The sequence below is a fragment of the Somniosus microcephalus genome, unplaced genomic scaffold, assembly GCF_052327205.1.
Source record: "Somniosus microcephalus isolate GS21.2 unplaced genomic scaffold, FLI_Smic_1.0 unresolved_chr3, whole genome shotgun sequence".
Lineage (NCBI taxonomy): Eukaryota > Metazoa > Chordata > Chondrichthyes > Squaliformes > Somniosidae > Somniosus > Somniosus microcephalus.
This window is the reverse complement of record NW_028225181.1, coordinates 73386468-73458210: the sequence shown is the minus strand read 5'-3', so window position 1 is coordinate 73458210 and position 71743 is coordinate 73386468. Positions and strand designations below refer to the sequence as shown.

The following is a 71743-nucleotide window of genomic DNA, read 5'->3' as shown; positions in this document are numbered from 1 at the left end:
TTCATCTAAAAGGGGAAGAATTGTTGTGTATGTACCTTTAAGAGAGAACTGTTTTACAGCTCCTGTATACTGTAGTACCGGCAGTGACCACACCTGTATATAAAGCCGGAGCAGGATTCTGTACCCCAGTCTTGAGACTACTCTATTCCAGTAAATACCTGTTGATTGTTAAGTTACAGCATCCGTGTAGTTCTTGGGGAAACATCCTGTTTAAAGAATCACGGATCTAACACTAGGGTTGTAAAAGAGGTGGCTGAAGAGATAGTGGATACATTGGTTTTGATCTTCCAAAATTCCCTAGATTCTGGAATGGTCCCAGCGGATTGGAAGGTCGCAAATGTAACACCGCTATTCAAGAAAGGAGGGAAGAGAGAAAACAGGGCACTGCAGGCCAGTTAGTCCGACATCAGTCATTCGGAAAACACTGGAATCCAGTGTTAAGGAAGTGGTATCAGGGCACTTAGAAAAATCATAACATGACTAGGCAGAGTCAACATGGTTTTATGAAAGGGAAATCATGTTTGACAAACTTATTAGAGATTTTTTGATGATGTTACTAGCAGGGTAGATAAAGGGGAACCAGTGGATGTAGTATATTTAGATTTCCAAAAGGCATTCGATAAGGTGTCACATAAAAGGTTATTGCACAAGATTCGGGCTCATGGGGTTGGGGTAATATAGTAGCATGGATCAAGGATTGGTTAACAGACAGAAAACAGAGAGTAGGGATAAACGGACCTTTTTCAGGTCGGCAGGCTGTAACTAGTGGGGTGTCGCAAGGATCAGTGTTGGGGCCTCAGCTATTTACAATCTACATTAATGACCTAGATGAAGGGACAATGTGTAATGTATCCAAGTTTGCTGACGATACAAATCTAGGTGGGACGGTAAGCTGTGAGGAGAACACAAAGACCTCGAGTCGCTTCGCCAGGAGCAATTGGAAGACAAGCACAGGCAGCGCATGTCAACCCAAGCGCCCCACCCACACCCCACACCGCCCTCTTCGCCCCAAGCGCGCGCGCGCACCCCGCCACACTCACCGCACCATCCGCCGCTCCTCAGTCCCGCCGCCATTTTATCTCCTTCCTCAAACAGGAGCCTCATCCGGGGACTGCGAGCAGCGCCGTGCATGCGCACTGCGGCCACGCAGCGCGCGCTTAAAGTCCCTCACGGAGTCCATCTCTTCTATTGGCTGCGACTCGTAGATTGACAGCTGCGCTAACCAATCGCAGCCCACAACGCCTCGGGGCCCCGCCCACTGTGTTAAAAGGCCGCCGCCAGCTCCGGGGTCACGTGGCTCCTGATCGGCCGTTCAACCGCCTCAGCGCGCGGGTGAGGTCATAGCCCCGCCCACCCGCGAACCCTTGTTGCCCAAGGTGCCGGCCGACTGCTGTCCCTTCTCCCCGGGCGGGCGGCTGTCCTTCCCCCGGGGGGGGGGGTGGACTCCTCTCTAACTCTGTTCTCCAACTGCTCCTCCCCCCCCCCCCGCTCCGGCTTTTATAGCAGCCGCCGGCCCCGCCCCGTTCAGCCCAGCCGCGCCTTCTGACTGGCTGAAAACCCGGCAAATCTCCGCCTCTGATTGGCGCGTTTTTCAATCCGCTCCAACCTCGGACACCAACGAAAAAGGCGGCTTATAGAATAAGAGCTCGTCTGTGAATCAGACTCGTTATTGTTAAAGTGATGGCCCTCTGTGGGACTGAATATTAACCAGTTATTAAAATAATTGCATCTGTGGGACTGAATATTAACCAGTTATTAAAATCACTGCATCTGTAGGACTGAATAATAATCATTATTGTTTAAATTATTGCATCTGTGGGATTGAATAATAATCATTATTGTTAAAATAATTGCATCTGTGGGATTGAATAATAATCATTATTGTTTAAATTATTGCATCTGTGGGATTGAATAATAATCGTTAAAATTATGGTATCTGGGACTGAATAATAATTAAAACTATGGCATTTGTGAGACTAAATAATAATCATTACTGCTAAAGATTGTCATCTGTGGGACTGAATAATCATTAAAATGGCATCTGTGAGACTGAATAATTCATTATTAAATTGTGAATTATGGCAAATTGATCCTTTAAAATTACTGGTTCCTGAATTGACAGATTTAATTTCATTTTAGCTTTTCAGCGACCCGCTTGTAAATGAGATGCCGGTGTCGGGTCGGGGTGGACCTGCTTCAGCACCTTGTAGATGTAGATGCTGTAACTCTGCTTCCTGCGCTTCTTCTCGCCTTTGGCCCGCTTCTTGGTGGCCGCTTTCTTCGGCCCCTTTTTCGGGGCGATGCCCCTGGACGCCGCTTCAGTCCTGGTGAATGGACGCGAGGGTTTGTGATGGAGAAAGTCTCCCGGACGCGCTATTTAATAGCTAGCCGTATGCAAATGAGGAATCAGAAAGTGAAGGATTCCTATTGGTGAACCAGCGCATAAGTATCTATTGTGAGTTAGGAACAAGGGGTGCAACCTGGCCAATCAGAAACGCTCATGGTGTTGCAGCTGGTTTCAGGCACGTGGGGGAGAGTCTCCACATGGCTGCAGCTTGAAAAATATATTACAATAGGAAAATACTGCGGAATCTGAAATAGCAACAGAAAATGCTGGAAATACTTGATGAAGGGTCCCAGACCTGAAACGTTAACTCTGTTTCTCTCTCCACGGATGCTGCCTTGCCAGCTGATTATTTCCAGCATTTTCTGTTGAAAAATATATTTTTGGTACCATAAGTTGCCCTGTTAAATTGCAGACTGCTTGCCCGACATTGATCCAGCTGAATGTTGGGAAGACCGGTCCCCGCCACTAACTGCGTCCCCACGTCACCGACTCCCTCCCTCTCCCTGGGCAGCTGGCTGAACCAGACTGTTCGCAACTGTGGTGCCATATTTAAACCCCCACCCCCGCCCCCTCAGATGAGCTTCCAACCACATATCCACGCCAGCACTAAGACCGCCGATTTCCGCCGCCGGTACATCACCCGACCCCGCCTCTGCCTCAGCTCATCTGCTGCTGAAACCCTCATCCACGCCTTTGTTATCTCTAGACTTGACTATTCCAATGCACTCCTGGCCGGCCTCCCACATTCCACCCTACGTAAACTTGAGGTCATCCAAAACTCTGCTGCCCGTGTCCGCACTTGCACCAAGTCCCGTTCAACCATTACCCCTTGTGCTCGCTGACCTACAGAGGCTCCCGCTTAAGCAACGCCTCAATTAAAAAATCTCATCCTTGTTTTCAAATTCCTCCATGGACTTGCACCCCCCCTCCTCCCCCACACACACACAAAGCTAGGTGGGCATGTGTGCTGTGAGGAGGATGCCGAGAAACTCCAAGATGATTTGGACAGGTTGGGCAATTGGGCAGATGCATGGCAGATGCAGTATAATGTGGATAAATGCGAGGTTATCCACTTTCGTGGCAAAAACAGGAAGGCAGATTATTATCTGAATGGCAATAGATTGGGAAAAGGGGTAGTGCAACAAGACCTGGGTGTCCTTGTGCACCAGTTGTTGAAGGTAAGCATGCAGGTGCAGCAGACAGTTAAGAAGGCAAATGGTATGTTGGCCTTCATAGCGAGAGGATTCGAGTACAGGAGCAACGATGTGCTGCAGTTGTACAGGGCCTTGATGAAACCACACTTTGAGTATTGTGTGCAGTTTTGGTCGCCTTATCTGAGGAAGGATGTTCTTGCCATGGAGGGAGTGCAGCGAAGATTCACCAGACTGATACCTGGGATGGCAGGAATGACGTATGAAGAGAGATTGGGTCGATTAGGCTCATATTCGCTAGAGTTTAGAAGAATGAGAGGGGATCTCATTGAAACTCATAAAATTCTAACAGGACTAGACAGACTAGATGCAGGAAGGCTGTTCCCGATGGCGGGGAGTCCAGAACCAGGGGTCATAGTATAAGGATAAGGGGTAAGCCATTTAGGACGGAGATGAGGAGGAATTTCTTCACCCAGAGAGTGGTGAACCTGTGGAATTCTCTACCACAGAAGAGAGTTGAGTCCAATTCATTAAATATATTCAAGAAGGAGTTGGATATATTTCTTAAGGCTAAAGGGATCAAGGGATATGGGGAGAAAGCAGGGACCAGGTACTGAATTTGGATGATCAGTCATGATCGCATTGAATGGCAGAGCAGGCTCAAGGGGCCGAATGGCCTACTCCTGCTCCTATCTTCTATGTTTCTATGTTTCCAGATTCGTCGTGGTTTGCTGTGCACTTCACAACATGGTACAGCATCGTGTCTTGCAGATGCCTGAGGAACAAGTGGCTCATCACATAGCCTCCTCAGATGAGGAGGAGGAGGAGGAGGAGAGTGACAACGACCAGCTTGCAGAGGCGCATCAACCAGCGGCAGCAGCATGCGAGCACATTGCTGGCCGGGATGCAAGGCACGCACTCATCTTGGCCAGATTTGCTTAACCTAGCCAATCAAGCACTTTTGCCTCACAGCTTCTTACCAGAGCATCGACAATGGCCAAGAACCTGCAGTTCCTACCACTCTGACCACCATACTGACAATTGCAAGTCATCCTAAGCCCTCAATGTGGAAGTCCCATTAGCGATATTACACACGCCACAACTGCAACAGTTGACATCAGAATTTTTAATGACAATAACCAACTGATGGCTTTTTAACATTAAACATAACGGCCCAGAAATTCGGGTCGGGGGCTTCCCGCGGGTGCAAGCCCCCGACCTACACTTACCTAGCGCTCCGGCCGTTGAGGCCTGGGCCTGCGTGAATTTCCTCTCTGAGGCCTGGCCCAGAGGTCAGTGCGCTGTGCTTCCGTGTTCCAGGGGCGTAGTTAGTGTGATGCGTCCCCTGGGATCATGTGAGCCATGGGCAGCCAATCAGAGGAGGGAGAAGATTGACAGAAAGACCTGTCAGAACGTATGAATGCTGAGGGCCCAAAACAGTACTTAGCATTCAAATAAAAAAAAATTTAAATCACACTTTTTAAATAAACTACAAATTACATTAAATAACTATTTTAAACAATAATTTAAATTTTTGAAAATAATAATTTTATAAAAAAACAGGGCTAAAAATAAACTTACCTTACTTTAAAGTATTTAAAAATAATTAACCTGTGGAAAAAATGTTTTAATTTTAATTAATTGACCACTTACCTTGTAAAAAGCAGGCTTTACGCCTGCTTTTTAAATGTGTAAATCCTACAGGCTTACCCTCAAGTGAAAACCTGTAAAAAAAAACTAAGTTCAAAGCGGACGCGCAGCCTCCCCTGCGCGCGCGTTCCACCGCTGAACCCCTTTGTTCAGAGGATCGGAAGTGCCGGTTTCCCGCGCATGCGCTGTGCATGCAAGAAACTGGTACTTCCATCGGGTCCACGCGTGAGTACCCCGTGCGTACTCACGCGCTGGGACCAGAATTTCTGGGCCAATATTTCACCCAAGTGACTACCCTTGTGACTACTTGTGCATTATCTTCCTTTTACGCGTGCTCCTACGTGGTGCTTCCCCTGTGGCTTCAGCGGATGTGGAGGCCCCTTGCTCACTTTTTTGCTGCTCCTGTCTCGACACCTTTGACGGGTGTCCTCTGGGATTGCGAACATGTGGGGGCTCGGCAACAGTCTGCTGCTCCTGCGACTGTGCAGGGGTTGAGATGCCGATTTCAGTTGGGTGGGGACTCTGGTGGGTCTCTGACCGAGGTCTCTGCAGTGGCATGGTCGTGTGAGCGCTTGGAGTGGAGCCCCCACTTCCTTGTTGTATGCCACCAACATCCCTCTAATGTGTCAGCTCCACTTCAGAGCTAGCAAGTAGCTTGACAGCACCTTAGAGCTGACCATTGCTCCTCAAGAGATATCAGTCTATTCTGAACAAATACCATGTTTTCCATACCCTGGCGACTAAGCTCCTCCATGGACGTAGTCATCCTCTCCTCTACCATTGCCATCCTCTCCTCTACCGTAGCCAGCCTTACCATGGAGGTAGCCATCCTTTCCGCGGAGGTTGCCATCATTTCTGTGGTGATGCATTCATGCGCCAACGCCTCCACAAAGGCTCTGCTCATGTTAGTGAAGGACTCCTCCATTCACTCCACACTCGCAGCGACCCTGGAGACAAAACCTGCCAGAGACTCCTGCACCTGTTCCTGGAGTTCCAGCACTGCTCTTCTTCTGGATGGACCCGGAGGCAGAGGGTCAACATGCTGCTGAGCCGAGCTGGCAGAGTCCTGCGCCCTCCGACTAGGACTCTCCACAGCTGTCCCTGTCTCCACCATCTGCTGATGCTCACTTGTGCGCTGTGATACACCAGGTGACAACACTGCACTATCTCGCAAAGGTACCACCGAAGTGTGAGTGTCTGCGCTGGTGCTGGGTGCACTGAATTTTGCTGACGCTGCACCCTCAGAGGTTGCAGCTTCCTCTGAGGAGTTTGGAGGCTCAGGCTGTTCCTCCTGGATAGTGGGGACGGGGGCTTTTGATGGTCCTGTGGGGGAGTAAAGGAAAGAGTCAGAGATGTGATGCCAAGGTTACATGCACATTGAATATTGCAGATGATCAAAAGTCAATCTGTTAGAGCATCAGAATCATTATCAGTGACTCATGCATTGACAATGAGAGAGATGATAAACTATTCTGTCACCAGCTTGCTCTGATGCACCCGTCTGTCCGTCCCCCACTTGCGCATCCTCCTCCACGCCCATGATCTCCAGGGCCGGCTCCTCCGAGGGGGTGAGCTGGGCTACTGAGGGTGGCCTTCCTCCTGTCCTCACTCTTTCCCTCTTATTGTGAGTGATCTTTTCCTGCAATGAGGGAGACAAGTGGAGTTTGAGTGAGAATGAAGGAGTGAGTGTAGAGAATCCATATCATTGGTGGTTAGAAGGAGACAAAGATGGAGTGAGATGGCAAGACCAAGGGCCCTCCCTGTGTGTTGTAAGTTGTTTTCATAGCATCACAGCGATAGGGAGTGTGAGGGCTGCATAGTCGAATAGTTAGGTGAATGTGACCATAGAGAGAGAGGGAATGGGTAAGGGTTCAGGGATGTCAGTGTCAAGTGGGATGTGGAGGAAGAGGTTGTCAAAGCTGAGTGCTGACAAGGAGAGGCAATGGGGATCAGATTGAGGGTGATGGCAAAGGCATACTCACTTTTCCAGTGCGCAGAAGGTCATGAAACCTCTTCCTGCACTGAAGCCAGGTTCTGCGGATGAGGGACAACGAGTTGACCTCCTAGGCCACCTGGATCCGCACAGCCTTCGTCTGCTGGGGAGGCTTCTTCCTCCCTGAAGAAGGGAAGAGCACCTCCTTACTAGCTCTTGCTCCCTCCACCAAAGCTTGCAGGGCGACGTCATCAAATCTGGGAGCAGACTTAGGTCTCCCGCTGCTCATTCTGCCTCCAGGTCCCTCTCACTACAAAGGCCAAAAGGTTGGCAGTCTGCAGAAGAAGCAAGGCTTCTTGCAGACCTTAAATGCAGAAGCAATGATGACGTCATCGGAGGCGAGCTTCAGACTGAAAAAACTAATTGGGCCATGGGTTCCCACACGCTGGAACTCAATTGCCCAATTATGTGAAAATCGCATCAATCTCCCACATCGATTTGGAATGGGGTGGATAACACGAAAAGTGGATGACATGACCCCAGCCCGCCTCAAAGACAAAATCCAGCCTTTGGACTCCAGGGGAATCAAGGGATATGGGGATTGGGTGGGAAAGTGGAGTTGAGGTTGATGATCAGTCATGATCTTATTGAATGGCAGAGTAGGCTCGAGGGGCCGTGTGACCCACTCCTGCTCCTAATTCTTATGTTCTTATGTAAAACTTTAAAAGGAGTAGAGGAGCAGAGTGATTCAGGAGTTCAGGTACAGAAATCTTTAACAGTGAGCAGACAAGTTGATGAAGCTGTTTTAGAAATTGTATAGTGGGCTTTAATAAATAGGGGTGTAGAGTACAAAAGGGCAGAGCTCATGTAAACCTGTACAAAATCATTGGTGAGGCTGCAGTTAGAATATTGTGTCAGGTTCTGGGGCATCTTACTCAAAGAAGGATGTCAAGGCCGTGGAGAGGTTGCAGAGAGATTCACTGAGAGGATACCAGGGAAGAGAGCCTTTAGTTATCAGGAGAGATTGGAGAAACTGGGCTCTTTTCATTAGAACAAAGAAGGGTGAGAAGAAATCTGAGGGAGGTGTTTAAAATCTGTTCAGGAAGATCAGGAAAAAGTATTTCACTGGTCGGTGAGTCAGTAACTAGAGGGACTTAATTTCAGATTATCACCGGAAGAATGAAGGGGGTTTGGAGGATTTGTTTCAGCAGAGGATTCGGACGCAGAAGGCCCAGGGTGGAAGACCCAGAGGAGAGAGTCCTAGGCGGGAGGCCCAGCATGGGGGACCCCAGGTGGGAGGCCCAGCATGGAGGACCCTAGGTGGGAGGCCCAGCACGGAGGACCCTAGGCAGGGGGCCCAGGGCGGAGGACACAGAGGAGAGTGTCCTCGGCGGGAGGCCCAGCATGGAGGACCCCAGGCGGGGGGCCCAGGGCGGAAGACCCAGAGGAGAGTGTCCCAGGTGGGAGGCCCAGCACGGAAGACCCCAGGCGGGAGGCCCAGCACGGAGGACGCTAGGCGGGGGGCCCAGGGTGGAAGACCCAGAGGAGAGTGTCCTAGGCGGGAGGCCCAGCACGGAGGACCCCAGGTGGGGGGCCCAGGGCGGAAGACCCAGAGGAGAGAGTCCTAGGTGGGAGCCCCAGCACGGAGGACCCCAGGCGGGGGCCCAGGATGGAGGACCCAGAGGAGAGTGTCCCAGGCGGGAGGCCCAGCATGGCGGACACCAGGCGGGAGGCCCAGGGCGGAGGACCCAGAGGAGAGTGTCCCAGGCGGGAGGCCCAGCACGGAGGACCCCAGGCGGGGGGCCCAGCACGGAGGCCCAGGGTGGAAGGCCCAGAGGAGAGAGTCCTAGGCGGGAGGCCCAGCACGGAGGACACCAGGCAGGAGGCCCAGCACGGAGGACCCCAGGCGGGGGACCCAGCACGGAGGACCCCAGGCAGGTGGCGCAGCACGGAGGACCCCAGGCGGGGGGCACAGCACGGAGGACTCCAGGCGGGGGGCCCAGCACGGAGGACCCACGGCGGGGGGCCCAGCACAGAGGACCCCAGGCGGGGGGCCCAGCATGGAGGACCCCAGGCGGGGGGCTCAGCACGGAGGACCCCAGGCGGGGGGCCCAGCATGGAGGACCCCAGGCGGGGGGCCCAGCACGGAGGACCCCAGGCGGGGGGCCCAGGGTGGAAGACCCAGAGGAGAGTGTCCTAGGCGGGAGGCCCAGCACGGAGGACCCCAGGTGGGGGGCCCAGCATGGAGGACCCCAGTCAGGAGGCCCAGCACGGAGGACCCCAGGCGGGGGGCCCAGGGCGGAGCGGCTGGTCGACAGAAGCGGAGTCGGGAGATGCTGTGGGTGAGCATGCTGCACGGTTTCTAAAGTTGAAGAACGGTCTCCGGCCCGAATGAGTTCCAGCGGCCCCGCCTGTGCTCCATTTGGTGGCAGCTGTGATGCTTTTTCTTGGTAACGGGTGCCGGTTTGTGCGCTGCCATTCTGGTGGAGGAAAGACAGACTGTTTCCATCTGTAGTATGGAGCTTGAGCGGCCATAAGATGGGAAAAGAGAACGGAATAAAAGTGAAAAAGGAAAATAAAAGGAAGATAAAAGGCAAAACACAGTAATATCGGCAAGGAATAATGAATGTCTTGATGGCTGGGTCCTGTGAGTGATAACAGCAAGAAGAAGGAAATTTGAGTAGTCGTTTTCCTCTTTTACGTATTTGAGAAAGTGGTCGGCTTCTTTTCTGTGGGAAAGTTGAAGACTGTGGACAAGGATCATGACATTATATGGTTAGATAACATCAAGTGAAAACGAGGAGTTATTAGAGTGCCAATAGGACTGGCGTAGAACTGGTATTTACTTGTTTTGTTGAAGAAGTTTCGGGTTCTGGTTAAAAGTAGTTTACTTGAAGTTTTAATTGATTTCTGATATGGTTATGGGACTTTGTATATTGTGGTGTTATTTAGTGTTAAAGCCTTCCTTAATCGAACGAACGAAGGCTCAAGTGAACGCATGCATGCGGACACAAATAATACGCACGCACACACAATGGAACTTACATTCGACCAAATGAAGGGCCCTCGCTCCCCAGGATGAAGGCCCGCTTGGTGAGCGTGAGGCCTGCCGGACGGATGAACGAACACACGCATGCACACAGGTAGACAAATAACACGTACGCACGCATACACAATGGAACTTACGTTCGACCGAATGAGGGGTTCTCGCTCCCTAGGATGAAAGTTGGCATCCTATTGGGTGAGCGTGAGGCCTGTCTGGACGGATGAATGAACGCACGCATGCGCACATGTAGACAAATGAAATGCAGACCTGCACAATGGAAGTGACGCTTGAGCGAACGAATGAATGGAGGAATGAATGATCGAATGATTGAGCGATGCCAGTTGGACTTTCTTTTCTTGGTTTATTCAATAGTGGCAGTTTGTACTGTAAACATTATTGATTTACCTGTAAAAATGTATTATTGTATTTATATTGTTGACCATAAAGCTGTTTTTTGAGGCTTTATCCTTTTTATTGTGGTCAATGAATGTAACGGATTTACTATGTAATTGATGAGTTATATAAGTACTGTTGTACTTGAATGTTAAAAAAGGACAACAGGTAATACCAAGCAAAAACAAAGAGTTACCAGATTGCCAATGGGACTGGCGTAAAATTGTTTTTCACTATGGGTACCTGTACTGTTAATATTATTGGTTTATCTGTAAAATTTACCACTGCATTTATACTGTTAACCCTAAAGCTGTTTTTAAGGCTTTGTTTTATTGCGGCTAATGAATGTAATGGATTTATTATGTCATTGATGAGTTGTAACAAGTACCACCATATTTAAATAAATATGTTTGATTTTTTTTTAAATGAACCCCGGGGGGGCACGGGCTGCTCACACCCCGAGTGCGGCCCCAGGCCCCATTATTAAAATACTCAACATTATCCACTTCACACACACCCCGAGTGCGGCCCCAGGCCCCATTATTAAAACACTCAACATTATCCGCTTCACACACACCCCGAGTGTGGCCCCAGGCCCCATTATTAAAACACTCAACATTATCCACTTCACACACACCCCGAGTGCGGCCCCAGGCCCCATTATTAAAACACTCAACATTGTCCGATTCACACACACCCGGGGTGGGCCTCAGGCCCCGAACAAGAGCCTCCGGGCCGGGCGTTTGCCCCGAGCGGGGCGGCAGCTGCGGGGCTTTCTCCCGACGACAGGCCCGGGGTAATGGCCGCCATCTTGAGAGGCTCAGGGGGCAGCAGGGCGCATGCGCAGCCTCCTTGGCCAGGAACCAGGAGGAGAGAATCTTGTCAATTTCTATCCTGGACTCACAGTGATGGCTTTTGTAAACTCCTTTTACAGGCTGTGAGAAGGGCAGCATTTACACACCACAAACTCAGACCAACAACTACTTTCCTTTATATAGCACCTTTAGAAAGTCACAGTAACGCAGTCAGACAATAATCGATACACATACTTTGTTTGTGGTCCAGTGCACTAACACAAAGTTCCTTCACAACTGTAACAATTTTATTGTGGTTGCTGTGAAGGCTGCGCTAACTCTGCTTGTACACCTGGTCTCCAAAGGAGACAAAACCGGACTAATGCTGCCGAGCTCAGCTCTCTCCATGTTTTTCCAGTGGCTGAAGGGTCTGTAACCCTGTCAGGGGCGCCCCTGCCACAGGGCTCAATATCCACCCCCTCCACAACTGGTGCACTGTGTCTGCAGTATGTACGGTCTACAAGATGACCACGGTCAGGCCGTGTGGAGTCAATGGCCAGGCAGGAGAATGGATGGAAAGATCGCAACAAACTTCCCTCAACTCCAACCCTCTGATTTCCATTTTGTAGCCATCTTTCCATCCATTCTGCTGCCGGGCCCTTCACTCCACACGGCCTGACCTGGGTCATCTTGTCGATCTTACAAACTGTTAATGGATCGCAAGCTGGTTACAAAACAGAAAACAGAGAGTAGGGGTTGGGAGTAGCTACTCAGACTGGCAAAAGGTGGGAAGTGGTGTTCCACAGGGATCGATGCTGGGATCACTGTTGTCCATAAACGATTTCGACTCGGGAATCAGAAGAACAATTTCAAAGTTTGTCGATAACACCGAAAAAGGTAGAGTTAATACTGAGGAAGACAAAATGCAAGAAGCTATTAATACATTTCAGCATGGGGGTGTAATTGGCAAATTAATTTCACTGTAGATCAGTGTGAGGTGGTGTGTTAATTAATTTCACTATAGATCAGTGTGAGGTGGTGTGTTTTGGTGGGAAGAATAAGGAGGCCACACATTACTTGGAAAAGGGGGTGAAATTGGGTTGCTTTGTGACTCCTGTGATATTCAGCAGGAGGGTAGCGGCGGCGGTAGCCGACAGCGCCCCGCGGCACTGCACGGCCGGCAATGACGTCCTCGCCGTGCGCAGCACACCGGCTGCAACCTTGGGTTGCGCCCCCTGACCTATCGCCGGACGATATGTCCAACAGGGTCAGGGGTCGTTCTTGCAGCCGTGGCAGCGCCAGTTAAAGGGAAGCTGTCGGGCGGCAACATTTCATTTTGGCCGACTGCCAGCACCTGCATCCCTTCCCCTTCTTTGGGGTGTCAGCCGCGATCGCTCAGCCCGGCGTTCCTCTTGATCCGACACCCGCTCCCCTGTGGTCCAGCAGGGCCCCAGTGTGCGCAGTGCTAGGCCCCTCCCCTTTAGTCACGGAGGGAGGTCTGCTATGACACGGTGCTATGTGCCGACGGGCGTGGCGCTGTTACACGAAGCACCGCAAAATTCACTGGTAGCGCCTCAAGAGGGAGGGGAGCGCTTCCAGTGGCACCCCGCCTCCTGCTTGGGGCGCTAGCACTGAAATTAATGCGCAGGGGCGCATACTTTGTCAGGGGGCTAAAATTAGCCCCGGTGACGTTAGCAACCCAAAGGGGGTGCCACCGAATTTCCCCCTAAGAGTCTAAAGGGGCTGGAGGAGCAGAGGGATCCAGGGATCCAGATACACAAATCACTAAAAGTAGCAACACAGGTTAATAAGGCCATTAAAAAAAAGCACTGGGGTACATTCCTAAAGGAGCCTTCTGTTCCGTGCCTAGGAGTTCTAAACCATGGCAGTGAGCGGCTGGGATATGTTTCTCACATGCCTCGAGATTAACCCTCATGGGGACTTTGCTGTCAGTGAAGAGAGAGAAGAAAGGCCAAAGTGCCGTCTGCCCCTCTCAGTGTGGCCCTGAAGGACTGTGTCCAGGCTGGAGTTCTGTTCCTGTCGTACGATCCTCCCCCAGATTGTCCTTTCTGAGCTCCAGCCAGGTGATGCTAAACACTCAGGTGGGAAAGACAAAAATCTACAACAATGTGTTTTTAAAAAAGTTGATTTATTTGACATATATCCAGAATATTAAACTCCAGCCAAGTTCCCGGAGTTATTAACATCAGCAGAAACAATCCCCACCTGTCAGAATGAACATGGTTCAGTCCTGGATGTGATTAACAGCAGCAACAACAGCAGCAGAATCCAATCCCTGCAGTCACTTGTGCACTCGCTGGTGTGTCAGGAGGTGGGATGACTGAGTGAATCCCTTCCCACACACAGGGCAGGTGAACGGCCTCTCCCCAGTGTGAACTCGCTGGTGTGTCAGCAGGTGGGATGAGCAAGTGAATCCCTTCCCACACACGGAGCAGGTGAACGGCCTCTCCCCAGTGTGAACTCGCTGGTGATTCAGCAGGTTGGATGACTGAGTGAATCTCTTCCCACACTCAGAGCAGGTGAACGGCCTCTCCCCAGTGTGAACTCGCTGGTGATTCAGCAGGGTGGATGACTGAGTGAATCCCTTCCCACACACGGAGCAGGTGAACGGTCTCTCCCCAGTGTGAACTCGCTGGTGATTCAGCAGGTTGGATAACTCAGTGAATCCCTTCCCACACTCAGAGCAGGTGAACGGCCTCTCCCCAGTGTGAACTCGCTGGTGATTCATCAGGTTGGATGACTGAGTGAATCTCTTCCCACACTCAGGGCAGGTGAACGGCCTCTCCCCAGTGTGAGTGCGCTGGTGTACAGTGAGCCCAGATGATCGCCTGAACCCAGTCCCGCAGTGAGAGCACCTGAACGGTCTCTCGTCTGTGTGAACACGTTGATGGCACATCAGTTCCCCGGAACTTTTAAAGCATTTCCCACAGTCCGAGCAATTAAAAGGTCTCTCGTCAGTGTGAACTCGCCGGTGTGACAGCAGTTTGTATGAATTAGTGAATCCCTTCCCACACTCAGAGCAGGGGAACGGCCTCTCCCCGGTGTGAACGGTGCTTTTTGCATCCATATTCAAAGGCCGATGATATTCAGTTCCTGATGAATCGAGTGACTGTCAGATCTTGACGTGATGTTTGGTTTGAGTTTCCCGTCTGCAAATCCTCCCCTTCCAATACCCTGTAAAATGAATTTAAAACAGGGAGCGTGAGAGAACCCACTAAAGAGGCAGGTTGTGAAATTGAGCTCAATGAATCTGGTCATTTGTGGGGCCGGCACTAGAAAAAAGTGACCATGAAAGCTGCTGGATTGTCATAAAATCCGACTGGTTCACTAATGTCCCTCAGTGAAGGGAATCTGTCACCTGGTCTGGGCCTCTGGCCTCTATGGGAGGAGAGAGAGAGAGAGAGAGAGGTGGGAGTGGGAGGGGGCAAAGGAGATGGACTTTATACATCTGCAACTCGACCAGAACTTTGACAGAACCTCCAAAACCCACAACCTCCAGCACCTAGAAGGACAAAGGCAGAAGGTGCATGGGAGCACCATCACCTCCAAGTTCTCCAAGTCACACACCATCCTGACTTGGACATATATCGCCGTTGCTACATCATCACTGGGTGAAAATCCTGGGACTCCTTACACAACAGCATTGTGGGAGTACCTTCACCACACAGACTGCAGCGGTTCAAGAAGGCGGCCCACCATCACCTTCTCAACGGGAAAATGGGGATTGGCAACATATTCTGGTCTTGCGAGCGACGCCCACATCCCAAGGATGAATTAAAACAAATCTGCAGATGTAAACTGGATTAAAAGCCTCTACAGAAATACTTATTCCTAAAACAATACTCTTTTACATTGTAGGGACAGTGTCTGTGTAACAACCTAATCTCCCCCAGAATCCACCTCCCTTGACAGTCTCACATTGGAAATTGTTGGGTCCTCCTGGGCTCAGAAGTACTGGGGGTTAAACCCAGCTGCTTCTGCTCCATCTCCACTCCAGCTCAAACAGAAGCAACAAAAAGACCTACACAGGCGGCCAGGGACCTACCTTCCGTCAGCCTGCAATAAAACTCTTCCCGACAGCTGCTGACTAATGGCGGCCGCAGCACCCACAATTCACCGCGCCCCAGAAACCACTCTATCCAACTCGCTGATTTACCCGCTGAGAGTGCGCATGCTCCCCGGGGCTGCGGGTCATTCTGGGAGCCTGGCTCCTGTCCTTTGGCCCGAGTCGGACTTGGTGGAACCGGCTGAAGAAACCGGAAAGCGGCGGCTCGGATGGGGTAGGCGCTGCACCCAGGGTTTCCTGGTGCCAGGGCCCTGGCTGCATGTCCGCCGGGCCCGGCCGCTCTGATTCTGATTGAGGTTCTTGATGAGGTAACAGAGAGGGTTAATGAGGGCAATGCGGTTAACATGTTGTACATGGATTTCCAAAAGGCGTTCGACAAGTGCCACATAATAGGCTTGCCAGCAAAGTTGAAGCCCATGGAATAAAAGCGACAGTGGCAACATGGATACGGAATTGGCAAAGTGACAGGAAATAGAGTAGTGGTGAACGGTTGTTTTTCAGACTGGAGGAAGGTATCCAGTGGTGTTCCCCAGGGGTCGGTACTAGGACCACTGCTTTTCTTGAGATATATATATATATATATACATACATATATATATATATCTATATATATAAAGCGGCTCTTCTGTCTGTCCCGATGTCTGTCTGTCTGTCCGCCTGGTCTCTATACGTTTGGAAGTTACAGAGCGTACCGACGCGCGCGTCGCCTCAAAAGAAAGCTTGCGATTCCGGACCGGTCATAGGCGTATTTACGTTTCGGCCGGACAAAAATCCCGCCCGCGGTATCCCAAAAACGTTCAGCGTTCCGCTCATTAGCATCTCATTAGCGACCGTGTGACGTCGAGGTCTTCCTACAGTTGAGTGTCGAGTGACTCGACGATTGACCAATCCTACGCTTCGGTGACCTGACCGGTCGACCAATCGGTGCGTGTGTGGGCGGGCCTTATCCTTCTGAACCGAGGTGAGTGGCCGCCATCTTGATTTTCCACGATTTTTTCCCCCACACTTTCTGTGTGTTAGGGAACTAAGGTAAATATTTCAATTATGTGTTAGGCAATTAATTAACAATTTATTTGAGTTTTATATTGTGTTTAGCAACCCCCCCCGCCTCCTCCTCACCCTCGCGCAGGGGGGACTCGGGGCCTGAAGCTGAAAAAATTTCTCTCTCTCTCTCTCCCTCTCTTCCCTCTCTCCTTCTCCTCTTCCCTCTCTCTCCTTCTCCTCTTCCCTCTCTCCTCTTCCCGCTCTCTCCTTCTCCTCTTCCCTCTCTGTCTCTCTCTACTTCCCCCTCTCAGGTGTCGCGGACGGAGCGCGGGCGCGCCGCCCAAAGTTTCTCGCTCGCTAACGGCCTTGCCGGCTCCCGCGGGCCGCTCGCACTGACCGGGCATGCGCCGCCCGCACTGACCGCGCATGCGCCACCCGCACTCACCGCGCATGCGCCGCCCGCACTCACCGCGCATGCGCCGCCCGCACTCACCGCGCATGCGCCGCCCGCCTGCCCGCAGCGGCCGTCCATCAGCCGCGCGATACGCGGGGGACCTCAGCAACGGCACCGGACCTCAGGCGCTAGGCAGGGGGAGGGGCCGGAGAGAGGGACAGAGGGGAGTGGGGGAGCGGGGGAGGGGAGGGGTGAGAGGGAGACAGGGGAGGGGAGGGAGAGAGGGGAGAGGAGGGGAGGGAGAGAGGGGAGGGAGGGATAGGACAGGGAGAGGACATGACAGGGAGAGGGGGGACACACAGGGGCAGGGAGACCAAACGCCCCAAAATTGCCCTCGCGCCCCAAAATTGCCCTCGCAACGCAGGGCTCCCCAGCTAGTGCATGTATGTATGAGTCGATCTCTCTGTCTGTCCTTCTGTCCTCGGGTGTGCGTCTGTCCGGCTATGCGCTCGAAAGTTATAGAGCGTACCTACGCGCGCGTTACCTCCGAAGAAAGCTTACGCTTCCGGGACGGTCGTAAGCGTATTTACTTTTCGGTCGCACGAAAATTGTTCGCGCCTTATGCAAAAAACCTTCAAAATTAAACTCATTATCTGCTACTTAGCATTGATTGACTGACGTCAAGGTTCAACCAATCCTGTGCCGTCACGATTGACCAATCCGACAGTATGGTCCCCTGATGGTTGGCCAATCGGTGTGTGTGTGTGTGGGCGGGACTAATCGTTTTCATCTCAGGGATCTGGCAGCCATTGTTTCACTAACATTACTTCAGCTTCCAGCTCAAACTACTTTGATCATCCAGCTTTGAAAAAGTTAGTATCTCTTTTAAAAATAACATAAGATTTACCAAAAACGTTTTATAAGTATTTTCACTTTCATCTTTCAAGGTATTAAAAGGTAGAAATGTTGCCCGGCAGCAGATTCACAAAGGGACAGAGACAGGGCCCAAAAGCCTGGGACTCGATTTAAAATGTTGCTCGGCAGCAGATTCACAGAGGGACAGACAGGCCCCAAAGCCTCGCACTCGATTTAAACCGCCCGGCCCAAAACAGCCCTGGCAAAGCCGGGCTCCCCCAGCTAGTATATATTATATCTATCTATCTAGGATACATCTGTCTGTCTATCTGTCTGTCTGTCGAGCTATACACTCTAAAGTTATAGAGCGTACCTACACGTGCGTTACATCAAAAGAAAGCTTGCGATTCCGGAACGGTCGTAAGCGTATTTACGTTTCGGCCGGACAAAAATTGCGCCCGCAGTATCCAAGAAACGTTCAAAATTCCGCTCATTATCTGCTCATTAGCATTGAGTTACATCGAGGTCAACCAATCGTATGGTCCAGCGACCCGACGGTCGACTAATCGCGGCGTGGCGGGGGCGGGTTCCTGGCGTGTGTGGGCGGGCCCCCCTCGAGTCGAGTGACAGGACGATTGACCAATCCTACGCTTCAGTGACCTAACGGTCGACCAATCGGTGCGTGTGTGGGCGGGCCTTATCGTTCTGAACCGAGGTGAGTCGACGCTATCGTGATTCCAAACTTTTCATTTCTTTTTCCCGCTTTCTGCGTGTTTCTTTTCAAATCTACATTTCCACCAAAAAAAGTCGCTTTTAAAACACAAAATGTTTAAAAAAGTTAATTCATTTGTAAATCTTTTTTCTAACCTCTATAATTTTCCTACCTTTCACCGTTTTTCCAGGCAGGCCTCGAAGCCTGGGCGTCTGTTGCCCAGCCACGCCCGAGCTACGCACCGGCCATCCCGCTGGGCCCGATTCCGAACCAGCGGCCAGCCATCTTGGTAAAGGCTGGCTGGGCTCACTGCAAGCTCCTCGCGCTGCACGGCGCACCTCCACACAGAGCGCGGCCAGAGGGAAGCGAGCAGGCTCGGGGGGGGCGGGGCTCGGGAGGGGGAGCGGAGAGGGTTACTCCGGCAACCGGGCTCGCCAGCCGCAATCGGCCGTCTCAAGCCGCTCAGGCCCGGAGATCGGGAGGCGGAGAGTTACCAAGGCAACCAGGCCGGGCCAGCCGCAATCGGCCGTCTCAGGCCCGGCCTCAGAAGGGCGGGGCTCGGGCTCACCGGGGCGCTGCGCTCGGCATGTCAGTGCGTGGGGCGGCACGGAGCTCAGCGGAGCCATCGCCGGCAGAGGGGAGAGGGTCTGCTGGCTCCCCCCTCCCATTCTCCCCCCTCCCTTCCTCCCCCCCTTGGTGACCGGGAGGGGTCGCTGTGCCGGACTCAGTCCAAACCGTCGCTCCCTGTGCGCATGCGCGGACTATCGTCTGTCAATCAACCATCAGCCAGAAGAGGTCGCTGGTGAGACCAGTGAAGAAAGAAAAACTTGCATTTCTATAGCGCCTTTCACCATCACCGGATGCCCCAAAGTGCTTTACAGCCAATCAAGTACTTTTGAAGTGTAGTCACTGCTGTAATGTAGGAAATGCGGCAGTGAAATAGCGCACAGCAAGCTCCCACAAACAGCAATGTGATAATGACCAGATAATCTATCTTTTTGTTAAATCTGTTTCTCTCTCTACGGATGTTGCCTGGCCTGCTGAGTGTTTCCAGCATTTCCTGTTGTTATTTCAGATTTCCAGCATCCGCAGTATTTTGCTATTATCCTTTTGTTACATTGATTGAGGGATAAACATTGGCTAGGACACCGGGGATATTTCCCCTGCTCTTTCCCAACAAACCGTCTATATTCTCCTGTAGCCTGAGGCTTCCCTCCTCGCTATTTACCACTCCACCAATTTTCATGTCATCTGCGAACTTACTGATCATACCTCCTACATTCATATCTAAATCATTAATGTACACTACAAACAGCAAAGGACGCAGACCCTGTGGTACACCACTGGACACAGGCTTCCAGTCACAAAAACAACCTTCGACCATCACCCTCTGCCTCCTGCCACTAAGCCAATTTTGGATCCAATGTGCCAAATTGCCCTGGATCCCATGGGGTCTTACCTTCTTGACCAGTCTCCCATGTGGGACTTTGTCAAAAGCCTTACTGAAGTCCATGTAGACTACATCAACTGGACTGCCCTCATCCACACACCTAGTCACCCACATCAAAAAATTTAATCAAATTGGTTAGACATGATCTCCCCCTGACAAAGCTATGCTGACTATCCTTGGTTAATCCTTGCCTCTCCAAGTGGAGACTAATTCTGCCCCTCAGAATTTTATCCAATAATTTCCCTACCATTGATGTTCGGCTCACTGGCCTGTAATTCCCTGATATATCCCTACTACTACCCTTCTTGAATAATGGTACTACGTTAGCTGTTCTCCAGTCCTCTGGCACCTCCCCTGTGGCCAGAGAGGTTCTGAAAATTTGTGTCAGAGCCGCTGCAATCTCCTCCCTTGCCTCACACAGCAGGCTGGGATACATCTCGTCTGGGCCTGGGGGTTTATCCACTTTTAAGCCCGCTAAAACCACTAATACCTCCTCCCTCTCAATACTAATTTGTTCAAGTATATCACAATCCCCCTGCCTGATTTCTATGCCTGCATTGTCCTTATCCATAGTGAACACAGATGCAAAATATTTATTTAAAACCTCACCTACATCTTCTGGCTCTGCACACAGATTGCCACTTTGGTCCCAAATGGGCTCTACTCTTTCCCTCGTTATCCTCTTGCCCTTAATATACTAACAAAACACCTTGGGATTTTCCTTTATTTTGCCCGCCAGTGTTTTTTCATGACCCCTCTTCGCTCTCCTAATTTCTTTTATTAAGTACCCCCCTGCACTTTCTGTACTCCTCTCGGGCTTCCACTGCTTTTAGTCCTTTGTATCTGCCAAAAGCCACCCTTTTTTTCCTAATCCATTCTTGTATGTCCATCTCCAGCACCGGTGTGTATCTGAGTCAATGGGCCTCTCTCTGACCATTCTCCCCAGTCCATCTCCAGGACCAGTGTGTATCTGAGTCAATGGAACTTTCTCCCCAGTCCAACTCCAGGACCAGTGTGTATGAGTCACAGGGACGCTCTCTGACCTTTCTCCCCAGTCCATCTCCAGGACCAGTGTGTATCTGAGTCAATGGGACTCTCTCTGAACTTTCTCCCCAGTCCATCTCCAGGACCAGTGTGTATCTGAGTCAATGGGACTCTGACCTCTCTCCCCAGTCCATGTCCAGGACTAGTGTGTATCTAAGTCAATGGGACACTCTCTGACCTTTCTCCCCAGTCCATCTCCAGGACCAATGTGTACCTGAGTCAATGGGGCTCTCTCTGACCTTTCTCCCCAGTCTATCTCCAGGACCAGCGTGTATCTGAGTCAATGGGGCTCTCTCTGACCTTTCTCCCCAGTCCATCTCCAGGACCAGTGTGTATCTGAGTCAATGGGACTCTCTCTGACCTTTCTCCCCAGTCAATATCAGTCTTTACAGTAGAAGACACTAAGAATATCCCAACACTGGACAAACAGGGGGCTAAAGGGGGGGAGGAGCTAAACATGATCAAAATCACTAAGGAAGTGGTACTCGGTAAAATAATGGGACTCAAGGCAGATAAATCACCTGGACCTGATGGCTTACATCCTAGGGTCTTGAGGGAAGTGGCGGTAGGGATTGTGGATGCATTGGTAATAATTTTCCAAAACTCCCTGGACTCGGCAAAGGTCCCGGCAGACTGGAAAACTGCTAATGTAACACCCTTATTTAAAAAGGGCAGTAGACAGAAGGCTGGAAACTATAGACCGGTTAGCCTAACATCTGTGGTAGGTAAAATTTTGGAGTCCATTATTAAGGAGACAGTAACAGGACATTTGGATAATCATAATTTAATAGGACAAAGTCAGCATGGTTTTATGAAGGGGAAGTCATGTTTGACAAATTTGCTGGAGTTCTTTGAGGAAGTAACATATAGGGTGGATAAAGGGGAACCAGTGGACGTAGTGTATTTAGACTTCCAAAAGGCATTTGACAAGGTGCCATGCAAAAGATTATTGCTTAAGATAAAAAACCACGGGATTGGGGTAATATTCTGGCATGGATAGACGATTGGCTATCTAACAGAAGGCAGAGAGTTGGGATAAATGGTTCATTCTCAGACTGGCAATCAGTAACTAGTGGTGTTCCACAGGGGTCAGTGCTGGGTCCCCAACTCTTTACAATCTATATTAACGATTTGGAGGAGGGGACCGAGTGTAACATATCAAAGTTTGCAGATGATACTAAGATGGGAGGGAAAGTAGTGAGTGAGGAGGACATAAAAAACCTGCAAGGGGACATAGACAGGCTAAGTAAGTGGGCAGAGATTTGGCAGATGGAATACAATACTGGAAAGTGTGAGGTTATGCACTTTGGCAGGAAAAATCGTAGAGCAAGTTATTATCTTAATGGCAAGAAACTGGAAAGTACTGAAGTACAAAGGGATCTGGGGGTCCTGGTGCACGAAACTCAAAAGGTTAGTATGCAGGTGCAGCAAGTGACTAAGAAGGCCAATGGAATGTTGGCTTTCATTGCTAGGGGGATAGAATATAAAAATAGGGAGGTATTGCTTCAGTTGTACAATGTATTGGTGAGACCGCACCTGGAACACTGCATACAGTTTTGGTGTCCATACTTAAGAAAGGACATACTTGCTCTCGAGTCAGTACAAAGAAGGTTCATTCGGTTAATCCCGGGGATGAGGGGATGGACATATGAGGAGAGGTTGAGTAGATTGGGACTCTACTCATTGGAGTTCAGAAGAATGAGAGGCGATCTTATTGAAACATATAAGATTGTGAAGGGGTTGGATCGGGTGGATGCAGGGAAGATGTTCCCGATGATGGGTGAAACTAGAACTAGGGGGCATAGTCTTAGAATAAGGGGCTGCTCTTTCAAAACTGAGATGAGGAGGAACTACTTCACTCAGAGGGTGGTTGGTCCATGGAATATGCTGCCCCAAAAAGCTGTAGAAGCTACATCATTACATAAATTTAAAAGAGAAATAGACAGTTTCCTAGAAGTAAAGGGAATTAAGGGTTACGGGGAGCGGGCAGGAATTTGGACATGAGTCTAGGTTCGGATCGGTCATGGCCCTGAGGGTAGCGGAGCGGGCCCAGGGGCTGTGTAGCCTGATCCTGCTCCTATTTCGTGTGTCTAATTCTGTTAGATTCAGGAGATGGTTCTGTGATAGTGGATTGGCGTTTAGGACCAGATCAGCCATGATCTTATTGAATGGCGGAGCAGGCTCGAGGGGCCGATTGGCCTACTCCTGCTCCTATTTCTTATGTTCTTATGATATGTCAGACAGGGTCAGGGGTCGTTCCTGCAGCCGCGGCGACACCACTTAAAGGACAGGTGTCGGGCGGCAAATTTTTATTTTGGCCGACTGCAAGCACCTGCCCCCTTCTCCTTTCTCCTTCGGGGTGTCAGCCGTGATCGCTCAGCCCGGCGCTCCTCTTGATCCGACACCGCACTCCCCGGTGGTCCAGCAGGGCCCCGGTGTGCGCAGTGCTAGGCTCCTCCCCTTTAATCAGGGAGGGAGGTCTGCTATGACGCGGTGCTATGTGCCGACGGGCGTGGCGCTGTTACACGAAGCACCATGAAATTCACTGGTAGCGCCTCAAGAGGGAGGGTAGCACTTCCAGTAGCACCCCGCCTCCTGCTTGGGGCGCTACCACTGAATTTAATGCGCAGGGGCGCTAACTTTTTTAGGGGGCTAAAATTAGCCCCGGAAACGTTAGCAACCCAAAGGGGGCGCCACCGAATTTCCCCCTAAGAGTCTAAATGGGCTGGAGGAGCAGAGGGATCCAGGGACACAGATAAACAAATCACTAAAAGTAGCAACACAGGTTAATAAGACCATAAAAAAAAAAGCACTGGGGTACATTCCTAAAGGAGCCTTCTGTTCCGTGCCTAGGAGCTCTGAACCATGGCAGAGTGTGGCTGGGATACGTTTCTCACACGCCTCGAGATTAACCTGCACGGCAACTTTGCTGTCAGTGAAGAGAGACAAGAAAGACCAAGTGCCGTTTGCCCCTCTCAGTGTGGCCCTGAAGAACTGTGTCCAGGCTGGAGTTCTGCTCCCGCCGTACGATCCTCCCCCAGATTGTCCTTTCTGAGCTCCAGCCAGGTGATGCTAAACACTCAGGTGGGAAAGACAAAGATCTACAACAATGTGTTTAAAACAAAGTTGATTTATTTGACATCTATCCAGAATATTAATAACTCCGGGAAATGGGCTGGAATTTATCAGCAGAAACAATCCCCAACTGTCAGAATGAACATGGTTCAGTCCTGGATGTGATTAACAGCAGCAACAACAACAGAATCCAACCCCTGCAGTCACTTGTGAACTCGCTGGTGTCTCAGCAGGTTGGATGACTGAGTGAATCCCTTCCCACACTCAGAGCAGGTGAACGGCCTCTCCCGAGTGTGAACTCGCTGGTGTCTCAGCAGGTTGGATGACTGAGTGAATCCCTTCCCACACATGGAGCAGGTGAACGGCCTCTCCCCAGTGTGAGTGCGCTGGTGGACAGTGAGCGCAGATGACTGCCTGAACCGAGTCCCGCAGTGATGGCACCTGAACGGCATCTCCCCAGTGTGAATGCGCTGGTGTACAATGAGCTCAGATGACCACCTGAACCCAGTCCCGCAGTGAGAGCAGGTGAACGGTCTCTCCCCAGTGTGAACACGTTGATGGTGTATCAGTTCCCCGGAACCTTTATAGCACTTCCCACAGTCCGAGCAGTTAAAAGGTCTCTCCTCAGTGTGAACTCGCTGGTGATTCAGCAGGGTGGATGAATCAGTGAATCCCTTCCCACACTCGGAGCAGGTGAACGGCCTCTCCCCGGTGTGAACACGCTGGTGTGTCAGCAAGTTGGATGAATTAGTGAATCCCTTCCCACACTCGGAGCAGGTGAACGGCCTCTCCCCGGTGTGAACACGCTGGTGTGTCAGCAAGTTGGATGGATTAGTGAATCCCTTCCCACACTCGGAGCAGGTGAACGGCCTCTCCCCGGTGTGAACACGCTGGTGTGTCAGCAGGTTGGATGAATTAGTGAATCCCTTCCCACACTCGGAGCAGGTGAACGGCCTCTCCCCGGTGTGAACACGCTGGTGTGTCAGCAAGTTGGATGAATTAGTGAATCCCTTCCCACACTCGGAGCAGGTAAACGGCCTCTCCCCAGTGTGAACTCGCTGGTGTATCAGCAGGTTGGATGAATTAGTGAATCCCTTCCCACACTCAGAGCAGGTGAACGGCCTCTCCCCGGTGTGAATGCGCTTGTGTCTCGATAGGCCAGAGGGTTGGCTGAAGCTTCGTCCACACACAGAACACGTGTACGGTTTCTCCCCACTGTGAACGGTGCTTTTTGCTTCCATGTTCAGAGGCCGGTGATATTCAGATCCGATGAGTCGACTGACTCTGTCAGATCTTGAAGTGATGTTTGGTTTGAGCTTACCATCTGTAAGTCCTCCCCTTTCAGTGCCCTGTAAAATTAATTTAAAACAGGGAGCGTGAGAGACAACCCACAAAGGCAGGTTGTGAAATTGAGCTCAGTGAATCTGGTCATTTGGTGGGCCGGCACTAGAAAAAAGTGACCATGAAAGCTGCTGGATTGTCACAAAAACCCAACTGATTCACTAATGTCCTTCAGGGAAGGGAATCCACCACCTGGTCTGGGCCTACACAAGACTCTGGCCTCTATGGGAGGAGAGAGAGAGAGAGGTGGGAGTGGGAGGGGGGAGGGGGCGAAGGAAAGGAACTTTATACATCTGCAACTCGACCAGAACTTTGATAGAACCTCCAAAACCCGCAACCTCCACCGCCTAGAAGGACAAGGGCAGCTGTTGTATGGGAGAACCATCATATCCAAGTTCCCCTCCAAGTCACACATCATCCTGACTCAGATATATTCATAGTTACTGGGTCATAATCCTGGAACTCCTTACCGAACAACATTGTGGGAATACCTTCACCACACGGACTGCAGTAGTTCAAGAAGGCGACTCACCACCCCCTTCTCAACGGGAAACTGGGGATTGGCAATATTTGCTGCTCTTGCGAGCTACGCCCACATCCCAAGAATGAATTAAAACAAATCTGTAGATGTAAACTGGATTAAAAGCCTGTACAGAAATACTTGTTCCTAAAACAATACTCTTTTACATTGTAGGGACAGTGTCTGTTTAACAACCTAATCTCCCCTAGAATCCACCTCCCTTGACAGTCTCACATTGGAAATTGTTGGGTCCTCCTGGGCTCAGAAGTACTGGGGGTTAAACCCAGCAGCTTCTCCTATATCTCCACTCCAGCTCAAACTGAAGCATAGAAACATACAAACATAGAAACATAGAAGATAGGAGCAGGAGTAGGCCATTCGGCCCCTCTAGCCTGCTCCGCCATTCAATGCGATCATGCTGATCATCAAAATTCAGTACCCGGTCCCTGTTTTCTCCCCATACCCCTTGATCTCTTTAGCCTTAAGAAATATATCCAACTCCTTCTTGAATATATTTAATGTATTGGCCTCTACTGCCTTCTGTGGTAGAGAATTCCACAGGTTCACCACTCTCTGGGTGAAGAAATTCCTCCTAATTTCTGTCCTAAATGGCTTACCCCGTATCCTTAGACTGTGACCCCTGGTTCTGGACTCCCCGACCATCGGGAACATCCTTCCTGCATCTAGTCTGTCCAGTCCTGTCAGAATTTCATAAGTTTCAATGAGATCCCCTCTCATTCTTCTAAACTCCAGTGAGTACAAGCCCAATCGTCCCAATCTCTCCTCATACGTCATTTCTGCCATCCCAGGTATCAGTCTGGTGAATCTTTGTTGAACTCCCTCCCCGGCAAGAACATCCTTCCTCAGATAAGGCGACCAAAACTGCACACAATACTCACGATGTGGTCTCACCAAGGCTCTGTACAACTGCAGCAAGAAATCCTTGTTCCTGTACTCAAACCCCCTCACTACGAAGGCCAACATACCATTTGCCTTCTTAACCACCTGCTGCACCTGCATGCTTACCTTCAGCGACTGGTGCAAAAGGACACCTAGGTCTCGTTGCACTTCCCCTTCTCACAATCTACTGCGATTCAGATAATAATCTGCCTTCCTGTTTTTGCCACCAAAGTGGATAACCTCGCATTTATCCACATTATACTGCATCTGCCATGCTTCTGCCTAATCACCCAACCTGTCCAAATTATACCGGAGTTTTTCGGCATCCTCCTCACACACGCCCACCCTGCTTTGTGTTGTCTGCAAACTTGGAGATGTTACATCTAGTTCCCTCGTCCAGATCATTTATATATATTGTGAATAGCTGGGGTCCTCGGACCGATCCCTGTGGTACCCCACTAGTCACTGCCTGCCACTCGGAAAAAGACCCGTTTATTCCAACTCTTTGCTTCCTGTCTGCCAACCAGTTCTCTATCCAAGTCAGTACCGTGCCCCCAATCCCATGTGCCTTAACTTTACACGCTAATCTCTTCTACGGTACCTTATCGAAAGCCTTCTGAAAGTCCAAATACACCACATCCACTGGTTCTCCCTTATCTATTCTACCAGTTACAATCTCAAAAAATTGCAGTAGATTAGTCAAGCATGATTTACCTTTTGTAAATCCATGTTGACTTTGACCGATCCTGTCACTGTTTTCCAAGTGCTCTGCTATTACATCTTTTATAATGGACTCTAGCATTTTCCCCACTACCGATATAATTCCACGTTTTCTCTCTACCACCTTTTTTGAATAGTGGGGTAATATTAGCAACCCTCCAACCCATAGGAACTGTTCCAGAGTCTATCGAATTTTGGAAGATGACCAGCAATGCATCTACTATTTCTAGGGCTACTTCCTTAAGTACCCTAGGATGTCGATTATCAGGCCCTGGGGATTTATCGGCCTTCAATCCCGTCAATTTCCCCTAACACCATTTCCCTACAAATACTGATTTCTTTCAGTTCCTCCCTCTCATCAGACCCTATGTTCCCCGACATCTCTGGAAGGTTATTTGTGTCCTCCTTTGTGAAGACAGAACCAAAGAATGTATTTAATTGGCCTGTCATTTCTTTGTTCCCCATTGTAAATTCCCCTGATTCTGACTGCAAGGGACCTATGCTTGACTTCACCAATCTTTTTCTCTTCACATATCTACAGTTAGTTTTTATCTTCCCTGAAAGCTTACTCTCATACTCTATTTTCCCCCTCTTAATTAATCCCTTTGTCCTGCTTTGCTGAATCCTAAACTGCTCCCAATCCTCAGGTTTACTACTTTTTCTGGCCAATTTATATGTCCTCTCCTCGGATCTTATGCTATCCCTAATTTCCCTTGTTAGCCACGGTTGAGTCACCTTTTTTGTTTTATTTTTATGCCAAACAGGGATGAACAAATTCTGTAGTTCATCAATGCAATCTTTGAATGTTTGCCATTGCCTATCCACCATCAAGCCTTTGAGTAACATTCCCCAAGCAATCCTACCCAACTCGCGCCTCATACCATCGTAGTTTCCTTTATTTAAATTCAGGACCCTAGTCTCTGAGTCAACTACTTCACTCTCCATCTTAATGAAAAATTCTATCATATTATGATCGCTCTGACCCAAGGGGCCTCGCACAACAAGATTGCTAATTAATTATTTCTCATTACATAATACCCAGTCTACGATGGCCTGATCTCTAGTTGGTTCCTCGACATATTGGTCCAGGAAACCATCCCGTAAACACTCCAGGAATTCCTCCTCCAGAGGATGGTTACTAATTTGTTTAGCCCAATCTATATGTAGATTAAAGTCACCCATGATAACTGCTGTGCCCTTATTGCACGCATCTCTAATTTCCCATTTAATGCCATCCCCAACCTCTGCATTACTGTTTGGAGGTCTGTATAACACTCCCACTAACGTTTTCTGCCCCTTGGTATTTCTCAGCTCTACCCATACAGATTCCACATCATCAGAGCTAATATCCTTCCTTTCAATTGTGTTAATCTCCTCTTTAAAAAGCAATGCTACCCCACCTCCTTTTCCTTTTTGCCTATCTTTCTTGAATATTGAATACCCCTGGATGTTGAGTTCCCAGCCTTGGTCACCCTGGATCCATGTTTCCGGAATCCCAATCATATCATATCCGTTTACATCTATTTGCGCAACTAATTCATCCACCTTATTACGAATGCTCTTTGCATTAAGACACAAGGCCTTCAGGCTTGTCTTTTTAACACTCTTACACCTTTTAGAATTATTATTTACTGTGGCTATGTTTGATTTAAACCCATGATTTCTCTGACTGCCACTTTTGTTTTTCTCCTTCCTGTCTTTTGCTTCTATCCTTGTTTCCCTTTCCTCTGTCTCCCTGCTCAGGTTCCCAACCCCCTGCCATTTTAGTTTAAACCTTCCCCCAGAGCACTAGCAAACACTCCCCCTCGGACATCAGTCCCGGTCCTGCCCAGGTGCAAACCGTCCGGTTTGTACTAGCCCCACCTCCCCCAGAACTGGTTCCAATGTCCCAGGAATTTGAATCCCTCCCCCTTGCACCATTCCTCTAGCCACGTAGTCATCTGAAATATCCTTCTATTTCTACTCTGACTAGCACGTGGCACTGGTAGCAATCCTGAGATTACAACCTTGGAGGTCCTATTTTTTTATTTACCTCCTAACTCCATTTATTCAGCTTTTAGGACCTCATCCCATTTTTCTACCTATACCGTTGGTACCTATATGCACCACGACAATTGGCTGTTCACCCTCCCCTTCCAAAATGTTCTGCAGCCGCTCTGAGACATCCTTAACCCTTGCACCAGGAAGGCAACATACCATCCTGGAGTCACGTTTGCGGCCGCAGAAACGCCTATCTATTCCGCTTACAATAGAATCAATTCAATTCAATTCAAATCGCTCTGTTGGCATGATAAGGTACATCTTATGTTGCCAAAGCATCAAAATACATTCATGGTTGAACACATAAACGCAGTTCTATTCATACAGTGTATAAACAGGTATATCCCTGAGTGTATAAATATACATTTGCATTATTTATATATACTCTTTTCTTAGGTTTACTGGTTGTCCCTCTGTTCATGGCAAGCTGTAACCTAGTGTGCCACCAGTGCTACACAGCTTCTCTCCTCCCCCAGTAGGTATGGGAGTTTTTGGTCGTCATTCAGATTTCTGAATTCAGGGCATATTTGTGAGAATTTTTGGTAGAAATTCTCCCTGATGCCCTGATATTTTCCACAGGCTGTGAGGAAGTGCATCTCTGTCTCCACTACTCCCTGACTGCAGTGAGAGCATATCCTGTCCTCTCTTGGCAGCCTGGTCTGCCTGTGTCTGCCTTTTTCGATCGCTTATTACTATAGCTCTCCCACTCTTTTTCCTCCCATCCTGTGCAGCAGAACCACCCACGGTGCCAGGAAATTGGCTGCTGCTGCCTTCCACTGATAAGCCATCTTCCGCAACAATATCCAAAGTGGTATATCTGTTTGAGAGGGGGATGCCCACTGTAATGAAATCTGTTTGTTCTTGCCTGTATTCGTTTTGCACTCATGTATATTACCCTCCCCCACACGGTGTATGGTTTCACTTCCTCTTTCCTGACTAACCTGTATGGCTCATTCCTGCGAGCCAGTCAGTGTGTTGAGATGTTAGCTCTGATCTTAGTGATTAAAAGCCAACTTGTTAAAGTCTATAACTTCTAGTTTTGTGGTTATTGAAGGCACATCACCCACAGGGGACCCCTGCACTACCTGCCTGCACCTGCTACTCTGCCTGGTGGTCATCCATTCTCTTCCTGCCTGTGCAGCCTTTACCTGTGCTGTGACCAACTCCCTAAACGTGCTATCCACGATGTCCTCAGCATCGCGAATTCTCCAGTATGTATCCACTCACAGCTCCAGCGCCGCAATGTGGTCTGTCAGTAGCTGCAGCTGGATACACTTCCCGCACACATGGTTATCAGGGACACAGGAATCGTCACAAGAATTACAGACACCCTATAAACTCCGCCGCCTCGCTCTTTATATCACCGCCGCCGCTCCTCACAGGTCCACTGCTGTGGGGCCAACCTGCTCCACCACCTCACTTTATATCACTGCCGCCGCTCCTCACAGGTCCGCCGCCACCGCCACTGTGGGGCCTACCTGTGCCTCGGATTATAGATACATAGAAGATAGGAGCAGGAGTTGGCCATTCGGACCCTCGAATACCTGAAGGAAAGAAATTTGCAGGGTTACAGGGAAAGGGCGGGGAGTGGGACTCCCTGAAGTGGTCTTGTAGAGAGCCGGCATGGCTCAACAGGCCGAATGGCCTCCTTCTGTGCTGTAACCATTCTATGATTCTATAAAATATTAGAAAGTTTGTTCCACAGAAGCACCAGGTTTATCTGCTTTTATTGATGAATTTAAAAAGTCTCTATTAAAACCTGAGCCAGTGTGTTGTGAGCCAAAGAGCCTTGTGTCCAATGAGGGGAATAAAGGCCCACAGCCTCCCCTGGCCCCGGGCCCTGAACAAGGGACTGGAGAAACTCGCTGCCCTGCGGATCAGGCAATCAGCCAGCGCTAGTCCCGCCCCTCGGGCTCTCCGATTGGTTGGAGGACCCGCCACTGGCTCGCTCCTCCAGCCCCGCCCCGCTCGCTCCCTATTGGTCGGAAGCTCCCGTCAATCAGGCCGCGGGCCCGGGTCACGTGTCCCCGAGGAGATCACGTGCTCCGTCCAACTGACGCCGCTCGGTCTGGGGCCTCGCGGTCTCTCAGGTTTTTCTATTTCTCTTTATTCTCTCCCGATCCCCCCCTCCCCCCCCAACCCACGCGATTCTCCGCCCAATCGGAGCAGAGAAAACTCACTTTGCGTCACCGATTGCGACTCTGGAACCGACATCAAGGCCTTTCCCCGGAATGCCCCGCGCCAACTCCGTCCGGCAGGATCCGAGTGCGCAGGCGCAGCTCCGAGTGTGGGGGGGTGTTTGGTGTCCTCTGGGCATGCACAGTTATTACCCTTGGTGACCGGGAGGGGTCGCTGTACCGGACTCGGCCCAAACCGTCGCTCCGTGTGCGCATGCGCGGACTCTCGGCTGTCAATCAATCAACTAACTGCCAGAAGAGGTCGCTGGTGAGAACAGTGAAGAAAGAAAGACTTGCATTTCTATAGCGCCTTTCACCACCACCGGACGCCCCAAAGTGCTTTACAGCCAGTGAAGTATTTTTGAAGTGTAGTCACTGTTGTAATGTAGGAAACGCGGCAGCCAATTAGCGCACAGCAGGCTCCCACAAACAGCAATGTGATAATGACCAGATATTCTATCATTTTGTTACATTGATTGAGGGATAAACATTGACTAGGACACCGGGGATAATTTCCCTGCTCTTTCCCACATTACAACAGTGACTACACTCCAAAAGTACTTCATTGGTTGTAAAGCACTTCAAGGCGTCTGGTGGTCATGAAAGGCACTATATAAATGCAAGCCTTTCTTTCTTGAAATAGTGCCATAGGATCATTGACGTCCACCTGCGAGAGCAGACGGGGCCTCAGTTTAACGTCTCATCAGAAAGATGCCACCTCCGACAGTGCCGCACTCCCTCAGTACTGCACTGCAGTGCCAGCGTAGATTTTTGTGCTCAAATCTCTGGAGTGGGACTTGAACCCACAACTTTCTGACTCAGAGGCGAGAGTGCTACCACCTGAGCCACAGCTGACACTAAAGAAGAAGCAGTTCTGACGAAAGGTCATCGACCTGAAACGTTAACACTGTTTCTCTCTCCACAGATGCTGCCTGACCTGCTGAGTTTTTCCAGCATTTTCTGTTTTTATTAAAGAAACGAGGGAGTGATTGCTGATGGGAAGAATGTTGGGTCGTCCTGCGCATGCGCACCTCCCTGGCGGCTGAGGTGAAACACCGACTCGCCCCCACCTGAGCCGCGCACGCATCCCAGATGTTGCGGCTCCGCATGCGTGCCCGATGTTCCAACGGTGGGGTTTTGTGCGCTGAGCATGCGCATTGCGGACCGATCGGGACGGGCGATTGTGGAGCAGGAGGGAGAGCGCGGGGGCCATGAGCACATGCGCGGGACTCAGAGTCAACAGAGTGCTTTCTGAAGTGCCGGGGGCTTGTGGGTATTACAGCCGCCATTACTGCTGATTCTTTCAAACAACCTGTGCAGCAGCTGGGGCCTGAAAATCAGTTTCACTGCCCCTAGGTTCGGAAAATTAAACAAAAGTTTGCCTCTGATCCTTTTCTGAACTCGATTTACAGGGTTATAGAAGTGGAGCAGTTACAGGCGGGAAGCTCAGACCAAACATCACGTCAAAATCTGACAGAGTCACTCGATTCATCAGGACCTGAATATCATCGGCCTTTGCACATGGAAGGAGAAAGCAGCGATGACAAACCGCACATGTGTTCAGTGTGTAGACACGGATTCAGCTGATCGCCTGACCTGGTGGGACACGTGCACCGTCACACCGGGGAGAAACTGGGTAAAGGTGGGGACAGTGGGAAGGTAGTCAGTTCCCCATCTGCATTGGAATTTCAACGGCGCAGTCACACCAGGGACAGTCAATTCACCTGCTCCGTGTGTGGAAAGAGATTTGTTTGTTCTTCCCACCTGCAAACACACCAGCGAGTTCACACTGGGGAGAGACCATTTCAATGTCCTGACTGTGGGAAGAGCTTTAAAAGCCCTGGGCATCTGAAGCGACACCAGCTTGTTCACACTGATGAGAGGCCATTTACAGGTTCTGACTGTGGGAAGAGCTTTAAAAGCCCCAGGATCTGAAGGGACACCAGTGCCTCCACACTGTGGAGAGGCCATTCACCTGCTCCATGTGTGGGAAGGAATTCTTGCAGTCCTCCACCCTGCTGACACACCAGCTTGTTCACACTGATGAAAGGCCATTTAAATGTTCTCATTGTGGGAAGAGCTTTAAAATCCCCCAGGAGCTCAAGCAACACCAGTGAGTTCACACTGGGGAGAGGTTGTTCACCTGCTTCGTGTGTGGGAAGGGATTCACTCAGTCATCCACCCTGCAGACACACCAGCTTGCTCACACTGACGAGAGACCCTTTAAATGTTCTGAATGTGGGAAGAGCTTTAAAAGCTCCTTGGAGCTGAAGAGACACCAACACCTACACACTAGGGAGAGGCCATTCACCTGCTCCGTGTGAGGGAAGAGATTCGCTCAGCCCTCCAACCTGCTGATACACCAGCGAGTTCACACTGACGAGAGACCCTTTAAATGTTCTGACTGTGGGAAAAGCTTTAAAAGCCCTGGGGAGCTGAAGAGACACCGGCTCCTACATGCTGGGGAGAGGCCGTTCACCTGATACGTGTGTGGGAAGGGATTCGCTCGGTCCTCCAACCTGCTGGCCCATCAGCGAGTTCACACTGGAGAGAACCCTTTAAATGTTCTGGCTGTGGGAAAAGCTTTAAAAGCTCCAGGGAGCTGAAGAGACATCGGCTCCTATACACTGGTGAGAGACCGTTCACCTGCTCCGTGTGTGGGAAGGGATTCAGTCAGTCATCCCACCTGCTGATACACCAGTGAGTTCACATTGACGAGAGACCCTTTAAATGTTCTGACTGTGGGAAGAGCTTTAAAATCTCGAAGAGCCTTAAGAGACACCAGCGTGTTCACACTGATCATCGAATCTAACAGCACAGAAGGAGGTGATTCGGCCCATCGTGTCTGTGCCGGCTCTTTGAAAGAGCTGTCCAATTTAGTCCCAAACCCCAGCTTTATCCCCAGAACTCTGCAAACTAGTCCTCTTCAAGGACATGTCCAATTACTGTTTGAAAGTTCCTGTGGAACCTGATTCCAGCATCCTTTCAGATGGTGCGTTCCAGATCTTAACAACCCTCTGTGTGAAAACAATTCTCCTCATTTCCCTCTAGTTCTTTTAGCAACTATTTTAAATCTGTGACCTTTGGTTACTGACCCACTTGCCAGAGTGAACAGTTTCTCCCTACTTGCTCGATCAAAACCCCTCATCATTTTGAACCCCTCTATTAGGTCTCCTCTTAACCTTCTCTGCTCTAAGGGGAACAATCCCAGCTTCTCCAATCTCTCCACATAACTGAAGTCCCTCATCCCTGGTACCATCCTGGTCAACCTCCTCTGTATCCTCTCCAAGGCCTTGACATCCTTCCTAAAGTGTGGTGCCCAGAACTGTACACAATACTCCAGCTGAGGCCAGAACCCTGCAGCTGTACAACACCCTGGTTAGACCACACCTGGAGCACTGTGAGCAGTTCTGGGCACCACACCTTAGGAAGGATATATTGGCCTTGGAGGGAGTGCAGCGTAGGTTTACCAGAATGATGCCCGGACTTCAAGGGTTAAGTTACGAGGAGGGATTACACAAATTAGGGGTGTATTCCCTGGAATTTAGAAGGTTAAGGTGTGATCTGATTGAAATTTTCAGGATATTAAGGGGAACAGAGGGTAGATAGAGAGAAACTATTTCCGCTGGTTGGGGATTCTCGGACTGGGGGCATCATCTAAAAATTAGAACCAGACCTTTCAGGAGTGAAATTAGGAAACACTTCTACACACAAAGGGTGGTAGAAGTTTGAAACTCTCTTCTGCAAACGGCAATTGATGCGAGATCAATTGTTAATTTTCAATCTGAGATTGATAGGTTTTTGTTACCCAAAGGCATTAAGAGATATGGGCCAAAGGCGGGTGTATGGAGTTAGATTGCAGATCAGCCATGATCACATTGAATGGCAGAACAGGCTCGAGGGACTGAATGGCCTCCTCCTGTCCTATGATTCCTAACTAGTGATTTGTAAAGGTTTAGTGTAACTTCCTTGTTTTTGTATTCAATGGCCCTATTTACAAAGCCAAGTACCCCATATGCTTTCTGAACCGCCTCACCAACTTGCCGTGGCACTTTCAAAGATTTGTGAATATGGACCCCCAGGTCCCTCTGCTCTTGCACCCCCTCAAAATAGTCCCATTTAGATTATACGGCCTCTCCCTGTTGTTTCTCCCAAAGTGCATCACTTCACACTTATCCTCATTTAATTTCATCTGCCTTGTGTCTGCTCATTTCACAGTCTGTCTCTGTCCTTCTGAAGTCTGCTACTACTATGCTCACTATTTACTACGTTGCCAAGTTTTGTATCATCCGTAAACTTCAAAATTGTACACCTATACCCAATCCAGGTCATTTATATATAACAAGGAAAGCAATGGTCCTAATCCCGACTTCTGGGTGAACCCACTGCATATTTCCCTCCAGTCAGAAAAACATCCCTCAGCACTGCTCACTGTCTCCTATCCCTCAGCCAATTATATACCCAAATTATCTTCATCCCTTTAATTTCCTGTGCTTCTATTTTCCGAATAAGTCTCTTATGTGGTACTTTGTCAAATGCCTTTAGAAAGTCCATGTATACAACATTTGCTGCACTACCTTCATCAACCCTCTGTTACTTCATCAAAGAACTCAATCAGGTTAGTCAGACACGATTTATCTTTAACAAATCCACACTGGCTGCCCCTTATTAACCCATGCTTCTCCAAGTGAGAATTAATTTTAACCTTGACAATGGTCTCTAGTCGTTCACCCACCACTGACATTAGACTGATTGGCCTGTAGTTAGCAGGTTTATCCCTCTCCCCTTTTTTAAACAGGGTGTAACATTTGCAATCCTCCAGTCCTCTGGCACCCCTCCCATATATCTGAGGGAGATTGAAAGATTGTGGTCGGAGCTTCTGCTATCTCCACCCTAGCTTCCCTCAACAACCTAGGATGCATCCCATCCGGACCGGGTGACTTGTTAACTTTGAGTGATGACAACCTATTTAGCACCTCCTTTCTATCCATTTTTATCCAATTTCTCGACTCCCCCCTCCTCTACTGCGACATGAACTTCATCCTCTTCTTTTGTGGAGACAGATGCTAAGTGCTCATTCAGTACCTCAGCCATGCCCTCTGCTTCCGTATGATGTGCTCCTATTTGGTCCCTAATCGGCCCCACCATTCATTTAACTATCCTTTGACTTTGCATATGTTTATAGAAGATTTTTGGGTTCTCTTTTATGTTACCCGCTAATCTTTTCTCATATTCACTTTGCCCTTATATCCTGTTTCAATTTCCCCCGCACTCTCTGTATGCTCCCAGTTTTTGACTGTATTCTCTACCTGACATTTGTCGTAAACCTCCTTTCTCTGTTTTATTCTAACCTCAATATCCTTTGTCATCGGGAGCTCTAGCTTTGGATGCCCATCTTTCCTCCTTATGGGAATATGCTTGGTTTGTACCCGAACTATCTCAGCCTTGAAGGCCTGCCATTGGTCATTCACTGTTTTCCTGGACAATCTTTGTTTCCAGTCCACCTGTGCTCGATCCCTTCTCAAATCACTGAAATTGGCTCTCTTCCAGCTGGGTATTTTCACCATTGATTCTTCTTTGTCCCTTTCCATAACTACTTTAAACCCAATGATATTGTGATCACTGTTAACCAGATCCCTCCTGTCCCAGAACCGATGAGAGACCCTTTAAATGTTCTGACTGTGCAAAGAGGTTTCAGAGTTCATCCAACCTGCTGAATCACCAGCGAGTTCACACAGATCTTTAAAAAAAGGAAGATGTTTTAGAAAGGCTGGCGGCACTATAAGTTCACAGCCATCTCAGAGTAGTGTCCCTTTAATTACAATCTCGCGGAACAAGAAGAATCGCTGTCCCTTTAACTACCACAAATCCCTGTGTGGAGGAGAGGGGGAGATACAGTCTGTCCCAGTAACTCTCGCAGAACAGAATTAATGACCCTGTCCCATAAGGGCTTGACCCTCCCCCACTCCCTGCGTTTCCTCAAGTGTCTCATCCTTAAAATTCTCAGCCTTGTTTTCAATTCCCTCCGTGGCCTCGCCCCTCCTTATCTCTGTAATCTCTTCCAGCCTCTACAACCCGCCGCCCCCCCCGGCCGAGATATTTGCGCCCCTCTATTTCTGCCCTCTTGAGCATCCCCGATTTTAATCGCTGCACCATTGGTGGCCGTGCCTTCAGCTGCCTGGGCCCTAAGCTCTGGAATTCTTTCTCTAAACTTCTCCATCTCTTTGCCTCTCTCTCCTCTTTAAGATGCTCCTTAAAACCTACTTCTTTGACCAAGCTTTTGGTCATCTGCCCGAATATCTCCTTATGTGGCTCGGTGTCAAATTTTGTTTTATAACGCTCCTGTGAAGAGCCTTGGGATGTTTTACTGCATTAAAGGTGCTTTATAAATACAAGTGGTTGTTGTTGTTTCCTGAACCTAATAATAAATTCCCCAGAGGGGAAATAACTTGTACTTTTACTCCCAAATATTAAAAAGTTTGTTCTACAGAAGCACGGGGTTTATCTGCTTTTATTGATTAATTTTAAAAGTCTCCATTAAAACCTGAGCCAGTGTGTTGTGAGCCAAAGTGCCTTGTGTCCAATGAGGGGAATAAAGGCCCACAGCCTCCCCTGGCCCTGAACAAGCGACTGGAGAAACTCGCTGCCCTGCGGATCAGACAATCAGCCGGCGCTAGTCCCGCCCCTCGGACTCCCCGATTGGTTGGAGGACCCGCTGCCGGCTCGCTCCTCCAGCCCCGCCCCACTCGCTCCCTATTGGTCGGAAGCTCCCGTCAATCAGGCCGCGGGCCCGGGTCACGCGTCCCTCACAGACTTTGCAAAGAAAGCCTCGCGCGGTCGCCGGGCGGAGCTGCTGGTCGGTGGGAGCGGGGTCGGGAGATTAATAAACTGCGGGTAGGCCGTGCTGCAGAGTTTATAAAGTTGGAGAACGGCCTCAGGCCCGAATGAGATCCCGCGGCCCGGTCTGTGTTTTGCCGGACGGCAGCGGTGAGGCTTTTTCTTGGTGACAGGCCCGGGTTACGTGCCGCCATCTTGGTGGAGGAAAGACAGACCGGTTCCCCCTGCAGCACGGCGCATGCGCGGCCGTCTTCTCTCCTCCTGAGGCGGTCCCTGGGCCCGAGGATGACACGCTTCCGCTAACAATGGGTTGTCAGGTGACTGATGAGTGCAGCACCAGGAAACCCGGACAGGAGAAACCACAACTGGATCGACACAGCAGAGCTGCCAATCCAGAGCCGGCTTGTTTCTGGGCGGGCGCTGGATGTGGAAGTCGGTCCCTGGCCGCCTGTGTAGGTCTTTTTGTTGCTTCAGTTTGAGCTGGAGTGGAGATGGAGGAGAAGCTGCTGGATTTAACCCCCAGTACTTCTGAGCCCAGGAGGACCCAACAATTTCCAATGTGATGATAGCAAAATACTGCAGATGCTGGAAATCCGAAATAACAACAGAAAATGCTGGAAAAACTCAGCAGGCCAGGCAACACCCGTGGAGAGAAATTAAAAGTCAACGTTTCGGGTGAACCCTTTTTGAAAAATTTTTTCCAATGTGAGACTGTCAAGGGAGGTGGATTCTGGGGGAGATTAGTTTGTTACACAGACACTGTCCCTACAATGTAAAGGAGTATTGTTTTAGGAACAAGTATTTCTGTAGAGGCTTTTAATCTATTTTACACATGCAGATTTTTAAATTCATTCTTGGGTTGTGGGCGTCGCTGTTAAGGCCAGCATTTATTGCCCATCCCTAGTTGCCCTTGAGAAGGTTGGGGTGAGCCACCTTCTTGAACCGCTGCAGTCCGTGTGGTGAAGGTGCTCCCACAGTGCTGTTCGGGAGGGAGTTCCAGGATTGTGACCCAGTGACAATGAAGGAATGACGATATATGTCTAAGTCAGGATGGTGTGTGACTTGCAGATGATGGTCTTCCCATGCACCTGCTGTTCTTTTCCTTCTAGGCGGTAGAAGTCGTGGGACAGGTAGGGTGGCAGGTTCCCTTCCATAAGAACACAAGAATTAGGAGCAGGAGTGGGCCATGCGGCCCCTCGAGCCTGCTCCGCCATTCAATAAGATCATGGCTGATCTTCGACCTGAACTTGACTTTCCCGCCCGATCCCCATATCCCTGAGGGACATTAGTGAACCAGTTGGGATTTTACGACAATCCGGCAGCTTTTATCATTACTTGTTTTTCTAGTACCAGCCCCACAAATTCCCAGATTCATTGAGCTCAATTTCACAACCTGTCTTTGTGTTTTTGTGGGTTCTCTCTCATCCTGTTTTATATTCATTTTACAGGGTATTCGAAGGGGAGGATTTGTAGACAGGAAATTTCCACCCTTCCCTCACCTTCTCCCCATATCCCTTGATCCCTTTAGCTTTAAGAAATATATCCAACTCCTTCTTGAATATATTTAATGAATTGGCCTCTACTGCCTTCTGTGGTAGAGAATTCCACAGGTTCACCACTCTCTGGGTGAAGAAATTCCTCATCTCTGTGCTAAATGGCTTACCCTTTATCCTTAGACTATGACCCCTGGTTCTGGACTCCCCGGCCTTCGGGAACATCCTTCCTGCATCTAGTCTATCCAGTCCTGTTAGAATTTTATAGGCTTCGATGAGATCCCCTCTCAATCTTCTAAACTCCAGTAAGTATAAGCCCAATCGACACAATCTCTCCTCATACGTCATTCCTGCCATCCCAGGTATCAGCCTAGTGAATCTTCGCTGCACTCCCTCCATGGCAAGAACATCCTTCCTCAGATAAGGTGACCAAAACTGCACACAATACTCAAGATGTGGTCTTACCAAGGCCCTGTATAACTGCAGCAAGACATCCTTGCTCCTGTACTCGAATCCTCTCGCTATGAAGGCCAACATACCATTTGCCTTCTTAACCGCCTACTGCACCTGCATGCTTACCTTCAGCGACTGGTGCACAAGGACACCCAGGTCTCGTTGCACTTCCCCTTCTCCCAATCTATTGCCATTCAGATAATAAGCTGCCTTCCTGTTTTTGCCACCAAAGTGAATAACCTTGCATTTATCCACATTATACTGCATCTGCCATGCGTCTGCCCAATCACCCAACCTGTCCAAATCATATTGGAGTTTCTGTGTGGATGAGGCTTCAACCGATCGTCCAACCTGGAGAGACACAAGGACACCCGCACCATGGAGAAACCGTGGAAATGTGGGGACTGTGGGAAGGGATTCAATTACCCTTCTGGGCTGGAAACTCATCGACACAGTCACACTGGGGAGAGACTGTTCACCTGCTCCATGTGGGAAGGGATTCACTAATTCAGCCCACCTTCTGACACACCAGCGAGTTCACACTGACAAGAGACCTTTTAAATGCTCCGACTTTGCGAACTGCTTTAAAAGCTCTGAGGAACTGATTCACCACCAGCGAGTTCACACTGATGAGAGACCATTCCATTGCTCTCATTGTGGGAAGAAGTTCAGGTGTTCATCCAATCTCATTGAACATCAGTGAGTTCACACTGGGGAGAGACCATTCACCTGCTCCGTGTGTGGGAAGGGATTCATTAATTCAGCCCACCTTCTGAGACACCAGCGAGTTCACACTGACAAGAGACCTTTTAAATGCTCCAACTGTGCGAACTCCTTTAAAAGCTCTGAGGAACTGATTCAACACCAACGAGTTCACACTGATGATAAACCATTCAGTTGCTCTCACTGTGGGAAAAGGTTCAGGGAGTCATCCCATCTCATTGTACACCAGCGCACTCACACTAGGGAGAGACCGTTCACATGCTCTGTGTGTGGGAAGGAATTAATTGATTCATCCACTCTGCTGAGACACCAGCGAGCTCACACTGGGGAGAGACCGTTCACCTGCTCCGTGTGTGGGAAGGGATTCGCTCAGTCATCCACCCTGCTGAGACACCAGCGAGTTCACACTGGGGAGAGGCCGTTCACCTGCTCCGTGTGTGGGAAGGGATTCTCTCAGTCATCCAACCTGCTGACACACCAGCGAGTTCACAAGTGACTGCAGGGGTTGGATTCTGCTGTTATTGCTGCTGTTAATCACATCCAGGACTGAACCATGTTCATTCTGACAGTTGAGGTTTATTTCTGCTAATGTTAATATCCACTATTACTAGGCTGGAGGTTAATATTCTCAATATATAGCTGATTGACTTGTTGGGGCTGCAGTGTCCCATTAAGAACCGTTGTCTGTGATCGTTCCCCTTAATTCAGGACTTTCATAAGAAATTATTTGACAATAAAATTATGAATTTTACTTTAACCCTAAATTGACCTTTGGTACAAAATCTACAATTCAGTATCTGAAAAGTTCCTCTGATTAACATCTCCAATTAGAAAGTGCTGATTAATCCTCACTGACAATTCTTACTGACTTGCACATTACACACAGTGGCACCTCCATTATCCACCAGAAAGAAGGGGAATGGGAATTGGCAGAGAATTGAGAGTCCCCAAGTGTTGCCTCCACTGTCTGGTACAGCAATCCCCTCAGCACAGGAATGGAGACAAGTGCAATCCCAGTAACAGGCTGAGTTTAATCTTTCTGGGCCTGTGGGGTTGGTTTATATCAGACAGGAGGAGATTGGTGTCAGTGACTGTGGGGTTGGTTTACATCAGACAGGAGGAGATTGGTGTCAGTGACTCTGGGGTTGGTTTATATCAGACAGGCGGAGATTGGTGTCAGTGACTGTGGGGTTGGTTTTTATCAGACAGGAGGAGATTGGTGTCAGTGACTGTGGGGTTGGTATATATCAGACAGGAGGAGATTGGTGTCAGTGACTGTGGGGTTGGTTTATATCAGACAGGAGGAGATTAGTGTCAGTGACTATCTAACCCATACTGTACCTGCCCTGGGAGTGTTTGATGGGACAGTGTAGGGGGAGCTTTACTCTGTATCTAACCCGTGCTGTATCTGCCCTGGGATTGTTTGATAGGACAGTGTAGAGGGAGCTTTACTCTGTATCTAACCCGTGCTGCACCTGCCCTGGGAGTGTTCGATGGAACAGTGTAGAGGGATCTTTACTCTGTATCTAACCCGTGCTGTACCTGACTGGAGATAGTTTGATGGGATACGTGGTGTTTGTCTCGATGACCACAATATTTAACCCAAAGCCAATGTGATATAAACGCATGAGCTTCTTAATAGAGAATTAAAGTTGGTGACACTGGACACCTGAACCTGCTAATTAATAGGACAAGGGGTTCGCTAGAATCTTACACCCCGAGACTCTTTTCTACTCCTTTCTAAGTTTTACCATTTGATGCATATTTTTTAGATTTTAGGAGGAAGAAAAATGTATCAGCTCCCATTTCTCTGCGTTAATCTGCATCTGCCATCTCCCTGCCCCATTTATAACCTGTGTATGCACTGAAGTCACTGACAGGCCTTTCACAGTTGGCCAAGGTCCCTTTTTTGGCATCATCTAGAGATTTTGATCTTGCCCCATAAACTCAGGCCCAGAACATTTCCCTATATTAAGAGCCATGGTGCCAACACTGACCCTGGGGCACACCACTGTTTACATCCCTCCAGTCTGAAGAACATCCATTAACCACTACTCTCTGTTTTCTGCCCTTTACCCAACTTCCTATCCACACTGCTCCACTCCCTTTAATACCATGAGCCTTAATTTGATCAACAAGCCTCCGGCCCTCACCCATGTTGTTGATGAGGAGTAGCCGCTCCAGAGGTCAGTCCTGGTCCTGGCCACCTGATCGAGCTCTGCACCCACTGCACCAGCTCTGCCTTGCTGAGCTTGGCTTCCACACGACTCACCCTCAACCCGCTGCCCAGCAGAGCCGCTGCTTCCAGCACCTGGTGCTCCTCCTCCCGCAGGTCGTCCTCGGACCTGGCCATCAGCACCAGGTGGGAGCCAGCCTGCAGCCTGGGAGCCAGCATCAGGGACAGCCTCTTCCCCAGACCCCTGGAGGCGGCCATGATGATGCACAGGCTCTTGCCGAGGTCCCTCAGTCCTCCATCCATCCTCGCCACTTCCTCTTGCATCAGATCCGACTCCTGCTGATCTGTATCTTGTCAGCACCAGCCATCCGCACTTTGATCAAACTGGGCAACTGGTCTGCATTGTTGCAGTCTAGAATGTTTTTTTCATTAATTCTCAGGAGTGGGCGTCACTGGAAAGGCCAGTATTTATTGCCCATCCCTGGAGGTTGAAGGCTCTGTAACCCTGTCAGGAGTGCTCCTGCCACAGGACTCAATATCCACCCCCTCCACCACTGGTGCACTGTGTCTGCAGTATGTACGGTCTACAAGATGACCACGGTCAGGCCGCGTGGAGTCAAGGGCCAGGTAACAGAATGGATGGAAAGATCGCAACAAACTTCCCTTAACTCCAATCCTCTGATTTCTGTTTTGTAGCCATCTTTCCATCCATTCTGCTGCCTGGCTCTTCACTCCACACGGCCTGACCTTGGTCATCTTGTCGATCTTACAGACTGTTTATGGATCGCAAGTTGGTTACAAAACAGAAAACAGAGAGTTGGGGTTGGGAGTAGCTACTCAGATTGGGAAAAGTTGGGAAGTGGTGTTCCACAGGGATCGGTGCTGGGATCACTGTTGTTCATAAACGATTTGGACTCGGGAATGAGAAGAACAATTTCAAAATTTGTCAAGGACACCAAATTGGGAGGTAGAGTTAATACTGAGGAAGACAAAATGCAAGAAGATATTAATAAATTTCAGAATGGGCGTGAAATTGGCAAATTAATTTCACTGTAGATCAGTGTGAGGTGGTGTGTTAATGAATTTCACTGCAGATCAGTGTGAGGTGGCGTATTTTGGTGGGAAGAATAATGAGGCCACACACTACTTGGACAAGGGGGTGAAATTGGGTTGCTTTGTGCCTCCTGTGATATTCAGCAGGAGGTTAGCAGTGGCGGTAGACGGTAGCGCCCCGCGGCACTGCACCGCCGGCAATGACGTCATCACCATGTGCAGCACCCCGGCTGCAACCTTGTGTTGCGCCCCCTGACCTATCACCGGACGATATGTCCGACAGGGTCAGGGGTCGTTCCTGCAGCCGCAGCAGTGCCACTTAAAGGGCAGGTGTCTGGCGGCAACTTTTTATTTTGGCTGACTGCCAGCACCTGCCCCCTTCCTCTTTCTTCTTCGGGGTGTCGGCTGCGATCGCTCAGCCCGGCATTCCTCTTGATCCGACACCCCACTCCCCAGTGGTCCAGCAGGGCCCCGGTGTGCGCGGTGCTAGGCTCCTCCTCGTTAATCAGGGAGGGAGGTCTGCTATGATGCGCTGCTATGTGCTGACGGGCATGGCGCTGTTACACAAAGCACCGTGAACTTCACTGGTAGCGCCCCAAGAGGGAGGGGAGCACTCCAGTAGCACCCCACCTCCTACTTGCGGCGCTACCACTGAATTTAATGTGCGGGGCGCTAACTTTTTCACGGGGCTAAAATTAGCCTGGTGACGTTAGCGACCCAAAGGGGGCATCACCGAATTTCCCCTTAAGCATCTAAATGGGCTGGAGGAGCAGAGGGATCCAGATACACAAATCACTAAAAGTAACAACACAGGTTAATGAGGCCATTAAAAAAAAAGCACTGGGGTACATTCCTAAAGGCGCCTTCTGTTCTGTGCCTAGGAGCTCTGAACCATGGCAGAGAGCGGCTGGGACACGTTTCTCACACGCCTCGAGATTAACCCGCACGGCAACTTTGCTGTCAGTGAAGAGACAAGAAAGACCAAAGTGCCGTTTGCCCCTCTCAGTGTGGCCCTGAAGGACTGTGTCCAGGCTGGAGTTCTGTTCCCGCCGTACGATCCTCCCCCAGATTGTCCTTTCTGAGCTCCAGCCAGGTGATGCTAAACACTCAGGTGGGAAAGAAAAAAATCTACAACAATGTGTTTAAAACAAAGTTGATTTATTTGACATCTATCCAGAATATTAAACTCCAGCCCAGTTCCCGGAGTTATTAACATCAGCTGAAACAATCCCCACCTGTCAGGGTGAACATGGTTCAGTCCTGGATGTGATTAACAGCAGGAACAACCAGAATCCAACCCCTGCAGTCACTTGTGAACTCGCTGGTGTGTCAGCAGGTTGGATGAACGAGTGAATCCCTTCCCACACACGGAGCAGGTGAACGGCCTCTCCCCAGTGTGAGTGCGCAGGTGTGCCTGAAGGTCAGATGACTGAGTGAATCCCTTCCCACATTCAGAGCAGGTGAACGGCCTCTCCCCAGTGTGAACTCGCTGGTGTCTTAGCAGGTCAGATGACTGAGTGAATCCCTTCCCACACATGGAGCACCTGAGCGGTCTCTCGTCAGTGTGAACACGTTGATGGCGTATCAGTTCCCCGGAACCTTTATAGCACATTCCACAGTCCGAGCATTTAAAAGGTCTCTCCCCAGTGTGAACTCGCTGGTGATTCAGCAGGTGGGATGAGCGAGTGAATCCCTTCCCACACACAGAGCAGGTGAACGGCCTCTCCCCAGTGTGAACTCGCTGGTGATTCAGCAGGTTGGATGAATTAGTGAATCCCTTCCCACACTCAGAGCAGGTGAATGGCCTCTCCCCAGTGTGAACTCGCTGATGATTCAGCAGGTTGGATGAATGAGTGAATCCCTTCCCACACTCAGAGCAGGTGAACGCCCTCTCCCCAGTGTGAACTCGCTGGTGATTCACCAGGTGGGATGAATTAGTGAATCCCTTCCCACACTCAGAGGAGGTGAATGGTCTCTCCCCGGTGTGAACTCGCTGGTGTGTCAGCAGGGTGGATGACTGAGTGAATCCCTTCCCACACTCAGAGCAGGTGAACGGCCTCTCCCCAGTGTGAACTCGCTGGTGTGTCTGAAGGTCAGATGACTGAGTGAATCCCTTCCCACACTCAGAGCAGGTGAACGGCCTCTCCCCGGTGTGAACTCGCTGGTGTGTCTGAAGGTCAGATGACTGAGTGAATCCCTTCCCACACTCAGAGCAAGTGAACGGTCTCTCCCCGGTGTGAACTCGCTGGTGTCTCAGCAGGTTGGATGACTGAGTGAATCCCATCCCACACTCAGAGCAGGTGAACGGCCTCTCCCCGGTGTGAACGGTGCTTTTTGCTTCCATATTCAAAGGCCGATGATATTCAGTTCCTGATGAATCGAGTGACTCAGATCTTGACGTGATGTGTGGTTTAAGTTTCCCATCTGCAAATCTTCCCCTTCTAATACCCTGTAAAATGAATTTAAAACAGGGAGCATGAGAGAGAACCCACTAAAGAGGCAGGTTGTGAAATTGAGCTCAATGAATCTGGTTATTTGTGGGGCCAGCACTAGATAAAAGTGACCATGAAAGCTGCTGGATTGTCATAAAATCCCACTGGTTCACTAATGTCCCTCAGTGAAGGGAATCTACCACCTGGTCTGGGCCTCTGGCCTCTATGGGAGGGGGGAGAGAGAGAGAGAGAGAGAGGTGGGAGGGGTATGTGTGCACAAATCATTGAAGGTGGCAGGGCAGGTTGAGAAAGCAGTTAAAAAAGCATACGGTGCTTTTTCCTTCCACATTCAAAGGCCGATGATATTCAGTTCCTGATGAATTGAGTGACTGTCAGATCTTGACGTGATGTGTGGTTTGAGTTTCCCGTCTGCAAATCCTCCCCTTCTAATACCCTGTAAAATGAATTTAAAACAGGGATCGTGAGAGAGAACCCACTAAAGAGGCAGGTTGTGAAATTGAGCTCAATGAATCTGGTTATTTAATAAATAGAGGCATACAGTCCAAAAGAAAGGAGGTTATGATGAACCTTTATAAAACACTGGTTCAGCCTCAACTGGAGTATTGTGTCCAATTCTGGGCACCGCACTTTATGAAGGATGTGAAGGCCTCAGAGAGGGTGCAGAAAAGATTTACAAGAATGGTTCCAGGGATGAGGGACTTCAGTTACGTGGATAGACTCGAGAAGCTGAGGTTATTCTCCTTAGAGCAGAGAAGGTTGAGATGAGATTTGATAGAAGTATTCAAAATGATGAGGGTTCTGGACAGAGTATATAGAGAGAAACTGTTCCCATTGGCGGAAGGATCGAGAACCAGAGCACACAGATTTAAGGTGATTGGCAGAAGAACCAAAGGTGACATGAGGAAAAACGTTTTTATGCAGCGAGTGGTTAGGATCTGGGATGCACTGCCTGAAAGGGTGGTGGAGGCAGATTCAATCACGGCTTTCAAAAGGGAATTGGATAAGTGCCTGAAGTAAAGAAATTTGCAGGGTTACGGAGAAAGGGCAGGGAGTGGGACTAGCTGAAGTGGTCTTGCAGAGAGCTGGCACGGGCTCAACGGGCTGAATGGCCGCCTTCTGTGCTGTAACCATTCCATGATTCTATAAAATATTAGAAAGTTTGTTCCACAGAAGCACGAGGTTTATCTGCTTTTATTGATGAATTTAAAAAGTCTCTATTAAAACCTGAGCCAGTGTGTTGTGAGCCAAAGAGCCTTGTGTCCAATGAGGGGATAAAGGCCCACAGCCTCCCCTGGCCCCGGGCCCTGAACAAGGGACTGGAGAAACTCGCTGTCCTGCAGATCAATCAGCTGGCGCTAGTCCTGCCCCGCGGGCTCCCCGATTGGTTGGAGGACCCGCCGCCGGCTCGCTCCTCCAGCCCCGCCCATCCCCTATTGGTCGGAAGCTCCCGTCAATCAGGCCGGGGGCCCGGGTCCCCGAGGAGATCACGTGCTCCGTCCAACTGATGCCGCTCGGTCAGGGACCTCGCGCACTCTCAGGTTTTTCTATTTCTCTTTATTCTCTCCCGCTCCACCCCACCCCGAGTGGAGAAAACTCATTTTGCGTCACCGATCGCGACTCTGGAACCGACACCAAGGCCTTTCCCAGGAATGGCCCGCGCCGACTCCGTCCGGCAGGATCCCCGTGCGCAGCTCCGAGTGGGGGAGGGGGCTGTTCTCCTCTGGGCATGCGCGGTTGTTGCCCCTGGTGACCGGGCGGGGTCGCTGTGCCGGACTCGGTCCAAACCACCGCTCCCTGTGCGCATGCGCGGACTATCGTTTGTCAATCAACCATCAGCCAGAAGAGGTCGCTGGTGAGACCAGTGAAGAAAGAAACACTTGCATTTCTATAGCGCCTTTCACCACCACCGGACACCCCAAAGTGCTTTACAGCCAATGAAGTACTTTTGAAGTGTAGTCACTGTTGTAATTTAGGAAATGCAGCAGTCAAATAGCGCACAGCAAGCTCCCACAAACAGCAATGTGATAATGACCAGATAATCTTTTTGTTAACTCTGTTTCTCTCTCTACGGATGTTGCCTGGCCTGCTGAGTGTTTCCAGCATTTCCTGTTGTTATTTCAGATTTCCAGCATCCACAGTATTGTGCTATTATCCTTTTGTTACATTGATTGAGGGATAAACATTGGCAAGGTCACCGGGGATATTTCCCCTGCTCTTTCCACATTGCAACAGTGACTACACCTCAAAAGTACTTCATTGGCTGTAAAGCACTTCAAGACGTCTGCTGGTAATGAAAGCACAATATAAATGCAAGTCTTTCTTTCTCAAAATAGTGTCATGGGATCTTTTACATCCACCTGAGCGTGCAGACAGGGCCTCAGTTTAATGTCTCATCCGAAAGACGCCACCTCTGACAGTGCCTCAGTACTGCACTGGAGTGTCAGCCTGAATTTTTGTGCTCAAGTCTCTGGAGTGGGACTTGAACCCACAACCTTATGCCTCAGAGGCAAGAGTGCTACCATAGGGTCATAGATTTATACAGCACAGAAAGTGGCCCTTCGGCCCATCGTGTCCACGCCGGCCATCAAGCCCTGTCTATTCTAATCCCATTTTCCAGCACTTGGTCCGTAGCCTTGTATGCTATGGCGCTTCAAGTGCTCATCTAAATGCTTCTTGAATGTTGTGAGGATTTAATGCCTCTACCACCCTTTCAGGCAGTGAGTTCCAGATTCCAACCACCTTCTGGGTGAAAAAGCTTTTCCTCAAATCCCCTCTAAACCTCCTGCCCCCTACCTTGAACCTATGCCCCCTGGTTATTGACCCCTCTACTAAGGGGAAAAGTTCCTTTCTATCTACCCTATCTATGCCCCTCATAATTTTGTACACCTCAATCAGGTCCCCCCTCAGCCTTCTCTGCTCTAAGGAAAACAACCCCAGCCTGTCCAGTCTCTCTTCATAGCTGAAGCGCTCCAGCCCAGGTAACACCCTGGTGAATCTCCTCTGCACCCTCTCCAATGCAATCACATCCTTCCTATAGTGTGGCAACCAGAACGGCACACAGTATTCCAGCTGTGGCCTAACTAGCGTTTTGTACAGCTCCATCATAACCTCCCTGCTCTTATATTCTATGCCTCGGCTAATGAAGGCAAGTATCCCATATGCCTTCTTAACCACCCTATCTAGCTGTCCTGCTGCCCTCAGGGATCTATGTACATGCACACCAAGGTCCCTCTGATCCTCTGTCCTTCCTAGGGTTCTACCATTTATTGTGTATTCCCTTGTTAGTCCTCCCAAAATGCATCACCTCACACTTTTCAGGGTTAAATTCCATTTGCCACTGTGCTGCCCATCTAACCAACCCGTCTATATTCTCCTGTAGCCTGAGGCTTCCCTCCTCACTATTTACCACTCCACCAATTTTCGTGTCATCTGCGAACTTACTGATCATACCTCCGACATTCATATCTAAATCATTAATGTACACTACAAACAGCAAAGGACCCAGACCCTGTGGTACACCACTGGACACAGGCTTCCAGTCACAAAAACAACCTTCGACAATCACCCTCTGCCTCCTGCCACTAAGCCAATTTTGGATCCAATGTGCCAAATTGCCCTGGATCCCATGGGCTCTTACCTTCTTGACCAGTCTCCCATGTGGGACTTTGTCAAAAGCCTTACTGAAGTCCATGTCATAGAGTCATAGAGTTTTACAGCACAGAAAGAGGCCCTTCGGCCCATCGTGTCTGCGCCGCCCATCCATCCCTGTCCAGTCTAATCCCATTTTCCATCATTTGGTCCATAGCCTTGTATGCAATGGCATTTCAAGTGCTCATCCAAATGCTTCTTGAATGTTGTGAGGGTTCCTGCCTCCACCACCCTTTCAGGCATTGAGTTCCACATTCCAACCACCCTCTGGGTGAAAAAGTTCCTCCTCAAATCCCCTCTAAATCTCCTGCCCCTTACCCTGAATCTATGCCCCCTTGTTATTGACCCCCCCACTAAGGGGAAAAGTTCCTCTTTATCTACCCTATCTATGCCCCTCATTATTTTGTACACCTCAATCAGGTCCCCCCTCAGCCTTCTCTGCTCCAAGGAAAACAACTCCAGCCTGTCCAGCCTCTCTTCATAGCTGAGGCGCTCCATCCCAGGTAACATCCTGGTGAATCTTCTCTGCACCCTCTCCAAAGCAATCACATCCTTCCTATAGTGAGGCGACCAGAACTGCACACAGTACTCCAGCTGTGGCCTCACCAGCGTTTTGTACAGCTCCATCATAACCTCCCTGCTCTTATACTCTATGCCTCGGCTAATGAAGGCAAGTATCCCATATGCCTTTTTAACCACCTTATCTACCTGCTCTGCTGCCTTCAGGGATCTATGTACATGTACACAAAGGTCCCTCTGACCCTCTGTACTTCCTAGGGTCCTACCACTCATTGTGTATTCCCTTGCCTTATTTGTCCGTCCAAAATGCATCACCTCGCACTTTTCAGGGTTAAATTCCATTTGCCACTTCTCCGCCCATCTGACCAACCCGTTTATATCGTCCTGTAGCCGAAGGCTTTCCTCCTCGCAATTTACCACCCCACCAATTTTCGTGTCATCTGCGAACTTACTGATCATACCTTTTACATTTTCATCCAAATCATTTATGTAGATCACAAACAATAAGGGACCCAGCACCGATCCCTGAGGTACCCCACTGGACACAGGCTTCCAGTCACAAAAGCAACCTTCGACCATCACCCTCTGCCTCCTGCCACTCAGCCAGTTTAGGATCCAACGCGCCAAGGCACCCTGGATCCCATGGGCTCTTACCTTCTTGACCAGTCTCCTATGCGGGACTTTGTCAAAAGCTTTACTGAAGTCCATGTAAACCACATCCACAGCATTTCCCTCATCCACCCCACTAGTCACCCCCTCGAAAAATTCAATCAGATTTGTTAGACATGATTTGCCCTTGACAAAGCTATGCTGACTATCCCCGATTAATCCTTGCCTCTCCAAGTGGAGATTAATTTTGTCCCTCAGAATTTTTTCCAATAATTTCCCCACCACAGATGTTAGACTCACTGGCCTGTAATTCCCTGGTTTATCCCTGCTACCCTTCTTGAATAATGGTACTACGTTAGCTGTTCTCCAGTCCTCTGGTACATCCCCTGTGGCCAGAGAGGTTCTGAAAATTTGTGTCAGAGCCCCCGCAATCTCCTCCCTTGCCTCCCACAGCAGCCTGGGATACATCTCGTCCGGGCCTGGGGATTTATCCACTTTTTGGCCCGCTAAAACCGCTAGCACCTCCTCCCTCTCGATGCTAATATGTTCAAGTATGTCACCGTCCCCTTGCCCGATTTCTATGTCTGCATCGTCTTTCTCCATAGTGAACACAGATGCAAAAAATTCATTTAAAACCCCGCCTGCATCCTCTGGCTCTACACACAGATTGCCACTTTGGTCCCTAATGGGCCCTACCCTTTCCCTGGTCATCCTCTTGCCCTTAATATACTTATAAAACATCTTAGGATTTTCCTTTATTTTGCTCGCCAGTGTTATTTCATGGCCCTTCCTCGCCCTCCTAATTTCTTTTTTAAGTATGCCCCTGCACTTTTTATACTCCTCTAGGGCTTCTTCTGTCTTTAGTCTTTTGTAACTGCCAAAAGCCCCCCTTTTATTTCTAATGCATTTTTGTATATCCCTTGTCATCCAAGGTTCCCTTTGCTTGTTGGTCCCACCCTTGACCTTTACAGGAACATGTTGGCGTTGTACTCTCTCTATTTCCCTTCTGAAAGTCTCCCACTGTTTTGATGTGGATTTTCCTATAAGCAGCTGCTCCCAGTCCACTTTGGCCAGATCCTGCCTTATCATATTAAAATCGGCCTTCCCCCAATTTAGAACCCTTATTTCCGGGCCGTCTTTGTCTTTTTCCATGACCACCTTAAATCTCACCGAATTATGGTCACTGTCGCCAAAATGCTCTCCTACTGACACTTCCACCACTTGCCCGGCTACATTCCCCAGAATTAGGTCCAGTACCGCCCCCTCTCTTGTAGACTACATCAACTGCACTACCCCCATCGAAAAATTCAATCAAATTGGTTAGACATGATCTCCCCCTGACAAAGCCATGCTGACTATCCTTGATTAATCCTTGCCTCTCCAAGTGGAGACTAACTCTGTCCCTCAGAATTTTTTCCAATAATTTCCCTACCACTGATGTTCGGCTCACTGGCCTGTAATTCCCTGGTTTATCCCTACTACTACCCTTCTTGAATAATGGTACTATGTTAGCTGTTCTCCAGTCCTCTGGCACCTCCCCTGTGGCCAGTGAGGTTCTGAAAATGTGTGTCAGAGCCCCTGCAATCTCCTCCCTTGCCTCACACAGCAGGCTGGGATACATCTCGTCTGGGCCTGGGGGTTTCTCCACTTTTAAGCCTGCTAAAACCACTAGTACCTCCTCCCTCTCAATACTAATTTGTTCCAAGTATATCACAATCCCCCTGCCTGATTGCTATGCCTGCATCATCCTTCTCCATAGTGAACACAGATGCAAAATATTAATTTAAAAACTCACCTACATCTTCTGGCACTACACACAAGATTGCCACTTTGGTCCCGAATGGGCTCTACTCTTCCCCTGGTTATTCTCTTGCCCTTAATATACTAATAAAACACCTTGGGATTTTCCTTTATTTTGCCTGCCAGTGTTTTTTCATGACCCCTCTTCGTTCTCCTAATTTCTTTTTAAAGTACCCCCCTGCACTTTCTATACTCCTCTAAGGCTTCCACTGTTTTTAGTCCTTTGTATCTGCCAAAAGCCTACCTTTTTTTCCTAAACCACTCTTGTATGTTCCTTGACATCCAGGGTTCCCTGGGTGTGTTGGTCCCACCCTTGACCTTTACGGGAACATGTGGCGTTGTACTCTATTTCCTTTCTGAAAGACTCCCACTGCTCTGATGTGGATTTTCCTACAAGTAGCTGATCCCAGTCCACTTTGGCCAGATCCTGCCTTATCATATTAAAATTGGCCTTCCCCCAATTTAGAACCTTTATTTCTGTTCCATCTTTGTCCTTTTCCATAACTACTTTAAATCTCACCGAATTATGGTCACTGTCACCAAAATGCTCTCCTACTAACCCTTCTACCACTTGCCCTGCTACATTCCCTCGAATTAGGTCCAGTACCACCCCCTCTCTTGTAGGACTTTCTACATGTTGGCTGAAAAAGCTCTCCTGGATGCACTTTAAGAATTCCACACCCTCCAAGCCTTTCACACTCTGACTATCCCAGTTAATATTGGGGAAGTTAAAATCCCCAACAATTATTACCCTATTATTTCTACACTTCTGAGATTTGGCTACATATCTGTTCCTCTATCTCCCCCTTACTGTTTGGGGGCCTATAGTACACTCCCAACAAAGTGCTTGCCCCTTTTTGTTTTTAAGTTCTACCCATATGGCCTCATTAGAGGAACCTGCTATGGTATCATCCCTCCTTACAGCAGAAATTGACTCCTTGATTAATATTACTAACCTGATTTTTGGTCAACTCTTGGAGTATTCACGTTTAATAAATCTCCGGGAGGAGTCACTTCACTTGTACTGGTTCCTGGGGCCTGATCACCTTCCCCAGGAGCAGGGCCTTGATTCTGGGGGTGTTTTATTGCACCGCTTGGTTTACTTGAGGGGGCGAGTGCGGGAGGGTGAGGGGGGAGAGTGCGGAAGGGTGAGGGGGGAAGAGTGCGGGAGGGTGAGGGGGCGAGTGCGGGAGGGTGAGGGGGAGAGTGCGGGAGGGTGAGGGGGAGAGTGCGGGAGGGTCCATCTCCAGGACCAGTGTGTATCTTTTTTTTTATTCATTGATGGGATGTGGGCGTCACAGGCTGGCTAGGCCTGCATTTACTGCCCATCCCTAATTGCCCTCGAGAAGATGGTGGTGAGCCGCCTTCTTGAACCACTGCAGTCCATATGGTGTAGGTACACCCACAATGCTGTTAGGAAGGGAATTCCAGGATTTTGGCCCAGCGACAGTGAAGGAACGGCGATACTGGTCCAAGTCAGGATGGTGTGTGGCTTGGAGGGGAACTTGTAGATGGTGATGTTCCCATGCGTCTGCTGCCCTTGTCCTTCTAAGTGGTAGAGGTCGTGGGTTTGAAAGGTGCTGTTGAAGGAGCTTTGGCGAGTTGCTGCAGTGCATCTTGTAGATGGTACACACTGCAGCCACAGTGCGCCGGTGGTGGAGGGAGTGAATGTTGAAGGTGGTGGATGGAGTGCCAATCAAGTGGGCTGCTTTATCCTGAATGGTGTCGAGCTTCTTGTGTTGTTGGAGCTGCACTCATCCAGGCAAGTGGAGAGTATTCCACCACACTCCTGACTTGTGTCTTGTAGATGGTGGAAAGGCTTTGGGGAGTCAGAAGGTGAGACACTCGCCGCTGAATTCCCAGCCTCTGGCCTGCTCTTGTAGCCACAGTATTTATATGGCTGGTCCAGTTCAGTTTCTGATCAATGGTAACCCCCAGGATGTTGATAGTGGGGGATTCAGCGATGGTAATGCCATTGAATGTCATGGGGAGATGGTTAGAGTCTCGCTTGATGGAGATGGTCATTGCCTGGCACTTGTGTGGTGCGAATGTTACTTGCCACTTGTCAGCCCAAGTCTGAATGTTGTCCAGGTCTTGCTGCATATGGACACGGACTGCGTCAGTATCTGACGAGTCTCGAATGGTGCTGAACAGTGTGCAATCATCAGCGAACATCCCCACTTCTGACCTTATGATGGAGGGAAGGTCATTGATGAAACAGCTGAAGATGGTTGGGCCTAGGACACTGCCCTCAGGAACTCCTGCAGTGATGTCATGTGATTGAGATGAATGACCTCCAACAACCACAGTGTGTATCTGACTCAATGGGACACTCCCTCACCATTCTCCCCAGTCCCAGTGTGTAACTGAGTCAATGGGGCGCTCTCTGACCATTCTCCCCAGTCCATCTCCAGGACCAGTGTGTATCGGAGTCAATGGGCCTCTCTCTGACCTTTCTCCCCAGTCCATCTCCAGGACCAGTGTGTATCGGAGTCAATGGGCCTCTCTCTGACCTTTCTCCCCAGTCCATCTCCAGGACCAGTGTGTATCTGAGTCAATGGGAGTCAGTGGGAGTTTAGTGAAGAACATTAACCCTGAACATTCAGCCAGTGTTTCTAACCATGAAGCTGCGATTCCAGGAACGGATTTTACACCACTAGACCAGACACTGCGGGTTCACTGAATCCACCGTCAGTTCAATGTGCACAGAACATTAAGCAGTGCCACATCTACAGAAATACATCAATAAAATAGTCGCATTGTTGGAGATACACCCTGTGACCGCTGAAAATCAGATTGTCTTAAACCATCTAAATCTGTTACTGTTATCGAATTGTATGTATCCATACACCTGGATCATGGAACCAACAAGAAACTTTTTTCTGACAACACAAAATAATTTTACTAATAATCATTAAAATATAAGATTTACGTATCATTTTATCAGTTTAAACTTAAATAAACGCTAATCATTTAATTCAACTACAATCATGAAATTCAGAAATAGATTTACTGATAGAAAATAACTCAGTAAATCCAGCGTCCAGTTCAGAATTGTAATTCACAACTGAGTGCCGTTTGTCACGGAGTGCAGCTTGGAACAGAAACATAGAAGATAGGAGCAGGAGTAGGCCATTCGGCCCCTCGAGCCTGCTCCTCCAATCAATGAGATCATGGCTGATCATCCAAACTCAGTACCCGGTCCCTGCCTTCTCCATATCCCTTGATCCCTTTAGCCTTAAGAAATATATCCAACTCCTTCTTGAATATATTTAATGAATTGGCCTCTACTGCCTTCTGTGGTAGAGAATTCCACAGGTTCACCACTCTCTGGGTGAAGAAATTCCTCATCTCTGTGCTAAATGGCTTACCCTTTATCCTTAGACTATGACCCCAGGTTCTGGACTCCCCCGCCATCGGGAACATCCTTCCTGCATCTAGTCTGTCTAGTCCTGTTAGAATTTTATAAGTTGCAATGAGATCCCCTCTCATTCTTCTAAACTCCAGCGAGTACAAGCCCAATCGACCCAATCTCTCCTCATACGTCATTCCTGCCATCCCAGGTATCAGTCTGGTGAATCTTCGCTGCATTCCCTCCATGGCAAGAACATCCTTCCTCAGATAAGGCGACCAAAACTGCGCACAATACTCAAGGTGTGGTCTCACCAAGGCCCTGTACAACTGCAGCAAACATCCTTGCTCCTGTACTCGAACCCTCTTGCTACGAAGGCCAACATACCATTTGCCTTCTTAACCGTCTGCTGCACCTGCATGCTTACCTTCAGCGACTGGTGCACAAGGACACCCAGGTCTCGTTGCACTTCCCCTTCTCCCAATCTATTGCCATTTAGATAATAATCTGCCTTCCTGTTTTTGCCACCAAAGTGGACAACCTCACATTTATCCACGTTATATTGCATCTGCCATGTTTCTGCCCAATCACCCAACATGTCCAAATCATCCTGGAGTTTCTCGACATCCTCCTCACAGCACACACGCCCACCCAGCTTTGTGTCATCTACAAACTTGGAGATATTACATCTAGTCCCCTCGTCTAGATCATTTATATATATTGCGAATAGCTGGGGTCCGAGGACCGATCCTTGGGGTACCCCACTAGTCACTGCCTGCCACTCGGAAAAAGACCCGTTTATTCCAACTCTTTGCTTCCTGTCTGCCAACCAGTTCTCTATCCAAGTCAGTACCTTGCCCCCAATCCCATGTGCCTTAACTTTACATGCTAATCTCTTAGGCGGGGCCTTATCAAAAGCCTTCTGAAAGTCCAAATACACCACATCCACTGGTTCTCCCTTATCTATTTTACCAGTTACATCCTCAAAAAATTCCAGTAGATTAGTCAAGCACAATTTATCTTTTGTAAATCCATGTTGACTTTGTCCAATCCTATCACTGTTTTCCAAGTGCTATTACATCTTTTATAAAATGGACTCTTGCATTTTCCCCACTACCGATGTCAGGCTTACCGGTGTATAATTCCCCGTTTTCTCTCTACCACCTTTTTTGAATAGTGGGGTAACATTAGCTACCCTCCAATCCATGGGAACTGTTCCAGAGTCTACCGAATTTTGGAAGATAGACTATTTCTAGGGCCACTTCCTTAAGTACCCTAGGATGTAGATTATCAGGCCCTGGGGATTTATTGGACTTCAATCCTGTCAATTTCCCTAACACCATTTCCCTAGATACTGATTTCTTTCAGTTCCTCCCTCTCATTAGACCCTATGTTCCCCGACATCTCCGGGAGGTTATTTATGTCCTCCTTTCTGAAGACACAACCAAAGTACAGGAAACTTCATGATATCCGGCACCGACGGGACCGAGCTGCTGCCGATCTATCCAAACTTCCAGATAGACCAGCGCTAATGTTGTAGGATACGGAGGTTTTCATCTCCATATCGGACAACAAACACCGTTGCTTAGCAACAGCTTGTAAACACTTGGCCCATACCTTGGAAGCGTCTCTGAAGCTGTTGCTAAGCTACAGAGATGCTTTCCAGAGCCTGCCTGGTAAAAGAATGCTAGAAGAAAAAAAACCTCACCAAAACGGCTGCTGATTTCTGCTGTTAGATCGAGGTTTACGGACATACAACCTCCGGATAAGCCAAAGTTTCCTGCATGTATTTAATTGGTCTGCCATTTCTTTGTTCCCCATTATAAATTCCCCTGATTCTGACTGCAAGGGGCCTACGCTCGACTTCACCAAACTTTTTCTCTTCACATATCTATAGAAGCTTTTGCAGTCAGTTGTTATGTTACCTGCAAGCTTACTCTCATACTCTATTTTCCACCTCTTAATTAATCTCTTTTCTGAATCCTAAACTGCTCCCAATCCTCAGGTTTACTGCTTTTTCTGGCCAATTTATATGTCCTCTCCATGAATCTTACGCTATCCCTAATTTCCCTTGTTAGCCACAGTTGAGTCAACTTTTGTGTTTAATTTTTATGCCAAACAGGGATGAACAAATTCTGTCGTTCATCCATGCGGTCTTTGAATGTTTGCAATTGCCTATCCACCGTCAACCCTTTGAGTGACATTCCCCAATCAATCCTACCCAACTCACGCCTCATACCATCGTAGTTTCCTTTATTTAAATTCAGGACCCTAGTCTCTGAGTCAACTACTTCACTCTCCATGTTAAATGAAGAATTCTATATTATGATTGCTCCGACCCAAGGGGCCTCGCACAAGATTGCTAATTAATCCTCTCATTACATAATACCCAGTCTAAGATGGCCTAATCTCCAGTTGGTTCCTCAACATATTGGTCCAGGAAACCATCCCGTATGTACTCCAGGAATTCCTCCTCCACAGTATTGTTACTAATTTGGTTAGCCCAATCTATATGTAGATTAAAGTCACCCATGATAACTGCTGTGCCCTTATTGCACGCATCTCCAATTTACCGTTTAATGCCATCTCCAACCTCCGCATTACTGTTTGGGGTTCTGTATACCACTCCCACTAATGTTTTCTGCCCCTTGGTATTTCTCAATTCTACCCATACAGATTCCACATCATCAGAGCCAATATCCTTCCTTACAATTGTGTTAATCCCTCTTTAACCAGCAATGCTACCCCACCTCCTTTTCGCCTTTTTTCCTGAATATTGCATACCCCTGGATGTTGAGTTCCCAGCCTTGGTCACCCTGGAGCCATGTTTCCGTAATCGCAATCATATCATATATATCTGTTTACCTCTATTTGCGCAGCTAATTCATCCACTTTATTACGAATGCTCCTTGCATTAAGACACAAAGCCTTCAGGCTTGTTTTTTTAATGCTCTTAGACCTTTTAGAATTATTATTTACTGTGGCCATATTTGTTTAAACCCTTGATTTCTCTGACTGCCACCTTTGTTTTTCTCCTTCCTGTCTTTTGCTTCTATCCTTGTTTCCCTTTCCTCTGTCTCCCTGCTCAGGTTCCCAACCCCCTGCCATTTTAGTTTAAACCCTCCCCCAGAGCACTAGCAAACACTCCCCCTAGGACATCGGTCCCGGTCCTGCCCAGCTGCAAACTGTCAGTTTTGTACTGGTCCCACCTCTCCCAGAACCAGTTCCAATGTCCCAGGAATTTGAATCCCTCCCCCTTGCACCATTCCTCTAGCCACGTATTCACCTGAAATATCCTTCTATTGCTACTATGACTAGCACGTGGCTCTGGTAGCAATCCTGAGATTACTACCTTTGAGGTCCTATTTTTAAATTTACCTCCTAACTCCCTATATTCATCTTTTAGAACCTCATCCCGTTTTTTACCTATATCGTTGGTACCTATATGCACCACAACTGGCTGTTCACCCTCCCCTTCCAACATGTTCTGCAGCCGTTCTGGAGACATCCTTGACCCTTGCACCAGGGGGCAACATACCATCCTGGAGTCACGTTTATGGCCGCAGAAACGCCTATCTGTTCCCCTTACAATCGAATCCCCTATTACTACAGCTCTCCCACTCTTTTTCCTCCCGTCCTGTGCAGCAGAACCACCCATGGTGCCAGGAAGTTGGCTGCATCTGCCTTCCCCTGATAAGCCATCCTCCCCAACAATATCCAAAGCGGTATATCTGTTTGATAGGGGAATGGTCACAGGGGACCCCTGCACTACCTGCCTGCGCCTACTACTCTGCCTGGTGGTCAGCCATTCTCTTCCTGCCTGTGCAGCCTTTACCTGTGATGTGACCAACTCCCTAAATGTGCTATCCACGACATCCTCAGCATCGCGAATGCTCCAGTATGTATCCACTCGCAGCTCCAGCACCACAATGCGGTCTGTCAGTAGCTGCAGCTGGATACACTTCCCGCACACATGGTCGTCAGGGACACAGGAAGTGTCCCCGATTTCCCACATAGTGCAGGAAGAGCATACCACGGCACAGAGCTCTCCTGCCATGCCTTATCCTTTAATTCATTCAAATTAAATTAAAAGTGAGGCAGGTATGGGGACCCAGGAGGTGGGGGAGCCTCAGCCTTTGCAATTGTCCAACAGGTTTGAGGTTCTTGCGGCCTGTATGGATGAAAGCAGTGGCTGCAAGGTGGATGAGCAAACTGACCGTGGCACCGAGGTACAGGAAGCGATTCAAGCGGGGGGAGTTAATAGGAATATATAGTGGTAATAAGGGATAGCATAGTAAGGGCGATAGATACAGTTCTCTGCGGCCAAGAGCGAGAGTCCAGATGGCTGTGTTGCCTGCCCGGTGCCAGGGTTCAGGATATCTGCTCTGGGCTAGAGAGGAACTTGCAGTGGGAGGGGGAGGAGCCAATGGTCGTGGTCCATGTAGGTACCAACGACACAGTTAGAACTAGGAAAGCGGTTCTGCTGAGAGACTGTGAGCAGCTAGGGGCTAAATTAAAAAGCAGAACCTCAAGGGTAATAATGTCTGCATTATTACCTGAGCCACGAGCAAATTGGCATAGGGTAAATCAAATTAGAGAGATGAATGCGTGGCTCAAAGACTGGTGTGGGAGAAATGGGTTTCGATTCCTGGGGCACTGACACCACACTGGGGAAAGTGGGATCTGTATCGTTGGGACGGTCTTCACTTGAACCGTGCTGGGACCAGTGTTCTGGCGAGTCATATAACTAGGGCGGTAGAGAGGGTTTTAAACTAAATAGTGGGGGCAAGGGATCAAATTTGGGAAGATGTGGTAAATCAAAGAGTAGAGACAAGGCAATAGAGAAAGGTATTAATATGGGAAATGATAAACAGACCGCCGACGCTGTGAGACCAGGTAAGGCCTCACAGTGTCGGCGGGAATCCTGAGCGGCAGAGCGGGGTATAAAAGTCCCCAGAGACCAGGTAAGGCGTACCAGTCTCTGAACTCGGAGGGAAGGAGAGAGGTCAAAAGTAATCCAAGTGTGACGTCACCAGAAAGCGGGTAAGTGATTGGTTGGTGAGTATTTCTCTCTTAGAAACTATAAACCAAAGAGGTTTAAGCTTAAAAGGTGTGATATTCACCATCTAGAATCGGGACAGAGGATATTTAAGAATAATATTAATAAATTTAATTAATTACACAGAATGGGAGATCAGGCGATGTGTTGCTACTGCAATATGTGGGAGCTGGTGAACACCATTGATGCTCACGGTGATCACATTTGCAGTAAGTGTTGGCTGCTCAAGGAACTCCGGCTCCGTGTTGAAGAGCTGGAGACCGAGCTTCAAACACTGAGACACATCAGGGAGGGGGAGAGTTACCTGGACTCTGTGTATCATGAGGTAGTCACACCAATTAGATTAATTAAGTCAGATGTAGTCCGTGGCCAGGGTCGGGATGGTGTGACTAGAAGTGAGGCAGGTACGGGGATCCAGGAGGTGGTGTTGGAGGAGCCGCAGCCCTTGCACTTGTCCAACAGGTTTGAGGCTCTTACTCCCTGTGGGGACAGGAGCAGGGACTGCAGGGAGGATGAGCAACCTGGCCACAGCACCGTGGAGCAGGGGGCCATTCAAGTGGGGGGAGTTAAAAGAAATGTTGTAGTGGTGGGGGATAGTATCGTTAGGGGGATAGATAGAGTTCTTTGCAGCCGAGAGCGAGAATCCCGAAGGCTGTGTTGCCTGCCCGGTGCCAGGGTTAAGGACATCTCCTCTGGACTGGAGAGAAACTTGGAGTGGGAGGGGGAGGATCCAGTTGTCGTGGTCCATGTTGGTACCAACGACAGATAGGACAAGGAAGGAGGTTCTGCTGAGGGAGTTTGAGCAGCTAGGGGCCAAATTAAAAAGCAGAACCACAAGGGTAATAATCTCTGGATTATTACCTGAGCTACGAGCGAATTTGGCTAGGACAAATAAAATTAGAGAGTTAAATGCGTGGCTCAAAGACTGGTGTGGGAGAAATGGGTTTTGCTTCCTGGGACACTGGCACCAGTACTGGGGCAGGAGGGAGCTGTTCCGTCGGGACGGGCTTCACTTGGCCAGTGCTGGGACTAGAGTCCTGGCAGATCATATAATTAGGGCTGTAGAGAGGGCTTTAAACTAACTAGTGGGGGGGGGGGGGGGTGGAGGTTCCTAGAGAGCAAATAATAAAAATGACAACAGAGAAGGTAATAGACTTAGGTAGCAGTGGGGAAATTAAAAACCAGAGCGTGTCAGGAAGGGGCAGAAGGTATGGAGTAAAAGGTAAAGTAATAAAAAGGGCAAAAGCAGGAACTAAGTGTCACAAAACATCTTTGAAAGTTCTCTATCTGAATGCACGTAGCATTCGTAACAAAATAGATGAGTTAATGGCACAAATAACTACATATGGGTATGATCTTGTGGCCATTACAGAAACATGGCTGCAGGGTGACAATGCCTGGGAATTAAACATACCAGGTTATTTAATGATCAGGAAGGACAGGCAGGAAGGAAGGGGAGGTGGGGTGGCTATGTTAATAAAGGAAGGAATCACTGTAATACAGAGAAATGATATTGAGTCAAAAGATCAGGATAATGAAACAGTTTGGGTGGAGGTAAGGAATAATAAGGGGAAAAAAACACTAGTGGGCGTAGTCTATAGGCCCCTGAACAGTGGCAACTCTGTTGGACGGAGTATCAATCAGGAAATAGTTGAGGCTTGCAATGAGGGAACATCTATAATTATGGGGGACTTCAACTATCATATTAATTGGACAAATCAAATTGGGCAGAGCAGCCTTGAGGATGAGTTCATTGAGTGTATTAGGGATAGGTTTCTTGAGCAGTATGTAACTGAACCGACCAGGGGGCAAGCAACCTTAGATCTGGTCCTGTGTAACGAGACGGGATTAATTAAAAATGTCCTAGTAAAGGATCCCCTTGGAATGAGTGACCATAACATGGTTGAATTCCATATTCAATTAGAGGGTGAGAAGGTTGGATCTCAAACAAGCGTGCTAAGCTTGAATAAAGGAGACTATGAAGGTATGAGAGCGGAATTGAGTAGAGTGGATTGGGAAAATAGATTAAAGGAAGACGATACATGATCAGTGGTGTACATTCAAGGAGTTATTTTACAACTTACAAAAAAAATATATTCCACGGAGAAGAAAAGGGTGTAAGAAAAGACAGCCATCCGTGGCTAAGTAAAGAAATTAAGGATAGTATTCCACTAAAAACAAGGGCATATAAGGTAGCCAAATCTAGTGGGAGGATAGAGGATTGGGAAAACTTTAAAAGACAGCAAAAAATAACAAAAAGATTGATTAAGAAAGGGAAGATAGATTATGAAAGTAAATTAGCAAAAAATATAAAAACAGATAGTAAGAGTTTTTATAGTTATATAAAAAGAAAAAGGGTGGCTAAAGTAAATGTTGGTCCCTTGGATGAGACCAGGAAATTAATGGTGGGAAATATGGAGATGGCAAAAACACAATGAATATTTTACATCAGTCTTTACAGTCGAAGACACTAAGAATATCCCAACACTGGACAAACAGGGGGCTAAAGGGGGGGGGAGGAGCTAAACACGATCAAAATCGCTAAGGAAGTGGTACTCGGTAAAATAATGGGACTCAAGGCGGATAAATCACCTGGACCTGATGGCTTACATCCTAGGGTCTTGAGGGAAGTGGCGGTAGGGATTGTGGATGCATTGGTAATAATTTTCCAAAACTCCCTGGACTCGGCAAAGGTCCCGGCAGACTGGAAAACTGCTAATGTAACACCCATATTTAAAAAGGGCAGTAGACAGAAGGCTGGAAACTATAGACCGGTTAGCCTAACATCTGTGGTAGGTAAAATTTTGGAGTCCATTATTAAGGAGACAGTAACAGGACATTTGGATAATCATAATTTAATAGGACAAAGTCAGCATGGTTTTATGAAGGGGAAGTCATGTTTGACAAATTTGCTGGAATTCTTTGAGGAAGTAACGTATAGGGTGGATAAAGGGGAACCAGTGGACGTAGTGTATTTAGACTTCCAAAAGGCATTTGACAAGGTGCCACACAAAAGATTATTGCTTAAGATAAAAAATCACGGGATTGGGGGTAATATTCTGGCATGGATAGAGGATTGGCTATCTAACAGAAGGCAGAGAGTTGGGATAAATGGTTCATTGTCAGACTGGCAATCAGTAACTAGTGGTGTTCCGCAGGGGTCAGTGCTGGGTCCCCAACTCTTTACAATCTATATTAACGATTTGGAGGAGGGGACCGAGTGTAACATATCAAAGTTTGCAGATGATACTAAGATGGGAGGGTAAGTAGTGAGTGAGGAGGACATAAAAAACCTGCAAGGGGACATCGACAGGCTAAGTAAGTGGGCAGAGATTTGGCAGATGGAATACAATACTGGAAAGTGTGAGGTTATGCACTTTGGCAGGAAAAATCGTAGAGCAAGTTATTATCTTAATGGCAAGAAACTGGAAAGTACCGAAGTACAAAGGGATCTGGGGGTCCTGGTGCACGAAACTCAAAAGGTTAGTATGCAGGTGCAGCAAGTGATTAAGAAGGCCAATGGAATGTTGGCTTTCATTGCTAGGGGGATAGAATATAAAAATAGGGAGGTATTGCTTCAGTTGTACAAGGTATTGGTGAGGCCGCACCTGGAATACTGCGTACAGTTTTGGTGTCCATACTTAAGAAAGGACATACTTGCTCTCGAGTCAGTACAAAGAAGGTTCACTCGGTTAATCCCGGGGATGAACATATGAGGAGAGGTTGAGTAGATTGGGACTCTACTCATTGGAGTTCAGAAGAATGAGAGGCGATCTTATTGAAACATATAAGATTGTGAAGGGGTCGGATCGGGTGGATGCGGGGAAGATGTTCCCGATGATGGGGGAAACTAGAACTAGGGAGCATAGTCTTAGAATAAGGGGCTGCTCTTTCAAAACTGAGATGAGGAGGAACTACTTCACTCAGAGGGTGGTAGGTCCATGGAATATGCTGCCCCAAAAAGCTGTAGAAGCTACATCATTACAGAAATTTAAAACAGAAATAGACAGTTTCCTAGAAGTAAAGGGAATAAAGGGTTACGGGGAGTGGGCAGGAATTTGGACATGAGTCTAGGTTCGGATCGGTCATGGCCCTGTGGGTAGCGGAGCGGGCCCAGGGGCCGTGTAGCCTCATCCTGCTCCTATTTCATGTGTCTAATTCTGTTAGATTCAGGAGATGGTTCTGTGATAGTGGATTGGCGGTTAGGATCAGATCAGCCATGATCTTATTGAATGGCGGAGCAGGCTCGAGGGGCCGATTGGCCTACTCCTACTCCTATTTCTTATGTTCTTATGTTCTAGGAAGGGATAGAGTGTACAAATCTAAGAGTAAATCAACAGTTAAGGCTAGAGGTTACAAAAATAAAAGGACAAATCTAAAGGCTCTGCATCTGAATGCACGTAGCATTCAAAACAAAACAGATGAACGGATGGCGCAAATAGGAATAAATAAGTATGATCTGATAGCCATTACAGAAACATGGCTGCAGGCTGACATAGATTGGGACCTGAATATTGAAGAGTACGTGACATTTAGGAAGGACAGAAAGCTAGGAAAAGGTGGAGGGGTGGCTCTGTTAATTAATGATGGTATTAGCACAATAGAGAGGGATGACCTAAGTTCAGGAAACCAGGATGTAGAAGCAGTTTGGGTAGAGATGAGAAATGATAAAGGCAAGAAGTCACTTGTGAGAGTGGTGTACAGGCCCCCTAACAGTAACCACATGGTAGGATGGAGTATGAAGGAAGAAATAATGGGAGCTTGTCAGAAAGGTATGGCAATAATCATGGGGGATTTAATCTACATAGAGACCGGAAAAATCAGATCGGCAAAGGTAGCCTAAATGAAGAGTTCATAGAATGTTTTCAGGATAGTTTCTTACAACAGCACGTTCTGGAGCCAACCAGAGAGCAGGCTATACTAGACCTGGTATTGTGCAACGAGATAGGATTAATTGAAGGCCTCAGTGAAGGAGCCCCTAGGTAGCAGCGATCATAATATGATTGAATTTTACCTTCAGTTTGAGGGAGAGAAGAGTGGGTCCAAGACTAGTATTTTAAAATTAAATAAGGGCAATTACGAGGGTATGAAAGCAGAGCTAGTTAAAATGAACTGGCAAATTAGGTTAAGGGACAGGTCAATTGAGATGCAGTGGCAGACATTTAAGAGGATATTTCAGAATACACAGAATACATACATTCCAACGAGAAAGAAAAATTCCAAGGGGAGGACCCACCATCCATGGTTAACTAAAAAAATTAACGATAGTATCCAACTTAAAGAAAAAGCATATAATTGCGCAAAGATGGCTGGCAGGTCAGAAGATAGGGCAGAATATAAAAAACAGCAAAGAGTGACTAAAAGATTAATAAGGAGAAAAATTAGAGTACGAGAGAAAGCTAGCTAGAAATATAAAAACAGATAGTAAGAGTTTCTATAGATATTTAATAAAGAAAAGATTTAACAAAGTGAGTGTTGGTCCGATAAACAAAGAGTCAGGGAATTAATAATGGAAAATAAGGAGATTGCAGTTGAATTGTACAGGTATTTTGTATCGGTCTTCACCATAGAGGATACAAGTAACATCCCAGAAATAGCTGTAAATCAGGAAATGGAAGGGAGGGAGGAACCAGTGTGTATCTGAGTCAATGGGACTCTCTGACCTTTCTCCCCCAGTCGATCTCTGGAAGCTCTTTGAATCGGAAGAGTTCTCTCCAGTTGGTTCTCTCACAATCCTGTGTTGGTTCACCTGCTGTCGTTCCTCAGTCTACAATCCCTGTTTACTCTCAGCTGTGGACCTTTGTCAATCACTCAGTCTTTCACCGGGAGATCTAATTATGGCAGGACTGAAAATAACAACATGAATAGTGTGAAGTAATGTAATGTAGACTTTTCTTCAGCTTAATAAAAATAAAAGTTTGGGTCCGAGTGCTTCGGTCTGATGTTGTCCCTTTTCTCAGATCCCCGCCACACCCGCCTGGGCTTCCAGCAAATCAACAAAGTTCTGGATAGAAATGCACAATTACCCTGTGCATTAGGCAAACCGAAGCTGGGGCCATCTTTCCCAGGTAACACACTGTCTGATCTCACTGGGCCCATCCTCCCCGGGTTACACACCGTCTGATCTCACTGGGCCCATCCTCCCCGGGTTACACACTGTCTGATCTCACTGGGCCCATCCTCCCCGGGTTACACACTGTCTGATCTCACTGGGCCCATCCTCTCCGGGTTACACACCGTCTGATCTCACTGGGCCCATCCTGCCCGGGTTACACACCGTCTGATCTCACTGGGCCCATCCTATCCAGGTTACACACTGTCTGATCTCACTGGGCCCATCCTCCCCGGGTTACACACTGTCTGATCTCACTGGGCCCATCCTCTCTGGTTTACACACCGTCTGATCTCACTGGGCCCATCCTCTCCGGGTTACACACTGTCTGATCTCACTGGGCCCATCCTCCCCGGGTTACACACTGTCTGATCTCACTGGGCCCATCCTCTCCGGGTTACACACCGTCTGATCTCACTGGGCCCATCCTCTCCGGGTTACACACCGTCTGATCTCACTGGGCCCATCCTCCCCGGGTTACACACTGTGGTAAACCACTGTTGTTAGCATTGTTGTTCACTGTTAGTACTGTTGTTCACTCTTGCATATTGTTGTACTTGTCTGTGCATGCCTCAGCTGACTCCGCCCCTGGCTCCACCCTCATGGCTGGATATAAAGGTGGCTGCTCGGCAGCCCCCGGCCCTTTTGGATACCAGGCAACCACAAGAGGCATGCTCTGTTCTTTGGTAATAAAAGCCTGTTTGTTACTTTCTCAACTTCCAGTCTTTTGTAGCAATTGATAGTGCATCAATTTTATTACCAAAGTTAAATGTAGGCTGCGAATGCTGATCAACCGATGGCGCAAAACGCTGAGCAGCAGGCGCTGCTGCGAGCCCTCAGACCAACATGCCTGGACCTAGACCCCCAAGAAGCGGGTTCGTCGACTAAATTCGCACAATGGCTGCGTTGCTTTGAGGCGTATCTGGAAGCCTCGACCGTGACTCTTGATGAAAATAAACTGAAAATCCTGGCCTCGAAGGTGAGCCACCAAGTCTATACTTTAATCCAAGATGCGACGACCTACGCGGCGGCTATCGACCTACTGAAAGGGCAGTATGCACGCCTGGTTAACACGGTCTATGCCAGGCACCTTTTAAGATCTCGCAGACAGCAGCCCGGGGAAACGGTGGAGGCCTTCCTACGGGCACTGCGGGTACTCGGACGCGGCTGCGACTGCAAGGAAGTATCGGCCGCGGCACATGCGGAGGGACTGATACGAGACGCTTTCGTTGCGGGTCTAAGGTCCGACTACTCCCGGCAGAGGCTGCTGGAGAAGGGTGAAATAGACCTGACAAAGGCAGTGTCCCTCGCGCTCTCGCTCGACGCGGCCCACAGAAATATGGACGCTTTCTCCCCTAATCGCCCCGCGCCGTGGACGCCGCAATCTTGGGCCATGGGACCGCCACCTCCGACTGCTGCAGCGATGTCCAAGGCACAAAAATGCTATTTCTGTGGCCAAGCTAAACACCCTAGAGCACGCTGCCCCGCGAAGAATGCTACCTGCTCTGGCTGCGGGAAGAAAGGTCACTACGTTAGCGCCTGCAAAGGGAAGACCGCTAACGCCAGCAGCGCCGCGTGCGAACCGTGGGCGCAGCCATCTTGCCCGCCATCTTGGGCTCCCCCTGCCATGTGGGGATCAGGACCGTGGGCGCCGCCATTTTGTCCGCCATCTTGGACGCCTCCGACTTCGGTTACAGGGGACCCGGACTCCACCACCGCCTCATTGGACGACCGCATCGACGTGCTTGAACATACGCTGGCTTCCGTGACGCTGGATCAATCTCTCCCGCATCAACTGTCCAGGTCCATGATGGACATTACGGTAAACGGCCGCGCCACTACCTGCCTTTTTGACAGCGGGAGCACGGAGAGTTTTATACACCCCGACACGGTGCGCAGTTACTCTCTCCCGGTCCTGCCGACGCGTCATCGCATCTCTATGGCTTCCAAAGCCCAGTCAGCGGAAGTCGGTGGCTACTGTATGGTGACTCTTTCAGTGCGGGGTACTGAATACAAAAATTTTAAACTTCTGGTCCTGCCCGATCTCTGCGCTGCCGTCCTACTGGGGTTGGATTTTCAGTGCCACCTTAAGAGTGTCACTTTAGCGTACGGTGGACCCCTCCCCCCTCTCACGGTCTGCAGCCAGCAGTTTTTAAATCGCCCACCGCGCGCCATTTGCAGCCTCTCCACCCTTAAAGTCTCCCCCCCCTCCTTGTTCGCTAACCTCACCCGCGACTGTAAGCCCATCGCTACCAAAAGTAGGCGTTACAGTGCCAGGGATAGGGGTTTCATTAAATCCGAGGTAGCGAGACTCCTGAAGGAAGGGATTATCGAGAGCAGCAATAACCCATGGCGAGCACAAGTGGTGGTGGTGAAGACTGGCGGAAAACAGCGCCTAGTTATTGACTACAGCCAGACGATCAATCGCTACACCCAGTTGGATGCATACCCACTCCCCCGCATATCTGACATGGTCAATCAGATAGCACAATACCAGGTGTTCTCGACGATTGATCTGAAGTCGGCATACCACCAGCTCCCCATCAGGGCTGAGGACCGCCAGTACACAGCTTTTGAAGCTGACGGTCGGCTCTATCACTTTCTCAGAGTTCCCTTCGGCGTCACCAACGGAGTTTCTGTCTTCCAATGGGAGATGGACCGGATGGTTGACCAGAACGTGCTCCAGGCCACTTTCCCATATCTAGACAACGTCACCATCTGCGGCCACGACCAGCAGGACCACGACGTTAATCTAGGGAATTTCCTCCGGACGGCCCAGCGGCTGAATCTCACATACAACAAAGACAAATGTATGTTTCGTACTGAGCGCCTTGCTATTCTTGGCTGCGTAGTGGAGAACGGAGTCATCGGCCCAGACCCCGATAGAATGCGCCCTCTTATGGAGCTCCCCCTCCCCCACTGCCAGAAAGCACTGAAGAGATGCCTGGGGTTTTTCTCTTACTATGCTCAGTGGATGCCCAACTATGCGGATAAAGCCCGACCCCTCATCAAGTCCGCCTCCTTCCCCCTGACAGCAGAGGCCTGTGCAGCCTTCACTCTCATAAAAAGCGATATTGCAAAGGCCACAATGCACGCTGTGGATGAGTCCCTCCCTTTTCAAGTGGAGAGCGACGCATCCGACTTTGCCCTAGCTGCAACCCTTAACCAGGCGGGGAGACCTGTGGCCTTTTTCTCAAGGACCCTCCAGGGCCCCGAGATTCGACACTCCTCTGTCGAAAAGGAGGCCCAGGCCATTGTGGAAACCGTGCGACATTGGCGGCATTACCTGGCCGGAAAACGATTTACCCTGCTCACTGACCAGCGTTCAGTAGCTTTTATGTTTCATAATAAGCAGCGGGGCAAAATCAAGAATGACAAGATATTAAGGTGGAGAATCGAACTCTCCACCTACAATTACGCTATCTTGTACCGGCCCGGGAAACTCAATGAGCCCCCAGATGCCCTATCACGTGGTACGTGCGCCAACGCGCAGGTTGATAGATTACAGACCCTCCACAATGACCTCTGCCACCCGGGGGTCACCAGGTTCTTCCATTTTATCAAATCCCGTAACTTGCCCTACTCCATCGAGGAGGTCAGGACCATGACCAGGAACTGCCAGATCTGTGCCGAGTGCAAGCCGCATTTTTATAGGCCAGAGCGAGCCTGATCAAAGCCACGCGCCCCTTCGAGCGGCTGAGCATCGATTTTAAAGGGCCCCTCCCCTCCTCTGACCGCAATGTGTACTTCCTCAATATAATTGATGAGTACTCCAGTTTCCCATTTGCCATCCCTTGCTCGGACATGACCTGTACCACGGTCATTAAATGTCTGAATGACCTC

The 71743-nt window shown here is 49.0% G+C and overlaps 2 protein-coding genes and 1 pseudogene across 2 annotated transcripts; 1 reads left to right on the top strand and 2 right to left on the bottom strand.

Annotated features, from left to right (window-relative positions):
- Positions 1–13450: 13450 nt before the first annotated feature.
- LOC147092022 (uncharacterized) lies at positions 13451–25760 on the bottom strand. Its single transcript, XM_085976994.1, has 2 exons — positions 24131–25760; positions 13451–14135 (listed from the first exon to the last, which is right to left on the bottom strand). Exons 1-2 carry the CDS (start codon positions 25154–25156, stop codon positions 13617–13619), a joined length of 1545 nt encoding a protein of 514 aa, XP_085833120.1. The 5' UTR covers positions 25157–25760; the 3' UTR covers positions 13451–13616.
- A 6960-nt stretch (positions 25761–32720) lies between these two features.
- Positions 32721–41615, top strand: LOC147092021 (uncharacterized; annotated as a pseudogene).
- A 3874-nt stretch (positions 41616–45489) lies between these two features.
- On the bottom strand, positions 45490–69799 carry LOC147092020 (uncharacterized). The gene is made up of 2 exons (XM_085976987.1): positions 67452–69799; positions 45490–46797 (listed from the first exon to the last, which is right to left on the bottom strand). Exon 2 carries the CDS (start codon positions 46690–46692, stop codon positions 45655–45657), a length of 1038 nt encoding a protein of 345 aa, XP_085833113.1. The 5' UTR covers positions 46693–46797; positions 67452–69799; the 3' UTR covers positions 45490–45654.
- Between the last annotated feature and the right edge of the window lie 1944 nt (positions 69800–71743).

What these genes read in the sequence shown, in the direction of transcription:
- LOC147092022 (XM_085976994.1), bottom strand. Translation starts at nt 25,156, where the DNA reads ATGGAAGCAAAAAGCACCGTTCACAGTGGGGAGAAACCGTACACGTGT. An exon ending in ACCTGCTGAGACACCAGCGA is followed by an intron (nt 14,136 to 24,130) that starts GTTCACAAGTGA and finishes ACTGTACACCAG; the next exon opens with CGCACTCACACTGGGGAGAG.
- LOC147092020 (XM_085976987.1), bottom strand. Translation starts at nt 46,692, where the DNA reads ATGGAAGCAAAAAGCACCGTTCACACCGGGGAGAGGCCGTTCACCTGC.